This window comes from Mizuhopecten yessoensis, unplaced genomic scaffold, assembly GCF_002113885.1.
Source record: "Mizuhopecten yessoensis strain PY_sf001 unplaced genomic scaffold, ASM211388v2 scaffold1511, whole genome shotgun sequence".
NCBI lineage: Eukaryota > Metazoa > Mollusca > Bivalvia > Pectinida > Pectinidae > Mizuhopecten > Mizuhopecten yessoensis.
The window spans coordinates 344,372-416,460 of NW_018404083.1; positions in this window are offsets into that span (position 1 = coordinate 344,372).

Below are 72,089 nucleotides of genomic sequence, written 5' to 3' on the forward strand. Positions count from 1 at the left end.
ATTTAATCCACATCCAAACTAGTTCTGATGTACATTTAAATATGGTTTTAAACGGCAAAATATTCCAATATATTGCCGTTTTAAAACCATATTGAAATGTACATGTCTATAGTAAGACAACTATCGCAATATTGATAAAAGTACATGCTCAAATTTTGGGATATCTCTAAAATTATATTAGACTAGATCGTTAGCCAGTGACAATGAAGCTCAGAAGAGCGAGCTAAATTGGAGAACTATTTATACCTTAACTAGTTTGTTATCCCTTTCACTTGAATCAAGCTGCGCCCGACAAATTAATACGTCTCGATAAACTCAACCGACCGGAAGTACTGCCGCCCCCCCCCNTATGGTGCAAGCGTCGTAGCAAAAATACATAAAATTGTCTAGATTTTTTGGTGAAAATGTCCCTCTGTGTCACAGAGCAGACGGTTTCTTTTAGAGGGAAGGTTTTACCGCAAGTTTAATGATCGAATATGTTTCATATCCTCTAAAAATAGGCATACGGAGCGCCAGCAAACACAGGCAACCATGAAGAATCGAATTAATACAAAGAGTAGCTTCACTTATAGGATTTTCTCTGAATGAAAATACAAACAATTGGATACTGCGGTTTTAAAAATCAAACTGTGTTTGATATATTTAATAATATGGGATGGTAAATATCTATACAACCGTTTTGCATTCATAACGGCATGGACATTGAACACATGCCGATATTCTTTTCTATCGATATTGAGTGATACCAGGAAATGTCTCACGTCACCAAAATGTTTGCTTCTAACGAATGACTCGTGTAATTTGAGGCGGAGAAAAAGCTTCAAAATGACGCTGATCAAATGCACTCTTAGCTCTATGTCATAATTTGTGATTGATTACAAAACAGTTGTCATTGTTAAAGGTAAAGGGAGGCAATTCAAGACTTAATACTCCAATCAATAGCTATCTATTTTTTGAAACATTCAGTCGACCACCCTTTGGACCAGCTTTGTTTTGAATAGCCGGTCAGTATATTTTTTATCGGTTATCTCATGACACAATTCAAAACAATCTGTAAGTGTGAACAACATATAGTTTATAACCAAGTAATTTACGGGACCAAATTCTACCACACGTAACCTCGCGCAAGAGTGCAGCTTTGTACTTTGGCATGAATACATTTTTTTCGAAACTCTTTCGATAGTCTTGGTGTCTGCCAAGAAGGGTTGCTGTCACCTCTATGGCTGCTGTTTCTAGATTCATATCGATTTAATTTCCAATATAGCACAAATGTGTTGATGTAATTACAAAAATTTCTTATAGTTTATACCTTTTTATCTTGAACTTTATAATAAACCTCAAAATATCCACGAAGTTAATAATAACGCTTCTTCATTTACACCTCTTAGCTATATCTATATCTATCTAGTCTGTCAATAACTGTAGCGCACTTAAAGTTGAATATATATGTCTCTCTGTTCATCACGTGGAGCCAATCCCTGCACTGATTAGAACCGGAAATGGATTGTTGCCTCTTGATGTATGCTTCATTATAAGCTAGCAACTCATGTTGGATAATGCAAAATCGGAAGCTTTCTTACTTCCCCAGATGATTATAAATAAAGTTAACTATCTCCATTGCATCCCTTAACGAATTTTTTTATTTCCTTATATGTTTCTCCCTATACTTCTCTAGTTACATTTATATAGTCGTGGGAGTAAATATTAGATTGGATTACCTGCCGAAGATTTTTCTAATCTCTAATATAATCTAGTCAGGATGGGCTTCGAACATTTAGACTGGACGACCTGCCTTATTTTCGTTTCTCTCCGCTAGGCTGTGCTCTATTGTATTTCCGAAGCGAAGACTACAGGAGAGTAGAAAGACTTACGGGTGGTGATACAGTTTATTCGAAAATAGTACCAAAGAGCGTAGCCTAATGAAGAGGAATGGTACTGTTGAAAGTAATCTAGTCTCGAATGTATTGACACTCGGGCATTTCGAAACAACTCGGACTTTACCCCATGCTATATGTACTGTCTTCAAGATATATTGGCAAAGTAGCATGATTTAGGCCGATATCAATGATAATTTTGACTTGACCTTTCATAATAATAATCATCGCGATATGTCGACATAAGTTTCGCAATAATGTTGCTTTAATGCTTCCTATAACACTACATGTCGTAACGATTATCTCGATCAGACGTCTTACCATTAAGCGAGGTTATATAACTGGATGGTAGATATATGCCAACGTAGTGGGATATTTCAGCCTAGGACATAAACCGGAAGTCCACGCAAGGTACGCGTACCGATTGGCTGTCCAATGTAGGTGGCTGACCGCTGTCTGACCTTTTCAAACCCAGACTGACTAACAACAGTCCATAAGATGAACCGGAAGTGATGTAAATCGAAATGACATTTGACACATAAACCGGATGCGATTTAATGGAAAACAATGGGAATATAACAACGAAATCTACAAACAGGAAGTGACGTAACTTGTAATATTTATTTAAATATATTTATATGTTCAGGAATAGCTACGGTTGAAAGTTTTTGTAACAAGTGAAATGGTGCTTCGCTACCTGATATGTTTTCGTCTGATGGTATGGAAATTTAGATTTTTCCAAAAGTATTGTATCATTCAGTTTATCGAATTCAACAAAATGTTAAAGAAATGGTGATTTTGAATTCCACACACGACTAAAACTAATCGATTAAACTAATTTTAACTATCAAAATAACTCTTTCTCCAATAAAAGTATATTTCTCATTTTCTACTGTCGCCATGCTGTTGCGTTGAATTGGAAGGTTTGAGTTCCAGGGTGTCTACAATGCCTTAGTATAGGTTCCAAATTATACAGTTAGGCTAGGTAAACCAATCAAGATTAAGAGCATACTCGATATCCAGGGGTTACGTTCACTTTCGCTCTCTACACCGCTGGAATATGTCATAGCAAAATTGAAGGCTCAGTGTGCGCCACCTTGTTGATGAGACAAGAAGACTAGTTTGATCCGTTGATGTACATCAGAAGAATCTCGCGGTCGCGTAACGGTATACATTATCCGACTCTGATACGGGTGTCACTCTTTTGTCATTTGTCACATTCAAAGGATAGGTATCAGCCTAGCGATTGGTCAGGTTTTCTTACCCGAGACCAATCAAATAGTTGTCTTTGTGCCTTCAATTTTGCTATGACAAATTCCAGGAGTGCAGAGAGCGAAAGTGAGCGAAACCCTTGGAGTATCGAGAATGGATTAAGAGTTATATTCAATATCCTGCTGACTACAGGACATACAAAAATCCTTAAAAATGGTAGTTGTTATTACCTGTTCAATGTTCAGCAGTTAGGGTAATGAAAGTAGCTGGTTTTCCCGTTGTCAGTATGATGTTACCGGATGGAATACTGTGTTGGGTTCTTTATAATTCTTTTACTGCAATTATATTTTACGCATGCACAAGGGCATTGCAAACATTGATTGACTTTTTATTGTATCTTGTAAGCCATTCCTTGCTGGGCACGTTTTATATAAATATTGTATTATTGTAGTGTAACATTCGTATTTGTATATTATGTGTTTGACACGTAAATAAAATATATTGATTGATTGATTGGGTATTTCAGTAAGGTAGCTCACTAAAGCCGGCATCAGCTTCTCGATATCGCAAGGAGGCAAATACATTAACATACTATGCCTCCAACACACTTACAAACATGATATTAGTTATTAATGGGACAAAATAAAACAAAACCAAATCATTCAGGCTAATAAAATGTGGTCGTTTATTAAAGATTGCCAAACATAAAATGTACATTACTTACATTGTTACAACTGCTGATTGGCGGCAAAGGTGTAGGGGATTCTCCATAATCTATTTTTAGAAATTAATATACACCGGAAACTCGGTCTTGCATGAGCTTTTTGAGAGTTGGCAGCGTACATATGATACTACAAAGGGAATTGAGAGGAGATATTGAGTATGTAATGAAATTTTTTAGTTTTCAGGTTCGGGGACATGATACATAAAAAATCGTCTTCAAGATTGCATGATCAGAAGATATAAAAATATATAAAACCTCGCAGAATAGAGGGGTTACTTATTCAGTACTTAGGGGAATGGCAACGACTGGTTCACCCGTTGTCAGTATAATGTGACCGGGCGGAATGTTGTGCTGGGTGCCTTCGGCATGGTATTTCAATTAGATAGCACTATAAAGTCGGCAGCAGATCCGTGCTATCACAAGGAGGCAAGCACACCAACATACCCTGTCTCCTGCATACACACACGCAACCATGCATACACTTCACACATGGAGGCACGTCCTTAAATGACCTTAGCTGCTCACTAATAGGACGTTAAACAAAATTAAACCAATCGGTGCCAATTTCACGGTGAACCGAAATGAATCCGTTGTTCCTTTAGCAAATATTTGGACATGAATATTTTTATCTCCCTTCTATCAGATACGTTTACTTAACCACTTGTCAGAATAGTGTGACCGCATTGTTAGAACCACGGTCATGAATTTGTTTCATTGGGTGGCCGTATTAAATAAACTCTTTGATTGGCCCTTCCAGCTGTGGACATCGTCGTTGTGTAACCCCTAGCTGTTACGAGAACGCCAACTCGTTTACTGTACAAACCAGAAGAAAAAAACATTTACATGAAAAATGTCGTTAGGTATTATCAGCATAGATTATTGTGCAATGGTGGGGGATATTGTCATAAAATGTATTATTTTCCCAAAGAAAATTGCCAAATTATTCAAAACATGTTTAGGACATTTATGCCTTTAGAACGAAGATTACACACAGATTGGAAATGTTGCCAAAATAGTGTTATTTGCTATTTGCTATTTGTAACAATTGTAAACAAAATTGACATGAAATGTATGTCAAATACATGTAATGTGTAGAAAGTGTTTATCAGTGATCAAGGATTTGAGTTTGTTTTGTTTTTATTTTTGCTTAAGTTCTATTAAAAGCTAAGGCAATTTCAGGACGTACCTCCGTGTTTGTAATGCATGCGTGCCTTAGTGTATGTGTACTGGAGGCAGGATATGTATTTGCCTCCTTGCGATATAACAAATCTGATGCCGACTTTAATAAGAGTGCTACCTCACTAAAATACCATGCCGAAGGCACCCAGCACAGTATTCCACTCAGTGACATTATACTGACAAGGGGTGAGCAAGTTGTTGCGATTACTCTAAACGCTGCACGTTAAGCATGGAATAACAACTACCTTTTGTAAGAACTTTGGTATGTCGCGGCCTGGGGACGGAACTCATTGCCTACCCCACTTGGCCGTATGACCAACACTAAGGCCAGACGTGAATTATTGTCTCAGTTCTTGAAAAAAACATTGTCTGAACGTGCATGTCGTTTACAGAGAGAATATTTCCATTTTCAGTGTGTGTGTGTCCTTTATCGGGGAGGACATCACTCAATGATGGCAAATCAAACGTTATGGAAAGTGAATGTTATTGACAAACTTGTAGCAGGATTAAAAAACCCACCAACAACAACCCCGTAGTGACACTAATCCTGGGTCCACTCATATGATCTGTGTTCTTTATAATTGATTTAAATTGGATTACAAAATTGCATTGTTATAGAAAGATAGCGAGTTAAGTGTGCTGTCAAGGATTTTTCACAGTTATGTAAAACAAATCCATTAAAATAGATTTGATTTCATTGTTACGGCCACCATTTTGTTCGATGGTTTGCAAAATAAATGATGTGTTTTAATGGTGTATTTGTATAACTTTGAAAATAAGTAACTCTTTGCAAAACATTGTACAGGCAAGTAATTGATAACAATTTCACAAGCGACATTTCTTTCTCTCCGACAAGATAAACGAGTTTTTCTCGTGATGATGTGATGACACATATACATATATATATGACCTTCAGTGCATCTTATAATGACGTCATCTATCGCCTACTCATCATATTCGCTATTCCTAACTTCATTTCGTGAGAGCGGAAATTGAACATAATTGAAATAGTATTATATTTTAGGGTAAGAGAACAACATAGACGCTGCACGCATTTCTGTAATTGAATTTGTATGGCGAGAATTATACTCCTTTGGGATAAGGAAGTTCTCATTTGAAAACATTTTAGAATTTACAAACTAATGGAAATAGGTTACAAACTGACCATTATAATCACACTTGTCAAGATGTATTACTACTCACTGTAGCGAGAATGGAAAGGCAGATTATATGATATCACACATTCTCCCTCCGATCTCTTTCTCACTCCTCGCTCTTCTTTCTCTCTCTCATTCCATCACCCCTTCTCTCTTTTTCTTTCTCTTCCTAAAAGGTCAGGGAATCTCGAATGACACAAGTCACAAGTACCGTAAGTAAAACGTATCCATTTAAAGTTGACGTGCGTCAGTAGGAGTCTTTTTTTTATTGGAGTTTTAAGTTCTTGTAACAGTCAGAGACATATGTGGACGGGTGTCTAGCTAGGGAGACACAACAGTCAGAGACATATGCGGACGGGTATCTAGGGAGACCTTACAGTCGAGACATATGCGGACGGGTGTCTAGGGAGACACAACAGTCAGAGACATATGCGGACGGGTGTCTAGGGGGACACAACAGTCAGTGACATATGCGGAAGGGTGTCTAGCTAGATACAACAGTCAGAGCCATATGCGGACGGGTGTCTAGCTAGGGAGACACAACAGTCAGAGACATATGCGGACGGGTGTCTAGCTAGGGAGACACAACAGTCAGAGACATATGCGGACGGGTGTCTAGCTAGGGAGACACGACAGTCAGAGACATATGCGGACGGGTGTCTAGCTAGATACAACAATCAGAGCCATATGCGGAGGGTGTCTAGGGAGACACAACAGTCAGAGACATATGCGGACGGGTGTCTAGCTAGATACAACAGTCAGAGCCATATGCGGACGGGTGTCTAGGAAGACACAACAGTCAGAGACATATGAGGACGGGTGTCTAGGGAGACACAACAGTCAGAGACATATGAGGACGGGTGTCTAGGGAGACACAACAGTCAGAGACAAATGCGGACGGGTGTCTCTCTCTTTTCCATTCTCTTCCTTAAAGGTCAGGGAATCCCGAATGACACAAGTCACAAGTACCGTAAGTAAAACGTATCCATTTAAAGTTGACGTGCGTCAGTAGGAGTCTTTTTTTTATTAGAGTTTTAAGTTCTTGTAACAGCCAGAGACATATGCGGATGGGTATCTAGGGAGACACAACAGCCAGAGACATATGCGGACGGGTATCTAGGGAGACCTAACAGTCGAGACATATGTGGACGGGTGTCTAGGGAGACACAACAGTCAGAGACATATGTGGACGGGTGTCTAGCTAGGGAGACACAACAGTCAGAGACATATACGGACGGGTGTCTAGGGAGACACAACAGCCAGAGACATATGCGGATGGGTATCTAGGGAGACATTACAGTCGAGACATATGTGGACGGGTGTCTAGCTAGGGAGACACAACAGTCAGAGACATATGTTGACGGGTGTCTAGCTAGGGAGATACAACAGTCAGAGACATAAGCGGACGGATGTCTAGGGAGACAAAACAGTCAGATAATATGCGGACGGGTGTCTAGGGTGACACTACGGGAAAAAAGGAGAGCAAGCAGATGGGGGAAAAAAAGAAGGTAACCACGAAAGAAAGGAAAGTTGCGATGGGGACTGCAGATCAAATCTGGTCTTCTCCATGTCCTCCTAATAGAATACACAGAACAGAATCTCCAGTTTCTGCAGACCCCCACATTAGTCGCCTTTCACGATACCCACGCATTGGGATACAACTGGTATGTTATTCGTTTCTTCATTGTCCCCTTAACAGAAAACAAAGAAAAAACACCCCCAACTATGCAGGGAGGGGACCCCACATTAGTCACGTCTTACGATACAGCAGGCATATTATAATCCTGAACCTCCATGGGATCCTCCAGTCAGAATACGTCTACATTTAGCGGGCGTCCTGAACAGAGAGGGAATGCTTCTAAAAGGCCAATCAGGAGTTGGGGTAGCTTAGATTACACACCAGCGGACTTTTTTTTACTTTGATGTTTGTAATAAAAAGTCTTCGTTGCAAAGAATAAAATATAAAATTTGAAGAAAAACAAATTGTCATGAGCACAGGTTTTATAGCAAACATGATTATGTAACTTCAACACTTGAGCTAGTAAACAATTGAAAGAACGAAATTTTTAGTGTATTTTGAATGTTCGTAAATTTTAATCGTCGGTAGTATATTGATATATTACGATTTATAAATCACACGATTCTTTGCTTTTTCACGATAAATCACGTTTCTAGCGGGTTTTGCTCTCGTTAAGCATAATTAATCTCGATGAAAACAAGGGCAATACATATTTTATTGTACCGATATAGAACAACAACACAATAGTGAAGATAATCAGGCTCACGCGCCACTGTTGTCGTCTGCTTCAGTCCCTCGGAATTCAGGGGTGGTGGCTCTTGTTTTTAACTGGTTCACCCGTTATCAGTATAGAGTGAGTAACCGGGCGGAATGTTGTGCTGGGGTGCTTTTGGTATGGTATTTCAGTGAGATAGCACTATAAAGTCGGCATCAGATCCGCGCTATCACAAGGAGGCCACACCAACATATCCTGCCTCCGGCACACATACACACATGCACGCTTACACAACACACATGGAGACGCGTCCTTAAATGACATTGACCAAACCAAACTTGCTCTGTTTTTCTAGAGATGCTCCGAGTGCGGGATATATGACCGGAGATGTTCGAGCGCGAGAGATGAGGCATAACAGATGATGTAATTTATGTTTGTTCCAAGATGAAAATAGAAATGATATTTTTTCATGGAATAGTTGCAGTTAATCCCTCCCAATAGTTAAGCCCTCCCTAGTACCGCTACATGTCTCTGTAATTATCTTTACCCGTATTTAAACCTAAAGGGACGTACTAATTTGTTACAGCTTAGCTATGTTTCGACCTAAAGTGATGTGTTCAGGGTATTATTAGATAAGAACGCATTGTTAGACGTTTCAGGGGTTAATATTAGTTCTCGTTTATATCATCAAGGATATCTAAGCCAATAAAATGTCTAATATTACCATAAGCACATCAGTTTGGGTCAATATATGGATTTCCTGTAACAAATTTTTCAGGTCCCTGTGCTTAAAGCTAGTGTAAAAAGTGCATTTAAATATTTCTCGGAAAATAACATCAAATTGATGATGACCACTCAACTTTAAACTGCTGTAGCACAAGGGACTGTAAGCACGTATGATCTTTGCCTCCTCGCAGTATATAGCTTCAACGGGAGAGTGTAGCTTGATCTTGCCTCCGTTATACCATACAGCTACCGCAGGGAACTCTAGGATGGTCCTTGTATCCCCTTTACCAAACATCTACCACAGGAGAGGCTGTAGCATGACCATTGACACCTCTTTATTGCAGTGCTACCTCATGGGACTGCCTCTCCTATACCATACAGCTATGATAAGGATTGTAGTACGATCCTTGCCTCTCCTATACCATACAGCTATCATAAGGATTGTAGCACGATCCTTGCCTCTCCTATACCATACAGCTATGATAAGGATTGTAGTACGATCCTTGCCGCTCCTATACCATACTAGTACTGCAGCACGATCCTTGCCTGTCCTAGATTATACAGCTAAGATAAGGATTGCAACACGACCCTTGCATCCCCTATACCATACAGCTATGAGAAGGATTGTAGTACGATCCTTGCCTCTCCAATACCATACTAGGACTGCAGCACGATCCTTGCCTCTCCAATACCATACTAGGACTGCAGCACGATCCTGGCCTGTCCTATCCCATACAGCTATGATAAGAATTGAAGCACGATCCTTGCCTCTCCTATACCATACAGCTATGATAAGGATTGTAGTACGATCCTTGCCTCTCCTATACCATACTAGGACTGCAGCACGATCCTTGCCTGTCCTATACCATACAGCTATGATAAGGATTATAGCACGATCCTTGCCTGTCCTAGATTATACAGCTAAGATAAGGATTGCAGCACGATCCTTGCATCTCCTATACCATACAGCTATGCTAAGAATTGTAGCACGATCCTTGCCTCTCCTATACCATACAGCTATCATAAGGACTGTAGCACGATCCTTGCCACTCCTATACCATACAGCTACCATAAGGATTATAGCACGATCCTTGCCTCTCATATACCATACAAGGATTGCAGCACCATCCTTACCACTCCTATACCATACAGCTATATCATAAGGATTGTAGCACGATACTGGCCTGTCCTATACCATACAGCCAGCATAAGGATTGTAGTGAGATCTCTGTCTTCTTTATAATATATAGCTACCAAAGGGGACTGTACCATTCCGTGTCCCCTGTATAAAACACAACTACCACATGGGATTTTAGTATAATCCTTGGATTCCTTATAATATATAGTTACAATAGGGGACTGTAGCATGATGATTGTCTCCCCTTTGATAAATAATAGCAGGTACCGCGAGCAAGGTGTATCCCATCAGAGGTGATTTTACACAGTAGATACCTACAATATCAGGATACAAATGGCGAAGTAGCAGTCTCAGAAGATATCCCACAAGTAGATGTAGTTTTGGTACACGTAACAACATACATTCGCTTCTCAGCAAAAACTACGTACCAGACCAATTAGGAGTTAGGGGAGCTTTGATTACACATCAGCGCATAGTTGGGCTATTCCGTGTTTGAAATAAATCGGTAACGCTAGGAAAAGATACAGTTTCTATACCAAATAAAATCGATCTACGCAGGTATATAGTTTTATAAACATTATGTATAATATTACAACATTTATCTTTACTATCAATCGATTTCAAGGGCGACATTTTAGCGCGTTCTTAACAATTACATTTTGATTTTGTCTTAAATGGTAAAATAAAACACTAAAATTTGATATGTTTTGGCCGACTCTTATGTGAGTAAGATGGTAGGTAACTCGTGATCTGTTTTATTCTGTATCAGATATACCAACTTCAGTTAAATCCCTTCCGAGTTCCGCTACTAATCCCTGTAGTTATCGCTACCATCACTGATTACTCCTCACATCAACGGTCTTCCTGAAACGATTGTTTTTTTTATTGAGAAAGATAGTTTTATAGACTGTATACAACACGTAGCATACTGGACTGTAGCACGATATTTGTCTCCCCTTATAGTGTATAGCTACATGTACCACAGGGGACTGTAGCATAATTATTGTCCCCAATATAACACATAACTACCACAGGGGATTGTGGCATGATCCCTGTCACCCGTATAACACATAACAACCACAGGGGATTGTGGCATGATCCCTGTCACCCATAAAACACATAACAACCACAGGGGATTGTGATCCCTGCCTTCTTTTATATCATATAGCTACAACAGGGGACTGTAGCATGGCCATTGGCTTCTCTTTGTTGTATAGCTACCACAGGGACTGTAACTTGAGCCCTCCTTCCCCTATACATCCTGTATTACATAAGTCACAGGGGACTGTAACATAATATTGGCCTCATTTGCAGTAGCGAATTGAGATAACCTGAGAGTCCCTTAGCTTTTTTTCGAGTCTATCTAACTGTCTGCCTCTAGCATGAAAACGTCGGCTGTTATTATGCTGCAAATTGAAAAGTTATAAAAGAAACCTATTAATCTGTCGAAAACTTTTTGTTTTTGCTTTGTTCGGTTGACGATAGCGTCACGATGTTGCTATCGTTTACGATTAAGATCGGAAATCATTGTTATGAGACGTTTGGATTGTGATGATAGCATCTATAGGTTACAGACTGGTTTATTTGCAAATTGTTTACGATCCCTACCATTGAATCACTAGTCAGAACCGTTTTGCTCAGTAGCCGTCATGCCGTCGATTCAAATCACAATTTTTTATCTCAATGTTTTTGCCGGAATTTAAATTCCAATCGACGACAGATAATTTCACTACGCATTAAAAACAAACAACAAATAACTGTTAAATATCTTTAAAATATGAAAAAGAATCTTCCATCAATTTCCTCAGTAAAAGCTTCACGAAGCCTGTCCGACTGAAGGCAAAACTCTAGAGAATTCCGCTGGAGTTTTCTTACACACAGCGACCTCCCCTTAATTATATCCGATTTGGATAGAAACTGCATCGCGACTGGACCAGGGTGTTACCGTTGATTGTTAAGAGTGACACTATAATGAATGGTGGTCCAGGATTTGAATCTTGCTTTGACCCTGTTTCATGTTACACTGTTGCTGAATTTTCTAACGTACCGGAACCTGACCGAGTCGATCGCCAGCGACCAGGTAGCTCAATTTCAAGATCGACCGTCGACATTTCAGAGGTCCTGAGCTCGAATCCCTGTCTGGCTGTGCAATGTTTACTCTCCTGTTAAGTTGCATCATCTTTCTTATTTTATTTTTTTATAAATATTTCGAAAGGGATGTTGTTTTTTTAATCTCAGAAACAATTATTCAAACCGATAGTTATACCGAAAAACTAGTTTTTAATGCATAGTTACAATTTTGACAGTGGTTAAAAAAAAATCTCATCATTTTATAGTGGAACCTTAATTTTCCGTAAGTTTCAGTTCCAGAAACATGTTCAATTAATGCTTCAGAAATTATTATTAATGGGTTATCTATTTTCTGAATAATTTTCAGAAAAGAAAAAAGATTGAGGACCGAGTTCGCAGATTTCACAATAGATTGTTTTTCCGAGGTCTGTTTTGTTGCAAGTCTAAACTATTCACTGGTTCCCATGTCGTCTGCTCTCTCTTCTGTAACATATGCCGATCAAGGTCAAGACACTGTTTTATGCTGTAAAACATCTTTTTGGGATTTGTTTTTTGGCTTGACATATTTTCTTATATGACTTGGATCTATATAACTCTCGTATATTTAGATTATGTCCCTACAGAGCCAATTTCTCCCAGAATGCATTGCGATCCCTTTCATAAATATCTGCAAACGCCACGCATTATTTCATAATTCATGAGAAAACGTATTTGTCCCAGATTATGTGATAAATTTTGACCTTTTTCTCTGCTTCTTACATAAAATACAACCATTTTAAGTTTCATAATTTTAACAAAAACATTACTGTTTTCACCAAAACATTACAACGGATTATTTTGCGGAAAATTTGTGCAAACAGTCACGTAAAGGCTGTGTTCATCCGCTATGTCCTTCTGTTTTCTGCGTGGTTTCCCATATTGTGTGGCGTGTACAAAAATCTGAAATCGTAACGGCAGTTAAGTGTAGTTATATGATGAAGTTGTTTTAATTGAATTATGAAATGGACATGCAAATACATGTATCTGTAGTTTCAGTTGTAAATAATTAATTAATGTGAACGTTTATTAAAGCTAGCACCTTCGTTAAGTACTTTGAGGTTACAAGTACATAGTTTATTTCGATGCAATTTTTTAAATCATTGATGATCTAACTAATATTATTTTCATGAAACTTACTAATATTATTTTCTTGAAACTTACTTATAATATTTTCTTGAAACTAACTCAATTTATTTGGACAATTATTTGAAGACGTTTTATTTCCAGAAAAGACGCCGCCGCCTCAGTTTGACTAGTATTATATTCAATAATCAAAGAGGTTTATTTCATAGATCTGATTTAAAAAGGGAAGGGAAAACGAGCTTAGAGTTAATGTTAATTCCTCTTTCCATCTTACTACGGTATTAATAAATATGACCTCGAGGTCAAATGATATAGTCCGTGGCCCGTTTGCAGAGTAAAACTGATCGTTACTCAAGGAACCCCGAGAGAGATAATTATAGACCGCTGTCAATATCAGAGTTACTTCCCTTTGTATCACTCAATATAAATAACGTTTTACAAATGATAAAAAACTTCTTAGGCATACGACTTTCGATTTTTGTTTTGTTTTCATGTTTAAACATTGTTTTTATTCATAATGTCAAGAAAGCATCAACAAAAACGCATTTGAAAAGGATGACATACAAGTAAAGGTACATGTACATGTTTTTTGGTTTGACTGCACACACTCTTACTTATGGCCCCTTTCGCAAATCCGGTAACTACAACCGGTTTCTGTGTTTTTTAATGTAACAATTGCGGGTATAAATCCTGGCGGACTGTCAACTGTTTATGGAGGCCTTGAAAGGTTTGGTCAAGGCTCGTCTGAAAGGAGCTTTAGTTACTAGGTCTGACTTCATTTTATAAACGAACAACTCTGGCCCAATCGATTCAACTGTTTGGATAGCGATAACCGAAAGCGGCCTATGTCGTACTTTCAACGGTGCCATGGTGATTTACACGTGATATGTATCAATCTTGCATAGTCTGCAATGTTCTGCGGATAACCTAATCTTACTTAACAAGTGTGTAGACAACGTGTTTTAGTATCTCACTGGCACAGTCGTCTGAATTATTTAGCAGATCCGTGAACTTACGACTAAAACACATTTTTTTCCCGAATGAAAAATAACCAGTTGAAGAGTATATACAACAGGCTGTTCGTGCGAAGGTATTAATGTAAATATGTGGGTGTCAAGTTTTCCTTAAGCAGCTGAATAATTATACACGTATAAGATATTTTTTAACCTGTTCCGACTATTACAGAAGAGAAATTCGTGTTAATTCTTATATAACAGTTCGAATAATGGAACTATTGAGGATTTAACAGCTAAAAGTGCAGTGTTAAAAGCTTTTGATTGAGATGAGAGAGAGAAAAAAATAATTTAAAATTAATGTTCCTTTGTTTCTTATCCGAATGCCTTAGAGTTATTCCCCTGTGATGTTGATCGCTCCAGTAATTGTATCTATACGGAAGTTCCAACATTTCAGCACATGCTTTCGTAACAAGTATGGACCCCCGGGGTATAAAAAGTTGTCCCCAACTTTTAAACGGTTCAATATTTCCTGTTAAAAGTTGCCGTAAGTATGCATCGCCCACTGAAAGTGTCAAGTGCACTCTAAATAGGTCACCGTAATCTTTAAGATGTCAAATAAGTGCAAAATGTATAGGGAAGTCTTGTCTGTGCTGTTAATTTCAAATCGTTAGGGAAACTTTGATGAAAGTGTTCAGTCACCAATACCTTGTATTAAGGTCGTCGTGACCTTCATCTTTAGGTCAAAGGTCACAAAAGTGCAAAACGTTCAGAGGAGTCTTGATGAAATTTTAAACCATCGAATCTTGATAAAGGTATATTTGAATTTGCCAACAGGAAGTGTGCGGTCATACGCGCATGGTATTTAGGTCGCCGTGACCTTTACCTCCAGGTCAAAGGTCAAATACATTTGTAAGTGCAAAAATATATTTATGAAAGTTGAAGTATTCCAACATCACAAACAGAATATGCCCACTGTACTCTATTTTTTGTTTTTAAAACCGTCACCGCTAGGTCACAGGTAAAATATAACCAAAGCAATTAGGCATATTGGTTTATAAAGTTACAATTTTTTTTCTTGTTTTTATATATTTGTCTCCAAATGTCACAATGCCTTCAAGTGTTTTTTTTAGTTGAGTTAGGGCAAAATCTAAACTTTGGAAAGATTTAATTGAATTAACAAAAATGTGATTTTTTTTCAGCAGAAAGGAGATTAACAAAATAATTAAAACATTTTCAAATAATTAGTAAAACGAATGTTGTAAAACTTTGAGCTAACTTTGTTTATAGACACAGCGAAATTCAAGGGGAGATAACTGTGTGAACGAAGAACTACTGTGGAACTCTTTAGTATCTTGCTTACAGAGGGACAGGGATACTTAAATGCCTATTGGTTTCCATACTTTCTACTCTTATACATGTAGAAAAACATATTTTTAATGTTATTTGTTGAAGCAAATTTCATTTTAGTTTTTGGAAATTGAAATCGTTGTCGGCAACGCTTTAATAAATCAATACCCTTCACTTAAAACATGTCATATTCCCACAACTTAATACGACATTCGTGTTTGATAGGAACCAATCTTGCAGTTATCAATTTAATTGAAGTCAGTTAAGAAATAATAATTGTATGCACTTTTATTTACTGGATACAAATTAAATATAAGAAAAACGGTCGTTGAAGATTTAGTAATAAAATAAGAAACACGATTCAATCAAATTTAGATATGTTACAGTTTAAATACGTGAAACATGCGGTGTATACTTGAACACATTGACGCGTTTCTTTGCTACATGATAGGCAGTTATATTGCGTAATTGTTCCGGTGAAACACATTATATTTTCAGCGCAGGTGTGATTTGAATAAAACTGTAAAACTGCCTTTCGTTTTTTTACACAATAAACACGGAAACAAATCCTTCGTGTCTGGGATCCAAACTTCGTTAAAGGTAATATGAACCTCACAAAGTGGTTGTAGGTATGAAGGTATTTTTCCCCATCATGAATTTTTCATGCTAAACATAAAATATCTACAGGGTCTTGAATTTTCCAATTTATTTCCCAATTTTCATAACTTTATATACTTTCCTTGGGGTTTGGTTTGGTTTGATGTTGTTTATTTTTGCTTTACGTCCTATTAAACGCTAAATGTTCATTTAAGGACAAGACAGGTTTTTGATGGTGGAGGAAAACCGGATTGGTCTGGTGGCGCAGTGGATAGCGCACCCGCCTTCACCATGTGGGTCGTGGTTCGAATCCCCGATTAGACGTGAACAGGTATGGGGTCACTTGTCCGACCAAGTGGGTTTTCTCCGGGTACTGCGGTATCCTCCCACGTCCAAACCCTCCGCTCGCTAACATCCGGGCCAACAAGAGCGATTAATATAAGTTGAAATAACCGGAGTTCCCAGAAAAAAAATCCGTTAGGAAACAGGGATGATATCCGCCAAACATATTTTGATGAAAAAGATTCGATGATATACTTAAACGTTGTTATATTAACGACAGTTTCAGTTGAAATATATAAGTAAATGCCGGTTGATTGAATAGAATGTAGTGCACTATCTAGTGCAATCATTGACGGTAAACCCGGCCGGGTACACAATGGCCACTTCGAGAAAATTGTTGGTTAGAGTAGACGGGCTTTTAGAGGGAAAGCGCGTGCGTAACACACATCAAACTCGCTCATGCATTATTGCTGAACATTAACATTTGTAATTAACAATGTGGAGATTCATTTGAGCTTTCCCTGCGCGGACGAAATCTTCATCGGATCAATGGCGGACCAATACGGAATTGTTAAGTTCACTTCAAAAGGTCAAGGTCATTTGACATCACTCGAACGTAAAAGAAGATACCCCCTGCATCTTGTTCAACCGCTATTTTCATAATTGATATATATACATACACGTCTCTGTGAACTTACATAGCTAAGCCAGGAAGCGAGAATAATGCAACTAGGTATTTGTTACTGTCAGCAAAGGAAGTACAGAACTATGAAATTCGTCTAAATCCGTGCTAGGCTGTCTGTGCGATCACGATGTACTAATTAATGATTTTGAATTGGATTTATACGGGCGGTTTAGCAATAATCAGCATCAGCACTCTTCATTTGTAATACACTCCTTGTAGCACTCCTTGTTCCGAAGAAGTGTATTACATAACATTCCGTAAGAACTTATTGATGTGGGGATCATTTCAGGATCTGGGGTTATCATTTTTGTGAACATCGAAAGAATGATGATGATGTCGAGAACGAATTATAACATTTCATATTTTTTTTCTAAATTTATTTGTCAAATATTTTATTATTACTATTTTTCGTTATTCTAGTTTATTTAAATTTGTTGAAATATGTTAACTGTTTGCCATGTCAAGGATTTGATTTCTTGTTTACCAGCTGGACCACCTTTCACTTTCTATTTTACATACATGTATCACTTATTAAATACACAATAGATGTTTATATCTTTCAGTCATCATGTGCTATTTGTACATGTTGTATATTGTATTGTTGGGAGAGGGCCTAGTAAGTTGTAAGAATGTGTGCCCAAGAATGAAGTTAAAGTTACATGAAAACGGGTTACTATGGAGTCACCGTCGATAATTCCGTCTTTGCGTATTGCAGAGTTATCTTCTCTTGGGAGCAGGTATTGATTGTTACGTCATTGGTTTGTGTAAGAAAATAACGTCGTTTTCTCAAAAATTGATGACGTTACTCTCACAAACAAGTGACGTAACAATCAATACCTGCTCCCAAGAGAAGATAACTCTGCAATACGCAAAGACGGAATAGAGAGCATGTCATCAGAGTTGACTGATAAGGAACCTTAGAGATATCTGGGGATTTTCTTTTGTGTTCTCTCATTAAGAAGATCGAAAGAATAAAAAGAAGCAAAAATCATTATGTCGTGTACGAATTCATATTTCATGATGAAGTGCATTTAAAAAAAAATTATGTCTCAAATATTTGAAGATACATACTTTTCGTTATCCTGGCTTATTTTAATTTGTTCTGATATGTTTATTGCTTGCATGCCTTGTAAATGGGTCCAATGTTACAGGAAGACGGGTGCCAAGGGGAACACTACCGAAAAGAAAAAGGCAGACAAAAGCAAAAGAAAATATTTATAGATCCCATGTGTTACAATGGAAGTAGGAGATGGAATTATGTTTTCTATAAATATCTCTGAAACATAGAACACGGAAGAAAACCCCCTGTTCAGCTGTGAGTCCCATATCAGGCACTTCTGACAATAACATGCATTGGGATACACTTTGTTTCCCCGAGCCTGCCAGGACTGTCAAAAAGATTAATAATACAGAAAAACAAACTCGTAAAGTCTGTTTTAAAGGTCACGCGCTTTTTATCGTTGTGGTATCGCTTAAAGGTATTGTACGTCAACTATTGTTTATTTGTGTTTTTGAGTTAAGTCTATAAGCTACATGTACCTTATTGTTCTATGCATCTCCATTCTTAAAGAGTTCCACAGTGAGTATAACCAGAAATCAAACGTTTATTTGACGTTGTTAATTTACTGGTTTTATCGATGGGTTATATAGCAAACACACGGAATGACAATATATATCGGTGATTCCATCTGTCATACGAGTTAGCTGGTTTATTTTTTGTTTCAAAATTAAAACGAAAAAAATGAACTGTGAGATTTTATAAATCTCCATCCTATCTGTTTGTCAGTGCGTTTTTCGACCTTGCTATTCATCCTTCCGCTCATGATCAGATATAGTTCAATAAACATAATCCATGAATCACACAAGCAAATACATTTACCTGTGTAGGCAATGTGCGCTAAAACCAGAATTAAAATATCAAAAATAAAATCAATTCCCTTTGTTTATAATCCAAACAATTATTATCAATTATTAAAAGTTCTTTAATTATTGCTCTCTTGTGTGGGTGCATGTTTGCGTCGCCAATGAAACCTTTTTGACGAAACAGCACTGCAACAAAACAATGCCGGGCGCCATAATTTAAAGAATGAAATTACGTCAAAATCACATAACCCCATTTACGATCTTCGCTATCAGGACTTCTTCAATATAGGTGTTTCACATGCAGTGGACATGCCACGAAAATACAATTTACAACATAGTACAACAAATTATAGAATTGTCATTGTCATAAACGAATTATTGAAAAGTAAATGATCATATAAACATATCTCCTTTCATCAGCTGAGTAACTTTTGACTGCGTGTAAATTGGCGTATACGGAGTGGAAAAAAAAGGCTCGGCGGATTGATAAACATGGCGCTGGTCACGGTTCAGTGAAATAACAGTCCGATGACAGCTCTTTGTTGGTTCATTCGACACCTTGAAACATGGAACATGTGTCTAATTACACAACAAAGCGATGCTGACAAAAGTCTTATTACATGGATGCATATTCTTGATGGGGCGCGTTATCGTTGCCAACTGCGTTCATACTACCGTATACGCCGTTAAAATGAAGGTCAATCCTTTAATGAATAAGTATTATTTGTGCCCAATCCCGTTTTCTTTCTCCAAATACACTGCTCAATCGGAGAGGTATCTCCTAAATGACCTTAGCAGTTGTTTTCTAGACTTTCTTTATAGTATTTGAGGTCGTAGTCCTCTCCCTCTCTCGGGTATATAAAAATATCCTTAACAAAAGCTGGAATTGGTACTTAAATTTAAAGCGACTGCCGTTTAAAGTTGTAACGATGTTAAGCGCGTAACTGACGAAGATCTCGTTAAATAGTCAATGTCCCTGGAGAAGATATATGCCAAAATATATTTTGTTACTACTGGTAATTAAGTTTTTAAGAATCCCCGTACCTCTGCTAAAAACTGTCATGACTATAGCTTATATAAACTGAAATGAAAGCCATACTTTGCGGGACTAATAAAATCTTTTACCAGGGTTATCTCAGTCGACGGTTAAGATTCTGTAACAAAATCCCATCCGAGGCGATGTTACAGAATCCTAGCCAGATACTGAGATATCCCGATCTTGCTCAGTTACAAGTACATTTTTTTTTTCTCGCACCTTTTAGTTAAAAAATATATTCAAATTTGCTAAAAACTCCAAGTATCCCGCCTTGGGCCTCAAGTGATATGACCTCTTCACTACTTAAGCTACATTTGAATGCTTCCGCGTAAAAACGTAGTCCGTCCTTACATAGATTACAACGTATTTTGCAGTTTTGATTATATCTTATCTACAACATCAAATATCTTACAAAATCAAAACTATACATATAACGACAAAACAGAACATTTATAATGCAAATTGTCTATTTCAAGCAGTTAACGCGGATAAATACATTGCAGAGTAAAAATCCTGCGAAATGTCACGTAAAGGTACAAGACAGATCGGACGAGATAGAAAAATCTAGCATGGGGTATGACGTGGGATATCTCTGAGGTGCGAGAAATTTATGACAATATTTTTACATTTGCGCAGCAACTTACTATATCAACATTACCAGAAGAAATGCATTTAATTTGAGTATAAAAGCAAAAATCTTGTGAAGTAACAGGTGGTTTAACTGGCTTCATGCAATATGGATGTAACCGATTTGCGTTTATAATGGCATGAAAATTAAAAATACACCGTTCAATCCCTATATGATTGAGAATAGATAAACCAAGAATAATAACCAAGAGTGTTCTGAGTGTAAGAATTCAGCGAGACTAGACCCGGATTCGAATCCCGGACTTCAAATTGTTATATTATTGATCTAACCGATTAAGCTACCCGGTCAACGGAAGTGTAATAGCCCAAATAGTCTGCAGTTATATCTAAACTGAAGTTAAGGGGAGGTTACTTAAGAAAGAAAAAAACCGCCAATGAAGCGGGAGAGGAATCCTTACGACCGTTCAAAAATCGTCCCCTCGTATGAGCATCATGGAGATTCACTTCATCATAAAAGCAAATGGAGTCTTGTTTTATAAAATCAAAGTCAATTTGTTGGCCTTTCAAAATGCAGAATTTGAAATTGTTAAAAACCTTGAGGATTTCCCTCCCTTATTGATTTAACTTATTCAACTTATACACACCCTTTGTATTGTTTTGTCTTGAATCCAGTTTGAAAAAGTCGTTTTTGAGGTACTGTACACATTTCCGTTAAGAAGTCACGTGATTTGGCGGTCACGTACAACATAACACTGGTACATGTATTCGAGTACATGTACTCCATGCAGTAGAGGAACCGCACACCTGTGTTTCAGCTGCTGTCGGGTTATCTGTGTTTACCGGAAGTACATATGCCCCCATGTCACGTGACATGCGTATCTAAAACCCGATCGAATTCGGCGAGAAAAAGTGTCATATCTAAAACGACGTATTCTGTACTACCTCACTCATCTGATGTCATATGACCATGTGACCTTTTCTGTTGTCTTGTGACCTTAGCTTCGTAATTTGACCTTAGCTGTTGACATGTGACCTTATCTGTTTTCACGTGACATTGGGTGATATTGAAATTTAATGTTACAATAAAACAGGGTAAAATTCATTGCGGTATTGGTCTTGACTTGAATCAAGCGTTCCATGTTTTATTTGGGCCAAGTCAATAAGGTCAAGTGCTGCTCAGAAACATCTTCGTTTCGTCACTTCCGGAGCTAGTAGCGGAGTTGATGTCTTTATGGAGTATGCCTCGATGCTTCGGCAATTCGAAACAATTTCAAATGCACTTTCAGTTATTATCCAGAAGAAATAATTGTATTTGTTCCATGTTGTGAACACGTGCGCGTTGAACATGTCAAGCAATTAAAATTGATATAAAGCAACTTTTCGTTTAATGATTAAAAAAGCACAACTGAAGCAGAAGCCATAAAACTGGAATTATACACCTTTAAGAAAATTTATGACTGAGTCCAGCTTTTCAATAATTGATCATGTGAAAATCATTTATCAAATTCAAGTCCGAAAACTTGCTCTAATTACAAGATTTCATTTTATTCTAATGGATCGCAACGAAAAGTTGTTTTGTTGATTTATTTAAGGAATATTTTTCTATTTTGGCCAGATTATGCGGCGTTTACTCAAGTTGAGCAGAAGGAAATTTAAGAGATAGCTTCCAACTGCAACGAGCGCGAGGGAACGTTTTCACAATCTATTTAATTCCCTAGTGCCGAACCAGATTAACCACACTTGTACCTGTTAAACTGACCAAAATAGTGAACTACTCCTTATAATTACAGTAATTAATAATAATTTTGATACATATATTAAAACTGAATCAGTCAGAGACAGAATGAGATAGTTTGTGTCCGTCCATACTTAAACTACATGTAGGTTTGGTTGGTTTTATTGGTTTTGTCGTCCTGTTACAGCTGTAATAGCGAAGACCAATTAAGGGCGTGTCTTCATGTGTGTAATGTAAGCGTGCACGTGTTTATGTGTGCTGAAGACAGGGTATGTTGGTGTATTTGTTTCTTTGCAATAGCGCGGATGTGATGCCGATTAAGAGCGCCACCTCAAAAAAAACCATGCAGAAGACACCCAGCACATTATTCCACCCAGTCACATTATGCCAACTATTGCATTTAACCTAACAAGCAAGTAATGGCAACTATCATGCTTAAGGTACTTTGGTACGTCCCGGTTTGAGGACAGAAATCATTGCCATATTCAATTATGCGAACGTTCAACACTATGGCAATGAGGTATGAGGTATTCTCAAGCTAAAAGATTATCAGAAAGGACAGATAAAATATAAAGATCTCGAATGTTGCAATGGTTGCAGCAGATTTCGGCATGTTATTTCAGTGAGATAGCACTATAAAGTCGGCATCAGATCCGCGCTATCACAAGGAGGCAAATACACCAACATACCCTGTCTCCGGCATACATTTACGCTTGCACGCATGCACAGCATACGTAGAGGCACGTCCTTAAATTATCTCAGCTGTTGATAGGACGTTAAACAAAATAAAACCAAATCAAAATCACAAAAGCAAGTTCCAAATTCTGCAGGTGGTTCCCGCATTAGTCGCCTGGTATGATCATGCAGTGGGTAACAGCAGGGGGATTATTTCCCCAATCCCCGGCCTGCGGGATGGTTTCACTTAGGAACTTTGGTTATGTGGTAGTGTACATTTGGTCATGTTGTAAGGGCTATTGCGTCAGTATAGTCGCATTATTGACGTTTAAAGAAGTTAACACAAATATTTATCATCCCGTCAAAATAATGTTTACCGAGACATGGCAAAGGTGAATATTTTCAATGTAAAGATATCCTTGTGCTTATGTATTAACCAAAACAAATGTCTCATTATCTTTGTTTCTAATTGTAAGTATATATTGTAATTTATATATAATATAAAAAATAAATAAAAATAAACACCTCTCTAATCGAAAAACATATAACAAGATACCATACACATTCAGAATTAGTGCTAATCGTTTCCACACGTCATATCGGTTGGAAGTGCTGGTTGGGAAAATAGTTGATTAAAATACACTTTAACAAAAATTAAAAGTACTAATGTTTTAACATTTTTTGCATTAATCATTCTATTTTGCTCCTTAAAAATCAATTAGAATCTTAATTACTTTGCAAATATAATCATCCTAATCGCCTGGCGTTTCCTTTCCGAAAATAGAAGATAGAATATATCTGAAAAAGTATATTTAGGAAAACTATAATCGAAAAATAATGAAAAGTATTTATATTTAATTTTCTAACGCAAGAATATTTAAATATCAAATGTTTGCACGTTAAGTAAAGAGCGTCAGAGATTTAAAAAAAAAAGTTTCCATTTGGTATCAAATAAGGATTAAATCTCTCCCTTAATGGGGCTAATGGCCGTATAACACATTCCTGCATTATTGAACGCTTTGCACTCTTTTGGCTGATGTTTATTAAATGACTGTTATGTAATAATGACAACGAGGATCGAGCACAGTTAAGGTTTGTGAGATGAGATCGGCGTTGACGCAAATTATTTTGGTTGAAATCTGCACTGTTTAGAAGGTATGGCGTAAGAATACAACGTGAAATTTGCGTAAATCGGCGGTGTTAGCGGAAACAAAAAAAACGTAGGTTTTACGACCGGCGATATTGGAGTTTAAAAAGTGCTTCATTTAGATGAAGTATGGCATTTGCAAAGAATATCAATTACGTTGTTTTCAACCTTGTGATCATGAATTTTCGGTTTAAAAACCATTTTGAAATATAAAGGTTTTTAGAAAATTCTTAAAATAATTGCAAAATAATTAGATAAATAGTTACGTTATTGGATTCATTTTCTGTTATCTGAATTCAGCTATTAAAAATGCAAATATTGACGTATAATTATCAACATCATTGTATACTGTTACAATCATTGTGTACACAGCTGAACATGTGCCATTGTCTTTTGGAATCAACACTTGAAGTTTTTTAACTACCGCCTCGATAAAAAATGCTGTATCTGACTCATCTATTTTACATCACGTAGATGTTATTTGAATGCTGAGTCTATTGTGACGTCATTAGATGATTTTGAATGACATCACATAATATGAAGGCACGATAGTGGCTTTGCCATTATGTAACCCTACCAAATTCAGTTGGCATAAATATAGGCTATGAAAGCCATGGACAGATTGTTGATGTCATCGTTATTATGACGTCATAATTGTTACGTTGGATACCACTGACCCTCCCTGGGCGATGGCTGCTCTATTCATTGGACAAGCATACACGATACATACATTATTTGAACTAAATACTGAATGATAGTAAGTGTAATTGACTTTTCTATGAGATGAACAGATTCTAAAAATGGTAAATATAATTATTAAACTGCTTTCAGTTGGCATTCGTAGGCAATATGAATTCCAACTGGACAAAGGCAAATATAACATGAAGCGCTAGCGCACCTCATTGAATTTGCCTTTTTTCCAGTTGGAATATATATTGCCTATGAATGCCAACTGAAAGCAGTTCAATACTTAAATGAACAATCATGGTGGGATTGGGACTTCGGGAATAACATAGACAGCGTTTTCTTATTGTCATCTTCAATGGGGACAGAAGTTCAAAGATGAAACCTACATCAATTGCCTTTTGCCCTCATGCAATGTATTATAGCAGGCGAGTTCCCTGTCTTAAGCAAAATATTTAATGAGCGTTATACGGTGGTTGAATTGTGATTTCGTCCAACTGTCCTGCCGCTCTGAAAAGGACGATATTCAGAGCTTCCAAAAAATATTGTCCTTTTGGGGACGAAACGACGAGAGGGCGAATCGGCACTAATCACCTAAAAGCTACTGTGTGATCTTTTACAGATCGAATAATAGAACAAACAGCACACACGAAAGAGATATATTGACACCAAGGTAATCGCGTCTTAGATATATTGGTAATCAGAGATATGTATTCTTTAAAGCTTAGATGTCACAAGGTAATGAAACAAAAACATACATTCATGTCGACCAGTGATTAATGCTCATTTGTTCAAAATTAGCAAATGTCATATTTAACAGAATGAACTTATTCACTAGGGACTTTTAATTATTTTTTTAATTCAACTTATACAAAAGTGAATACATGACCTTCCGGGCCGGAAGTACGGACATTTATATGTATCCTTTGGCGCCTTTTATAATTAACAATGAAAGATATTCCAAACGGGGATTGGAATTGAGAATGCTTAGCTTTGTTACCAGTTGTAATTGTCAATACGTTGGCACCGTCATTTAATGTGTATGCGTCCTTGAATGTAGGTATTTAGGGAATTAAAAATGGCGTGATATTGTAGTCTTTCTGTGATCACGAGGAACAACATGTGACGCGACTAAGTGGTATATATGTTTACAGCGGTATCGTAAAGGTATACAGATTCCTTGCGAGCACGACTATCAGATTACTAGTGCCAATCGTTTGACGTCGTTGGGAACAGACATTCGGACTGTGATTAAGTAAATACAGAAGGAACGCTATGACCTTGGTTTAAGTTGAAATGTTGATCCCGATGTCGTGATGATTGGGCGTTAAACAACGTCACACTGGAGTCTTGCAGCAAATTTGTGACAAAAGTCTGTTGGATGTTTTTTTCTTCTTCTGGTCATCAACTTTAAACAACACTGCGTCAGGAACGAGCGACATGTACATATATATGGCAAAGATCCTGATAGGACAGAATCTGGTTTAGATAAAATTCAAAGTACATCAAATTGTGTTAAATTATTAAGCTTTAATACATTTTCAAATTCCCAAGATTGCACCAAAGCGCTTCTAGATTTCAATCATAGGTCATTTGACCCTTCTAGAGGGGCTTTGCGCTTTAGGCGAATTCATAATATCTGTATTGACCATGCATGCTCAAATTATAGAAAAAAAATCAAAATCAAATATTCATTTATTTTTATTCCTACAGCTTCGGGAGGTATAGCTCCCCTCCCTCCCCATTAAGCCCCGCCGTTGCTTCGCCCCTGAACCACCTTCCTAAACGCCAGTTCGCTCCGCTATATGCAAATCCGTTTCTTGAAATTTCGAGTTATTAAGTCGAAATTTCGAGTTATTAAGTCGAAATTTCGAGTTATTATCTTGAAATTTCGAGTTATTATCTGGAGATATCTAGTTAGTAAGTCGAAATTTCGAGTTATTATCTTGAAATTTCGAGTCATTATCACTTAATTTCGACTTACTAACTCAAAATTTCAAGATAATGACTCGAAATTAGTGTCTTGAAATTTCGATATAGTAAGTCGAAATTTCGGGTTATTATCTATATAAAGGATCTTTAGGGGGGAAACAAATCCCAAGCGGCCATGCATTAGTCACTCTCGTTATTATATATTGAGAAACAGCAAGATGATATCTTTTCTTCTGGTTCTGAATCTACAAAGGATCGGAGTGGTTAGGTCGGAGAATGCAGTGGATAGCGCACTCACCTTTCACCAAGGCGAGTGCGGGTTCGATTTCCCGATCAGACGTGATCTATCGGCGCTTCCATCTGGGCCAACAAGAGTGATCATTATTGTTGTAAAATATGTAAAATTTATGTTATGCAGAGTGAGCAAATTTTGCATGAACAAGGAACACTTGGAGCAATAGTAGTCTAGTGGTTCTTTGTCAAATATAGAATTTCTGTGTGATATTTTCCCTGGATGCGTTACTAATTTAATTCTTCCTCGTAAATTTCATTCCTGACATTATCATGTCCCCAGCCATAGCTGTAGATAACTCGACAAAGGTCGCACGATTGAAGAGGAGCAGGACACAGGTTTTAATCAGAGTTGTCTCTCATTTCCGGTCAAGTGGCGGATTAATTCCCCCGTAGTTCGAGTTGTCGCGTCTTTTTACGCCTGAAGTGCGTTCGTTTACCACCGCTTAACATCCGAGCGCGTTCGATTAGAAGTCCGGCTCTGCTGTTTAAGTTCAGGCGCGTTCGATTTGTACATCCAATGATACCTAGACTATCCTGAACACAATAGCTTGTAATTTCGTTGTGGAAAGTACAATTATCTTCTTCCTTTGCTGACAAGTAACCATTATTATTGCTTTACGCTTCCCACGTCATTTATTTATCTAATAACGATAATTTGTTAAAATAGACCAATTTCCATGTTATGTGTATAGAAGTGCTAACATTAGCAAGTCAGCTGACTATCAAGCTATGGAAAGAATAAAAAAAAACCTTTTACAGATGATAAGCTAGTGTTTTTCATCTTGTCAGTAATATTTTCATCTCATAAAACAATAAAGATGAATGGCTGAAATCGGTCAATTAGTGAAAGCGTACGTGTGAAATTTGTTATTAAAAACTTTTGGGTGTGTTTATATAACAGCTTTGGAAAAATAACAAAACAACCCCAAGAGTGGGATCAAATCGAACTTAATTACTAAATAGCTGTGCTTGGTATAGAATTAAAATGAAGTACCATATTAAGAAACGGAAATGTGTAAAAGATAAGCGTATAACAACAAGTTTACTCCACACAAAGGATGGCGGAGATGCTTTATTGACATTTTGAATAGTTGAGTGGCCCCTCGCCATTCTCGAGTGACTGTACTTAGTGATCGCTATTTGAGTACATGTACTACCTAAAATCCCTCACGAACAAAGGCATCTGTAAAATGGATTGCTATGGCACTGAGATTGAAGTTTGTTATTTTGACGAATCTTATAGGTATAAACAAGTTATCTGCCCTTGAAGGATACATAATCAATACAAATATTGCAGAAAAAATAGACATAAAGACAGTATATATAAGAAATAAGTTTCACTGTTACTTCCCAATGTCTCAGCTTTCAACTGGTAATAACCTGTTTATGGTTATTGGCGTATTTGTCAGAATGTGTAGTAATTTGTAAAGTGAAAACACATAACAGATGCCATTTTTTTTTTTTTTATTTTTTTTTAAAGATATTGCGAAACAGCGATTTTTAATTTCTGTATTGCGATACAATTCCATATGCTGGTATATTGCGATATGCTCCTTTCCGATATATCGTGACTGCCTTTGTTCTCACGTTGTCTAGCCCTCCATACCCAAAGACGAGATGTACCGAGTCTGAGACAAAAAATATAAAAATAACTGAAACATTGAGAAATATATGTTATCATTGTATACACAATTCTTCAAAAGTTACAAATATAATTATTATAATTCAGATTACACTATATAGATTGTCTGTTATGGGAATACTAGCTGAAAATGAAAACCACATAGTGCCGTATTCCGTTTCTCCTGCAGAATTGTAACGGTCATTCAACCCGCACTAATATTATGTGTCAATATCAATTTTGAGTTACGTAACAATTTGCGCCAATTGATGTCCAGAAGACCGCGATGGTCATCAGACAGTGAGTAGTCGGAGAGTAACATTGATTGGACTGGTCATTTCGCCAACCACGAGACGGAATCGAGGCTTCCCGTAAACTTATGTCAATTAAATACACTGATTACCTACGTAACGATAGAGATACTCAACGTCAAACGATTTCTACGAGTTCGAGTCACGGCACGGCACTGTGTTGTATCTTTGAGCTAGATACTTTAATCCGCTTGTTCCAGTCTACTCAGCTGTAAATGAGTACATGGTTGGGCAGTGCTAGAATTGTTGAACGCTAGCTGTGAGCGCTGAAATGGCAGTACCGGCTGTATGCTCTCAAGGGAGGTGAGAAAGATATTGGCTGGTTGCAAAGGCCCAATAATCACGGATAATAATTCGTGAACCACTTTGAGACGACCTACGAACTAGGCTGTGATTAAGCGGTATATAAGAACCTCGAATTATTATTATTATTATTAAATTATTATTATTAAATAATAATACTGGTTTCACGTGCTTTATGTGATAGAAAACTTCTTATTAAAGTGACATGAACTTTTTTAGACTGAAAGATTACAGTCTCTTGTATTTGCATACATTTAAAGAACATCATTAGTTTTACATTTTTTTAAAAATTACGCTGGGTTACAAAATAATCCAGAATGAATAAAGAATGCGCAGAAGACATAAGACATTGACAACCCGAAAAAGTAGGATCCAATCGTTCGTAAAATAGTACCTAAAGGCACAAAAAAACCGAGAAAAACAAAAGAAACTGAATTGTCAACAGGAATTCGAAATCGATAACCCGACAGCTAAATATGAACAAAAGGAATATTTGCATTGAGACATTTGAAAAAAATTATAATAAGAAGAAGAACAGGTATTCCAGGAGAGTAAGCGTCTTCTGCTGACATCGATAGCACCCGTCATGTAAATCTAGGTCATATCCGGTTAATGCCACGTTCTTATTGCGGGAACAAGGGTAGTGACAATAATACAACAAGGCACACTATAAGCATACTAAAAAAAACTTGGACTTTCTATCACTTGCAAGATAAGAATAAAGAGATGATAGACAGAGGGAACCATGAAATTGTGAATTAGAGCAAGCGTTCCGGAAGGGTAATCGCCTTCCGCTTCGCTGATCACAACCGCTCAAATATTGACACAAAACAACAATTAAGGCACACTAATGAGCATGATAATACACATTGACCTTTATATTACACAAATATGTACCACGCGTAAGATCATGACGGCAACCGTACAACCTGTCCATAGTCTTGATCTACCAGCAGGGGCCGCGGTGGCCAAGTGGTTGACATTCTGCTACCACAAACCCTTCACCTCTGGGTCGCGGGATCGAGTGGTTAAGGCGTCAGACATTTTGCTACCACTAGCCCTCCACCACTGGGTCGCGGGATCGAGTACATGGTTAAGGCGTCTGACATTCTGCTACCACTAGCCCTCCACAACTGGGTCGCGAGATCGAGTGGTTAAGGCGTCTGACATTCTGCTACCTCTAGCCCTCCACCTCTGGATCGCGGGATCGAGTGGTTAAGTCGTCAAACATTCTGCTACCACTAGCCCTCCACCACTGGGTCGCGGGATCGAGTGGTTAAGGCGTCTGACGTTCTGCTACCGCTAGCCCTCCACCAATGGGTCGCGGTTTATGACATTCTGCTTCCACTAGCCCTCCACCACTGGGTCGCCAATTCGAGACTTACGTAGGACAGATACCAAGTACTGGTCGGGTTTCTCCGGGAACTCCGGGTTTCCTCCACCTTCAAAACCTAGCAGGTCCTTAAATGGCCAAAGCTGTTATAGGACGTAAAAGAAAAAAGGAATATATATACATTACCAACACGTCCTTAAATGACCTTAGCTGTTATTAGGACGTTAAACAAAAGGAAACCAAACCAATCATTTACTAGGATTTCTTGAAACCTCGTGTTGTCATTTCGAAATGAACCGTATAACATTCCGCGGGAATATTTTCGTGATTTCGCGGGTCATGTGCGTGGTCGCGAAAATATGATCCACATAATTATATTGCAAGCGTAAAAAATCCAGCAAATTCAGAACCTGTACTGTCGTCCTAAAACAGCGCGCATATAGTTGTGACGATTTATATACACCAAGAGTAGTTATGTTTGAACATATATTATGACATGTACATAATACTTTTTTGATGAGTTGTTTAACAAAATATGCTTACTTGTTCAATCCTCTGTAATAAAGCCTATTCATGTGACTATTTGACACTATAATGGCGAGTATCCCGCCCCTGTGCAAAAACAACTTGAAAAGATTCCTTACCATGTCGAGATCGCAAAATTATAATTGGTGTAAATTTCTTTTTCTGATTTAAGTTCAAATCGCGACAATTTTAGTCCGTGTACAGTACCCGTTATACGTTACACCGGACAAATGTTCATGTCTCAAAAAGTTCAGATGTACGCTGTGCTGTACAAACACAGACATTTTGTTTTGTCTGCCTTCGTTCCCAAATAATCCTCTCTGTGTGGCATCTCACGTCGGTGAAACCCTTAATGATTTGCTTATCGGATCAAATCATCGCATGACTAGTCTCGTTCAACCAGACTCTTGTTGCCTGCGCAAGCTACGCCGAATAGAGAGTCTGGTCAAACCCAGTGCTTTCGTTTTGTGACATCATAACGAGGCTTACCGAGATTCTGGTATTTTTTTTCATTGGTCAAAGGTTGACACACCCTTTTTAACTTTTGAAGTCAGAATTTGAGTGGCCCAAAATTACATTAAATATTTTAATTCAATAAAACAATACCTGTATATGCATTCCTGAAGTATCCATGTTTTCACTATTAACGAGAAAAATGTAAGAAAATGCTTCAAAAAGAATGATTTCATGTATTTTCATTGGATATTTTACGTTTAGCTTCATGAAGCTAACCAGGCTATCGATACAAGTCAAGCCAGATTACCTGAGTGAGAACTTGAAGGTGTTTTGAATGGTGTACAGGTAAAATCTCACTTGCTTTGCATGCTTTTTTTCCAACTTCAGTCAGCCTTGTTGGCTTTGTGCTTAGTTATGATTTATCCAATGGAAATACATGGCATTATTCTGGATATTTGACGCATTTTCTTACATTGTTCTCGATAAAAGTGAATACACGGGTACTTCAGGAATGCATGTATAGTTTTTTTTCCCATTAATTTCGTTATTCATTGAAAAGTTTAATGGCGTTGAAATAACGTCCCGAAACGAAAGTAAAAACACTGCCCTCTGGTGATGGTAATTTTAAAGTACTGTGTTTGACCAGACTCTTGAATTACAAGTGATCAAGCGTTTGGTTGAACGAGACTATCGCATGACCAAATCCACAGTCCCGTCCCGAGGGAAGCCCAGACCGTTCTAAAAGGAACAGATTTGGAGCGGTAGCCGTAACGAAATATCCGGAATGGGAACGACCTCAGAATTATCGCAGGATTCGTTCGGCTTGATCAGTGTGACAAAACCAATTCTCATGGCGACAAACACAATGTTTCATATACCAAATTCACTTCGAGATAAAAGAGGATAATATCCCAGGGTAATTTTCTCTTCATATGAGTTATGTATATTTCTATAAATTCATGTACCAGTACTCCCTTTGCGATTTGTTCAATAAACATAAGCACCTGTCTCGCACTGATTGATTTAAGTTGGCGTAAACACATTATCATGTTATCGCACGATCTTGTCATTGCGTTACATACTCGGTTCTCACTCTGTCACCTGATCAATCATGCGACAACAGTTCGTGTTTATTTGATTTTCGAAAAGTATCTATTAGAATGAGAATTGGAACACATTTGGCGAAGGCATAAATTTGCGATTATATTTCAAACAAATCAACTCCAACCTGCGTATATAGATTGGTTAGTCGCGGAGTAATTGATTAATGACACGGGGATAATAGCACGCGCCCGGAGAAATACATGTTTGTTAGCACTAGCAGTGTATACTATCATTGAATTTAACATAGATGTCGTTCCATCCGCTTACTTTAAATATGAATTCATTAGTTTCCGAATTAAACGTATTTTCTGATAATTACTGCATTGCATGTATGCACTATATAACTTTGATGCAACATTGACGTCGAACAACTCGCAAACAGTAATAGTCTCTTGAGCGTTTGATTCAAAGCTTTTTACTATGCGGACTTCTTTTAGTCACGTTGTTGAAACTAGAACCAGCGCCATAAAGGGGTTGATGTTATTTTTTATCATTATTATGGTAAGAGCAAACAACAGCTACGTCCAATTACCAGGAGCCTCATTTGTCTGCGTGTTAAATATGTGTTCAATACGTCTATTTACATTATGAATCTATAGATTTAGTAATCATCAAAATATAGGCATTTCCTAATAGCGACATTTAAATGCCTGCGTTGTCAGTACAAACAAATATTCTTTGATTGGCTCAATTCACTTAAATGTTTGCCCCTAACGATGATCTCTCGTTATTCGAGGTTGGAGGTGAAGCGTCAAAATTACACTGACTCAATGCCGTCGGGAGACCTGTGAATGAACTTTCTTCTGATTGTGTTTATATAGGGACTTGAAGCGGAAATGTAAATATAATCAAATGCATGTTAATTTAGAATTCATCGTTTTTTCCCCATTTGAAAGGTTCATTTAGCGGGCAAGCCAAGTAAATGAATATATATTGGATATACAGTATGAACAAGATTTTGAGAGATACTTTTTAAATCGTAAAATGCGTAAATCGCAAAGGAATGCTGAATGAACATAATTAAAACATAATTAAAACATAAAGTAAAGTCGTAAATAACATTAATAGTAAAAAAAAGAGAATTACGCGTTGATACTTCATCTTATTGACAACGTGCAAACCAATTTTAGTTGATTGTTTTTAGTTTATTTATACATTTTCTTAGAGACAATTCTTATTTGTCATGATATTTTCTTTTCGCATTTTTTTTTAAAAACAAACCCGACGAGTTAAACATTTACGAATTTTGGAGCTTTTTACTGTCACTCTGTTCCGAAAATCTAATTTTGTTTAAGAAATTATGGTCATTTGACCATTTTGTTACCTTGATCGTTTTAAGTTCAAGAAATTTAGGTTAAAATTTATGTAAAACCTTTTCTCAATTAAAAACTTATAGAAAAGCTTTTTCAAACGTCATTTTCCCCTTACGTGACTGAAATAGTTAACCTAAAAGAATGATAAAAAATTCACATTGGAATCTGAAATCTGTCGAAAGCAGTTCGATGGAAGCCTAGTGCAGATAACCCGAACCTCCAGTTATACTAAAACCATCGTGGACTTTACACATCTATATGACAATATTATCGCTGTGGAAATTCGATTATTCAGAAGCCAAGTAAGACCCAAAAAAAACCACCTGGATCCGCCACTGGTAGACGTAAGTGCCAATAGTTTGAACGACTTTGGTTTGCCTCGGTCAGGGGACGTAACCCAATAACTTCCTAGCTTTGGCGAACCCTCAACGACAATGCCAAATGAGGTATATCATTTATTGCCAAGTAAGCAGTAATGACGGGGGTGTGGGGGCGGGGTGTCAGAAAACGGGAAAGGTAAATAGATTACTATGGAAGACCCAAGGGATATGGATTTAATATACTGAAACATTCCTTGGGAAAATGATCGTTTTATGAACGCGACCATTAACAGCGCTTTACTCTCACTTACCGTTGAAAGTCAAGCTTGCATAGAAACGGTACCTCAGAGAAACACGAAGGTTTTCGTACATCATGCGTATTTTTTAATTTTGTTTGAGCGTGCTTGCTTTAGTCTAAAAAATAATAATATAATAAGTCACATGTGTAGTTCTGTACTAGCGGAAAATAAACACCAAAGTCTTTGCCTTTTTTTGTTTATTTTTTGTTGTTGTCAAATCAGTCAATATAATATGAAAACGTGTCCACGGGCGTGGGCCACTCCAGATTTTTTGTGGATTTATGTCCTCGGTCAAGGTCAAGTTTAAGTGTCATCTCACTGAAATACCATAACTTGGACACGGTAACATGACACTCCATCCGGTCTCTTTATACTTACAACGGGCTGACCAGTGTCTACGGCCAACCATTCAAAGTTGAACGTTAAGCAAAGGGTAGTAAGTGCCAATAGTTTGAACGACTTTGATTTGCCTCAGTCAGGGGACGTAACTCAATAACTTCCTAGCTTTGGCGAACCCTCAACGACAATGCCAAATGGGGTATATCATTTATTACGAATTAAGACGTAAGGGACGGGGAAAAAGGTCCGAAAAGGGGAAAAATAAAAAGATTACACGTGTTGCAATGTATGCCGCAGATCTGATTTGGTCGCTTTGGTATCCACAAGGAGTTTGCGCAAAGAAAACTTCCTTATTCAGCTGGGGGTTCTAACATAAGTCGCCTCTTAACACATTCAGGGCCTGTTCATTTATGCGGTACAGCCGTTTTATCTGTGTTTCAATGTAACATTTTCGGGTATAAATCATGGTGGACCTGCAAGTGTTTATGCAGGCCTTGCAAGTCTTTATCAAGACACGCCTGAAATCAGCATCAGATTACTAGGTCCGACCTTACAAGTATTTCATTAAACGAACAACTTTGGTCCAACCGGTTCAACCGTTCGAACGGCGATAAATGAAAGCGACCTCAGTGGGTAAGAGCAGACTATTTGAATCTCTGACCAGAAATTTCGGTAAACACAATTGTTTTACGAGCAATAATGTGACGTCATATAGAGGCCAAGTTTGAAACGTGGAAGATATTTCTATGTTTCAAATATGCCGTCTTCACATGAAGTAAGAATATACTGTGACTGAAATGGCGTTTTAATTCGTTTTCATTTCATTAGAGTTCTGAAGGATTCAGTATATATCTATGGTGACAATGACTCGGCGTTGTTGTTTATATTGAGTGGAACCTCATTAAATACACAAGCAGAATAACATATAATGTGGTTTTTTTATAAAACATTTGCGAAAAAACTATTTGAAGCAAAAAATGAGATTTCTGAATAATCGAATTCTTATTAAAATGACAACTGATTCACGAGAAGGAATCAATACAAATTCCGTCTGTATACATTTCGTTTGAAACTTTAGTTTTCTGTTCTCGGAAACCCGCTGGTCACAACAATATAAATTCAAATTCAAATTCAAAATTCATTTGCACATTTGTAACTACAAAGTAGTTTGAAGGCAAAATAGAAAAACACAGTGATTGCTTATATTTCTAATATACATTAACATGAACAAAATTAACATAGCTTCAAAAAGAAAATTTGATTTAAACATTTTTAGCTGCAAAGTCCATACCTTATACTGTCAACAAGCCCACTCTCCTCAGTTTTAGAGACTGTTTAATGAATAAGCAAGAGTCCAGTATAAATTGGGAGTTGTTTGTAGATAATATTGAGGTCAAATAATTGGTATCTAAGGTAACATCATTGTGATTAGGAATGCATTTTTGGAAGTATTCTTTTCTGGCATATTCATTAAGGGAACAGTGAAAAAAGAAGTGTACTTCATTTTCTAACACACCGATTTTTTCACAGAGTACATATTAAATACTTGACCTGCGGGCCTGTCTGATAAAATGGTTAACTGTGTATCTATACCATAGACGGCGCATGTTGCTTGTTCGAGCTATGAATTGTATTGAGTATTGAATCAAATCCTTTGTAATATTTTAGATAGCAATTAACGTGATGTATCCAACCACAGGCACTTGAGTTTAGCCAATAAAGAGGACCGGACCGGAATCTAGCTGTTCGACCTCCTTGCACTTGTATCAATAATAAACAGGTCCCGGATCTGCCATTTTTAAAATCAGTTTTTATTATTACTTATTCGTATTTTTTTGTTAGTTAAACTAAAACGTCTTTTATCCGACTGTGCAATTGTGAGAAGGAACTTTAGTGGGGCCCAGGTACATTTTTTTTTCTCTTACTTTGATTACAACGGCTGTGATTTGCTGTTCCTATAACAACATCAGGAACAACCATGTTTTTTTTCTTTCTTACTTTTATCCGTTTCCAGACCCCTGTGATTTTGTGTCGTGATGCCGAGTCAGTGGTAGATTTAGAAACGCTTTCTTTGCTTCAGGTCCTTCATCTTTCAAAGTCTAAAAATATTCGCAGGCTGGTAGTGTGTCAACGTGTTTTGACATTTCTTTGAAGCGGTACGATGAAACGAAAAAAATAATCCATAAACAATGTCCAGTCAAAGAGAGGTAAACTAAAGCAGAAAATCACAAATGGAATTTGTCAAATTGGATTTTTTTCTTTATTTGATAATACGATTCAATTGCAGACAAGCAGATCAATCGGTGCTATTTCATTGTATTTACAAACCACAATCATCCCGCAATTAATTAGCCAGTACTAATATAGTGTTATTTACAGGCTCAACTAGTCGATAATCCTTAAAAAAATATCACTTAATGTGTTAGGTAAAACGCAGGAAATCCACTTTGATATTTCCTCGCAACCAATAATTATTTTGTACAATTAATTTGTTCCAGATCTGAAAGGAGAGGATTCTAATTGAAACGTGTATATTTAGATACCATTGGAAGCAATAGTCCCACCTAGCGTGAGAATTCGCCCTGTGGTAAGTATTTATATTGGATATAATTAAAGGTGTCAGGGACTCCAGGAGACGAGCTAGGCATGTATCCGGATTGGTAATGTGTAAACTGGTGACGTCTCTATAATTACATATACCGCGTCAAAGTTTGTCGAACGCTTGTTTACATAGACGCTGTATGGTACGTGCGCGCGTGTATCTCAATACTTGTCTGTATACTTAAGAAGATTGTCTGTGGTATAGGAAATCGATACTACGTTTATGGTTTTGAGAGCGTTTGTATTAAAGAGGGGTTGATTTGCCATTGATTTCTTACATTCGCATACATTTCCCAAATGCTTGATCGTAATCATATAAACGATTTACATACATATAACATCACAGGGAACCCAATCAGTACTTCACATTTCGTCACTAGATCGTTTTGACGCTTAGCTTGTTGCGCCCTCAGCACGCTAAAAGTTGCGTACGGCCGGAACGGAGGGTTGTAGATTTACTGCAGAGTTATCAATAAAACATCCAACTACGCCATCTGGTTGACACGCCAAAATTAAAATGTCATTCAACGACATTCGCTATTTCCATGACGAACCGGTTAACATATTAAATCTTAGATATGATCATCATCCCAAGCAATAATTCATCTTGCAGATATATTTAGAACTCAATATATTTCCCATCAGCATTTTAAGCCGCACTATATTGTAATTTACGCTGTAGAATGAGGTGGAATCGTTTTGTTGTCTTAATATGAATATAGATATATCTAAGACGTGATGTAGATTTTCAACTGTCTTAGTAATTTTTATATCGCCGAAGCGTTCCATATGTTACCACAGAGAACGAACAAGACCTTTTGTGATATGGAAGTTTTAAGATTTCTGAAAAGACACTGTACGTAAAATCTCTTAGAATCCCATATATTCGGGTGTTTTGTGATAAAATATGTATAGTCAACTTTTCTTACTTCCCAGTATTGATTCTGTCCCTAGGCCGGGAAATATCAATGACCTTAAAAATGGTAGCTGTTATTCCCTGCTCAACGTTCAGTATTTAGGGGGATGACTACAACTGTCTCACCTGTTGTCAGTATAATGTGACAGGGCGAAATGCTGTGATCGGTGCCTTCGGCATGGTATTTCAGTGAGATAGCACTATAAATTCGGCATCAGATCCGCGCTATCACAAGGAGGTAAATACACCAACATACCCTGCCTTCGGTACACCTACTCTACAACATGCAGGCATACACAACACACATGGAGACACGTTCATAAATAACCTGAGCTGTTGAAACAATATTTAGACTGTCATTAATATGCCATTTCTTTTCACATATGGCTTCTTTATCAGAAAATAAAAATAAAAATGATAGCAGAGACGTATATGTAATATATACGTCTCTGTGTATAGGTATGAAATTGTAAATAAATTAAGTCCCGGAAATTGGCCTATCTTAATTGAGTCACTCGGGTCCTTGCATCTCTCTCAACTAATGCAGCATAGAATGTTAGCAACTCTACAACCTTGCCTGAAATATTGAAAATTAAACTCAATAAAATGTGTGTCTTCATAACAAACGCAGTTGAATGGATCAGTTTGGTTTGGTTGATAGAGGTTTGCATCCTATTAACAGCTAGGTTTATTCAAGGACGTGCCTCTGTGTATGTAATGTATGCGCGCATATGTGTATGTGTGTTCGAGATGGTATATTGGCGTATTGCCTCCTTGCAAAATCGCCGATATGATGCCGACTTTAGAGAGTGCTACCTCACTGAAATACCATGCCGATGACACGTGCCAGCACATCATTCCGTCGTGTCACATTAAACTTACAACGGGTTAACCAGTTGTTGCAATTATCGTTAATGATGAATGTTAAGCAGGAGATAAAAAAAAACTGTATTTTTAAGGACGTTGGTTTGTCCCGGTCTGGAAAACCCATTGCCTTCTTGATTTGAGGTAAAGAGAAAATATGAAGGTCTTAAATGTTGCAATGGGTGCAGCATATTCCTTGGGTCGCAACGTAAAGGGCATAAAAGCAAATCACCAATTTTGCAGGAGGTTCACACATTAGTTGCCTCTTACAAAACGCAGCGGATACGGGTAGCAGCAGTTGTATCATTTTCTCAATCCCGACTTGCAGGCATGGTATTCCGTCTTTGCGTATTGCAGAGTTATCTGCTCTTGGGAGCAGGTATTGCTTGGTACATCATTGGTTTGTGAGAGTAACGTCATCAATTTTTGAGAAAACGACGTAATTTTCTCACACAAACCAATGACGTAACAGTCAATACCTGCTCCCAAGAGAAGATAACTCTGCAATATGCAAAGACGGAATACCCCTTTTCTGAACTATAAAGTACATATGGCATTTCCCCGCAGAGATTCGGATGCGCTCCTTTTAACCATGGAACTTTGAATCTTAGCTGTTCCAGTTAATTGAATGAATCTTCTACTGAGTTCTTTTACAGCCAGATTGGATACACAAGAGTTATCGCCCGTAAAGGTTTGTAAAACTTCATTAGGCTCAATTACCTTGAAGTAAGTCGGTAATGCTGCTTTAACTGTATCGACTAAATACTATTACAAGTCCCTGTGGGACTTAACAATACACGCAGTATACATTAGGCACACGTGTTTGCACTAACTAAAACAAGGAGTAGAATAATTAACAATCTTTTCGCTTATTACCTTGTAAAACAAATTAATTGGTTGTAGTTGTTTTTTTTCGATATTTTTCATGTATTGTTGCAAAAATTGAAATAAGTATAGGAGAGAATTGTCATGATCAATAACAACTTAACAGTTTATAAAAAAAATCAATACTTCCAGAAATGATGAATTAAGATTCCTTTGATCATGAAAAATTGAGCGGAGACAATTACTGTATATTTACGAAACATTTAAAGGGGCTATTTAATAAAATTACAACCTGAAAATCCAGTCTATACTGAAAATATGTATCTCCTAACGAATGTTCATTTAGTTGACTATGACATGACCTGAAGCCAACGTCCAGTGTGGTCAATTTCATCTTTTGGGAAAGCCGGTGATAAAAATAGCTACGACCGTAATAGCGCAGCATCCGGGTCTTTCAGTGAGAAGTAAACATGTACAGCACTACGCTGTTGACCGACAACACAGTGTCAGTTATGAGCCTTGAGTAGTACACACATAACACATTCTTGAATTTATACAACACATCGCAAGAAAGAATAATAAATAGCATTATATTTACCTTAAATCAGATATTTCTGTTCACATTTGGATTTGAATAAAAAACGAACAGGTTAAAATAAAGCATGCACGCACTGAGAGAATGTAGGGAGACTTTCAAACTGCAAACAGGACAATATCATAACGTTTAAACGTAAAATAGACTCATTTATAACGATGTTTGAGATGCTGTTTGAAGATGATTTTGATTCAACAAAACAAATGCTTGTTATTGTATTCCAGAGAGGCTAGGTGAATAAAGCGAGGATTTACCTTCTCTCCTTTGCTGGAAAGGCATTTTTGTTAACTAGAAATTCACCGACAGCTGCCGCAAAGACGTACGGCTGTACAGTTAAGGATTTCTCCATTACTGTTTAAAATCGCCAAGATAACATTGCCTTTTGTCAATTTCTCAACATGAATTGTTCATAAGGAGTATCAAACTATATCATCATGAAGAATTTTGTGACAAGGTTATAAAACAAACTTTCTTCACAAAATTGTCCCTTAAACTGACAGTTACCAAGCTTAAGGGTAAGTCACTTTTAGTGCACTGTTTCCCCTGATATGTGAATATGTTTTTCATCCGGTTCTATGACACCTCTCCATAACGTCAATGGTGTGCTAAATATTTTTTGTCTTAAAAATTCGTAGAATTTAGTCAAAACGTGAATATAGCGAAAAATAAAATCCCCGCGAAATATAACCACTATTCAGTATATCCGATAAGTTTTGAATTGTTTATTTCTATAGGTTATTCAAATAGTGGTCATGCGACGAGCAAGTGCTCAAAACAGGGAAAAGCCGGATGTGTCATGTACTTTATGAAGTGGCGGAAGTATCCCTTACGACAAATTGTGTTTAGTTACTGTTTTCTGCATCTGGTTTAGTACGACTGTATTGTGTGCTTTTTCAATCGGTTTCTGCTTAAGGGACATTGGAGTAACCAAAACTTATCTGCAAAACATTAAATTGATGTCTTTTCTTTATTTCTCACTTTCCTTTTAGTCTTTTGTTTTCGCTTGTGTCTCCCTAGGCACTCGTCATCGTCACGTGACCTAAGCCGTCGCAACGACGTATGGTTTGGTTTTGGTTTATATGGTTTAACGTTCTATCGACAGCAACGGTCCTTTAAGGAAGTGTCTCCATGTGTATAACGCATGCGCGTCCGTGTGTATGTGTGCTGGAGGCAGGGAATGTTGGCGTAATCGCCTCCTTGCGATAGCGTAAATCTGATGCCGACTTTTAAGTGCCATCTCACTGAAATACCAAACCGGAGGCACCCAGCTCAGCATTCCACCCGGTCACATTATACTGACAACTGGTAAACAAGTTGTTGCCCCCCCCCCCCCCCCCCCCCCCCTAACTGCTGAACGTTAAGTGTATAATAACAATTACCATTTTAAGGGACCCTTATGTGTCCCGACATGGGAACAGACACCATTGCCCACCTCACCTGGGCGAACTCTCAACATGATATCGTACCGTGAGGCATTGCCAAGAAAGGCGATATGAAGCAAAATATAGGAAAAAGTAAAGAGAAATACAAATATCCCAAATATTGCAATCGATGAAGCAGATTTATCAAAGTTGCATTTGTGTTCCCAAGTAGAGGGCTCAAACGCTAATCCTCCTTTCTGCACGTTAACCCCAAAACAATCAAGCATTCCAAGTATTGTGTTTGACTTTTGACCTTGTTAACAGGGAGTCGTATTCATGTGCAGATACAGTGTAAGTCTGGATTTCGGTTTCTGCTTTGTCAGAAGTCAATCAAAGTTGGTCCGATGGCGCAGTGGATATCGCACTTGCCTTTTACCAAGGCGACCGGGGTTCGATTCCCCGATTGGACGTGAAAAGGTATGGAGTCACCTGCCCGACCACGTGGGTTTTCTACGGGTACTAAGGTTTCCTCACACATTATGACCCCCGAGTTCAAATAAATTGTTTCAGAACTGTGAAGTAAATTAAGTGTACAATTTTCAATCAAGGTTTCATTCCAAGAGAATGATACATGTACGCAAGTTTAGGGAACCCCTGTAAGTTAATAGGAATTAAATTATATCTGGTCAGACAGAAAAAAAAGTTGCATTGTGTAAGAGGTCACTAAAATACAGAATAGTCGTTTCAACGGATTACATGTACAGGCAATAGTATGTATTTCAAAACTCGAAATCTGGTGTTTCTAATAAACACTGTTAGACAACAATGAACACCGGGCAATATATACTCATCATATTACGCTCTTCATGAACAACCAAATATTTGCAAAGTACTTGCTATTCAACCACAGATCATGATTGAGATCTGTTTTTTTTATTCTATAACTACACACTGATACTTCTCTTCATTAGTACATGTAAAAACCCTCATTGACAGTAATGTATAACCCATGGGTTATTCACAATTATAACCCTATACAATTAGAGAAAAGCGAATTACGGAATAGTCTCCCGAGAAATATTGATTCGGTTTGCAGTAATGTAAAGGACTACACGCGTGTCAGTCAAGGAATGGTATTTAACTAGCACGTACATGTACTAAGTTTGAAATATGTAAGAAATGTCATGTTGTTTTGTTCAGAATACAAATCTATGACCGATAATTGTTTAACGGAAACATCGCCGGAAATATCGCTAATAACATAAATCACGTCGCGGTACCGTGTTTCAGCACGTGCAGAAAATGCCATGAGTGTTGAATTTAAAAATAATTGGAGATACATTGATTGTACAACTTCCTGGTTGAGCGTGTACATATAATATTCCACTGCGTATATACATGTATTAGCCTATTTCTAGTGTCATCCATGCTGTCAAGATTTACTGTAAATGATAAAATCAATTCGCTCCGGCTGTGAAAATCTGATGACAAGAAATATTTAAAATAAAATAAAATTTAAACATCAATCAAATTTGACAAGGGAAAACATATATGTGTCGATGCCTGAATGCCGTAGTGCAACTGTGGAAACCATATATTTTTTTTATTTTTTTATGAAAATCTGATGACAGGAGACTTTTGTAAAAACAAATCTGAACATCTGTTATATTGATAAAATAATTTAATTTATTATGACAAGGCATCACATAGTTTTTTACGCTGTGTATTTAGATGTCTGAAAGCCGTGGTGCAACTGTGGAAAGCATATTAATTTATTTTTCATGAAAATGTGATGACTGGAGATTTTTGTGAAAAAATGAAAATATTTATATATCTATTATTATTTTTTTTTTATATATTTTGACAAGGGAACATATAGGTATTTAACTCTATGTATTTGGATGTCTGAGGGCCGTGATAGTATAGCATGTATAATAACGTGTTTATTGGGATGCAATTGCATTCGTTTGGGCACACGTTAAAGACTCTCGCACCTCTTTCGTACAATCAGATCGGTTGCTTCAACATGTACTTTTTACGATAAAACAGTATAGAGTAAAGTACAGACCAAGAGGCAATGAACTGAAAGATGGATGAGAATGAAAAACGGAAGCAATTGAAACAACAACCAAATCTATTGAATTTGTGAAATGTTTCTCTAATATTGACACATTTAAAGTGTATTTTAGCGTAAACATGTATGTTTGATCCTCGCGACAGGTGTGTGCGTGTGAGATGTTTGGTTCCGGCCAGGTGAGGTTCTATATACGTAGATAATAGTTCGGTTCCAGAAAAAAGCACATTGTTTGACCCCACGACAAATATCGAAATGTTTGGTTCTGTTTTATGGGGTTCAATGTAGGCTCCCAGCTCTGATCACTGCTGTCTGATTCCAAAACTAGCGTCAATAGATTTAGATCAGGTCCTGTGAACATAGCACTCTCTACGGTTTAGGGTGGGCACGCTGTTCACTAAAATTGTCCTTTTACTTGATCCAGGACTTGCATTATTCTAGTTTGACATCCTGTATGATTTAACAATCAGTGTCTATAGTTTAACCCTTTCACCACTAAAGATCATGATGGACTCATCCAGAGCAATGAATGGTAGAGTTGATTAAAGTTACTTAGGGGTGAACGGGTTAAGTTCCGGTCCTTTGTGGTTTTGATTTCATAATTAGAGTAGAGGTTTTACTTCCGGTCCTGTGAGGTTCTTTGTAGGCAATCTGTATAGCTCTCGTAAGGCATAATGTCTGATCTTACGAAAAAGATTCAGGGGCGGGTCCAGGTGAGGGCGTAATGGGCGTACGCCCCCCCCCCCCTTTTCAACCCCCCCCCCTGCTAATATTGTATTGAATATGGCAATTTATCATATTCATTAATTAAACACATTAACACCCTGACACTTAAACTATAAAATATACATGCTCCAAGTTAAGAACCGTTACATTAGTGCATTTCACAATTATTTTATGTTTTTTAGCAAAAAAAAGGTCCACAAAACTTTTTGCCTCGCTCCGCTCGGCGAAAGATTTCATTCTACACCCCCTCTTTCAAATATCCTAGAAACGCCCCTGTTATTGACAGGTTGAATTTAGTTCCACTTTTGTTGTTCTAGTAAAGCACCCTGTCTGATTCCAAGATTAGTGTCGATAGTTTATTTCTGGTCTGGTATGACTTTAGGTAGGTAAACTGTTTAATCGCAAGATAACTGTTAAGAGATTTGATACCGTGGGGAGGAAAAATACATTCAAAAGAACAGACCAAACTCCTAAGATAGAACTCAAAATCGTAGAGGCCGTTTGTGTTAATGTACGCCTTTTGTTTGCTTTGTACGAGCATGCAGTGGGATACTGCAGGCATGCAATGGCAGATCAGATAAATATTGTCTCTGTAGAGGGAATTCCCGTCTCTAGAACTACATAGATCGTTTACATAACGTTAACGGTATGAAGACGGGCTATCGTTAAGCACTGATAGCTGGCTTGTAATTAAATTTCTAAACACCAGCATAAATGAAAGTACAGAGGAATTTTTAATAATGCAAATGTACATATTGGCGTGAAGCATGTCGCACTGTGGCCGATCGATAGTATGTGTGTTAATAGCAATACATTAAATTTGTAATACACAGATTGGATGCTTGTATGGGTTCATACAATAAAGCAATTACATGCGAAGAACACCAACGCGAACTTTTCACCTTTTTAACATTATCATTGAACAATACGCAGTTGTGGGTCATGCGAGGCTATAGTTTTGCAAATATTGAATCGCGTGTTCTACTACAATCTTTTACATGTAACAGTAAACGTTTGTTACCGCGACCTTTGGCAATTTCAGCAAATTTGTCATTCAAACTTGCAAGAGACAAACTCTAATTTAGCTAGCTACCTAATCTTAATTCTGATGTGGTCATATTTCATTGTATTTACTGATAAAGAACCTAGCAGTAGCAGTACATGTTTTAAGGGGAAATGCTACCTTTTACATTATACATGTTCTTTGAGTTATCTCCCTTAACCTATATTCAGCAATATGGAGTTATTAAGATGTACCCGAGTGCTTTAATAGCATGCATTAATGCGTGCTTTTCAAAACTCTCATCTGTAAAATTATCATTCATTAAGACATGTTACATGTTTCCTAATTATCGAACTATTTTGAAAAGGAGGTTAATACTTCAGCTTGTAGCTTGTATCGGCTAGCTGTGTAAACCAAAGGACTTTTCTCGAAATTTGCAATGGCTAGACAGTGTTTATTGTGATGACATTTAAAAATCCTCAAATGACTCATCTTTCTTGACATATACATTTTTGCAAAGCATTTGTTGCCAATTAAAACTATCGCACGCATTTATTCAGACATTTTCACAGAAATTATATCAGGAAAACAAATAATGGTGAATAATATAAAAAATCATGAATAAAAAACATTTCAAATTCAAATCACCGCGAATAAAAATAATCAGTCATAGCTAAATAACCGCCAATACAAATCACCAAGAACACAAAGCATCGCTCATATTTACCACAACTAAAAATAACCCACAGGATAAAAAAGTTGCAAAAGACTTTCCATTATAAATCATATGTTTCAAACAAAAAAATAATCCATCGACAGCGATGCACATTATGTTGCCGAACACACCAGAAGAGCAATAAAGACTAAACCGGGATTTAAACACTTGAAAGACGCAACGCTACATAATCCATTTGGTCGACGTCAACCGACCTAGACCAGTTCCGCTGTGCGTTCTCTAATCCTACTGAAAACTAAGGTTCGGTCCGCAAAACAGACATGCCGCGCGACACACTAAATATACAAATATAGATTACATACCACTATCCGCTGGTATTTAGTTGGGCGTGTATTGCAAAACCCCAATGGGACTCGTTACCATAAGGTATAGGCGATTCGGCTAGTCCGGTGGACACGTTATTTGGCAACCTACTTATTGATGACTCTGTACCATGTACCAATTAAGAAAGAACTGGTTCGAACGCTCTTAACCATGAAAGGAAAGCAACAGCCTTATGAAATGTCTCACTAATGATTTACAGTTTATTTGAAATATGATTTTGTCATGAAAGATCAGAAAAGGGACCAAATCTTCATAACAATAATACAATAAGAAAAGCTAAAGATCTAGCAAAATTATTTTAACTGCTGAAATCACATGAACGTGATACATTTCACTATAGCTGTAGATTTGGATCGCCCATCAATGGGAGGGGTTCTTCTTCCTTGTCTACTGTTGAGGGTACACGAAAATACCTGATGTATGCCACTGCATATGTATCGTAAAAAGTGACTAATGTGTGACCCCCTGCAGAATTGGGGGATTTTCTTCCATGTCTACCCGCTAAGAGGAAATGAAAGAGAGCAAAATTGATATGCTACCCCCATTGCAACACTCAGAATCTTTTTCGTTTCCTATCTTTTCTGTCTACTTTATTTTTTACATGTATCTACTTTCTCTTTTCGGCTGTGTCTCCCTAGGCACATGTCCTCATATGACCCCGGTGGTTGTGAGAACGTTTAATCCCATACCGACCAAACAAACATTAAGACGTCTAAGTAAAATTTATTTCATTGCACCGTCTTGACCGGTCATCTTCTTAAATCACTCTGAAACACTACAGTAATACCAATGCGGGTCTAAACTGAATCAAAGCGTCACAATCCAAATCGATATATCGGGACTGGGACGACGTAATGGATAACATAGAGTCACAGACTACACCGTAACACTATTACATACAAATGGACATAATAATACACCAGCATCCTATAACAGGACGCCAAAATATAGCAGTCAAGCAGGCCCATGGAAATACACGCATGGGTTGCGACGCTTCATTGCTCAGCGTGTTGTGATTGGACGGTTTGAAATGCCATCACAAATATCTGTTAAAGAGTAGCCTTGCCTGGGATCAATAGATTTCTCTCTGTGTCCCTAATGACGACTGTTAATACGGAGCAGGCTTTGGCCTCGTTGATTGCCGTTAATGCAGACGGTTTTAAAGGAAGGTTCTGACGATCAACTCCTGTGAGCGCAATGCAATGCTCATAGTGTTCGTAAAATATGGTTCCTTTTTAATGAAATTTTGAGTTTTAGTTTTGGAAAATTGGCAGTGGAATTGAATAGCTTTATACATAAAACTTGCAAGTATTTGAACCTCGACCGTTGTTGAAACTTTCTAAACAGTGTTTGTATTGAAAAACAACAGACAACGGCTTTTGGAGTAACATGGACTGACCCGAAGCCCAACAGGTAAGTGAAATGTTGTTATTATTACAAATAATTACAGGTGAGACATTTTGCTTCTGTGCTTATAGAAATAGACTGTTTTTCATGTTTTACTATAAAGTGTATAAGAATCGAATCGGAATCGAACATGGTTAATAAAATGTAGCATGGAACTCATTTGCTTATATGTACGTGTAACGATATTGACTCGGACATGTGACTGAAACTCTGATGTTGTTATTGCAATAAGCGTTAGGGATCTAAATGGTCACATTTGACCAATCGATATACCATTCAAAGAGGTACCGACCCGATGAAAAAGAAAACGTCACAAGAAAAGAAAATATTGACCTAGGGTTTCACTATTTGCAATACTGATATATATGTTTCCTGTACAAGTGTCATGTTTCGATATAGGTTTTGCCCACGCGACTGTAAGCATTTCCTGTCTGCATGTGTTCGAAAATTAAATCACAGATCGGACATTTTATTTAAAATTAAATTAAATGACTGCACAGATGGGATTGTCGTTTATATTCGATTAAAGAATCCTTTGTATATATGAATAATGTCAATTTAAAGGTTTATAAAATCGATTATTTAAACAAAGACAAAAACATGTGCATTTGTACTTGCGCTGAACCATTGATATCAGTTATTTTTATGCAATATTTGTTGTTTAAGATTCATGTATTTCGTGGCAGAACTATATTCAACCTGTCAAATGAAATAGAATATAAAGTGAGAAGAATCTAAATGCAAATAATTCCGAAAGTCTGCAATAGAAAATCGAATTGGTTTTATCACGAAATATCCATTATTGTAGATATGTAACTACGCTTGTAATGAACTTGTCAACAAAGGAAATATGTTATGTATGAGTTTGGAAATAAAAAAAAAAGAATATAAAAAATTATTTACATATATACATTGTCATCATGAAATATGCAAGAAACACACTCACGTACGTTCGCGTGCGAACACGTGAAGAATTTACGCGTGTTTCGAAGAAATTACGAATAACCATTCACGATCCGAGGCCTCGGGACACATTAACACCGCTTTCTGACCGCTTTCTGAGCTTATAGACGGTGACCAGGAGCAATGTCAATGAATATTTTACGCCGTTTGACCAATCTGTGAATGTATTACAGGGAGGGAAGCCAACAGCGAAAGTCCAATTAAGAGCAATCGACTAAAAGAAAAAAGGGCAGTGAATTGGAATAACAAAACACATATATCAGTGATATCATTGTGAGGGACTTATTCAAATGTTTAGAACAGTTAGCGAGAAGATATTTAAAATCTACGCCATACCATCAGTACGTAATGTTTCTTTTACGCCGTCCCTATACATTAAGTCCTATGGTGGCAGGTGTAAAAAGCGGTATGGTGAAAAGATTTTAGAACTGGATTTGCTTAATGAAAGATCATCTGCTAAGGAAATCAATGCTCTTAACCCGTACAGAGTTAAACGTAAGAAAGGTTTTACTCCTAGGAATAGCGCTGTGAAGTAGTCCCTGTGTGCCGCAATATATGAAGCGTTGGGCATCTTCTGAATAATACACTGTATTAGAAGGCGCTAGTTCGACTCCTGGTTTTTGGGAACAAATTGTTGCGAACTTATCATAATTGGTTTTACAGGAAGTATATGAATTATATATGGTTATGGTTCATCTTTGGGCGACCGACCAGCTGCGAGAAAAAAATATGCATGTTTATATTGATTAGGGGCTGATTTGTGGCGTAGTTGGTTTTCATCACAGACAGAAAGACAGACAGACAGACAGACAGAGTACTATGTCCGGTACATCCGCGATATTTCATAGATACATTTACAGGTTTATCTGCCCTTTTTTTAGACGGGATGTATTTCCCTGACATAGCCAGGGTATAACAATAAGCACGCCACTAGATATTATTTTGATCCTTTTTTCTGATGAAGACAACATTGACACAATTGCTTCAAAACTACATGTTATTTTATTATGCTTACTTTACTATTCTATTTTAATCTTCATATGAGAGTTAATGCGAAATATGTGCTTCTTTTTGTAACTGTAATCGGAGGAAAATTATTATTTCTTCCTTAACTGAGGGGATGGCAAGGGAATCTCAGCCCTGTGGGTTAGATTCTTGAATGTCGTTCCCTTTAGAAAGCTACAGTTTTAGACATTAAGAATATCATGGAGATTCTTTGTCATACGATAAAGGCAATGAAAAATTACAGCTATATCCCACTAGCCGTTAGTGTTCTTCGGGATTCGTTACCGAAATAGTCTTTCGGACAGGACTCAAAGCCTAAGGTCATGTGTTCCAATGATAGAATCGCCACAAAGCTATATGGAGCTGTGTCAGAATGTGATTATTAAGCCGTATGGCAGATATCAAATTCCCATATAATGAACAGCGTGGTACCTTTGACTCCAAGACGAATGTTTTATGCCAATCTACGTTTACAACGGGAAGTCGGAATAGTTTTAAGTCACCAAGTACTTCGGAAGCGATTAAAAAACCATGACATTGTCACAATTTGAATAAAAAAAAACTTGCTCCAACTCCAATCGATGAAACTACGGCAGAATAGATGGATAAAGGGGGGGGGGGGACTTTACATGTAAAGACTTTCTTGCAAAAGGAACAAGGATAATTAGACCAGGTGTTCAGGAATGGTAAGCGTCTTCTGATTCATCGACGACACCCCGTCATATCAATTTATGCTAAATCCAAGTAATGCTATGTCTTAAAAGTGTGAAAAGAGACAATGAAAACGTAACAACAAGACTCACCAATGAGTATATAAAAAACATCACCCTTCCTTTCACACAAGAAAATATAATTCAAATTAAAGTTTCAAAAATTATTTAAGACGATGTACTTCCACTGATTTTTACAAGATACATTAAGACATGTGTCGTATCAGTTTTAAGAAACGCTTGCTTTCCGGAACGCATTGTTCAGTCTCCGTTTTTTGTGATAGTTGATCATGACGTCAGTCCTAGTCTCCTCGGATTTTATCGTTGACTTTTTGTGTCAAAATTTTGACATCCGAATGTTCTTCCTCATCTATTATATGAACGCATATTACACATGATTTAACTTCATCAATTTCTCCTCCATTATGTAAAGCTTCGAATACACGCATGCGCCGCATGTTATTTTAGTTCCAAGATATAAAAAAACAAAAACAAAAACAACATGAACTCTATAAAACGTGTTTGAGTACATATTTTATGCCAGTCACCTGTAGAAACAACGTTGTTCAGCTCAATATTACAGAATTAACTTGCCGTTAATCGCTCTGTGTGATGCGTTTTACGGAAAGGTGCGGATTTAAGGTTTCGCCTACTGTGTTATTTTAGCAATTTCGATACAAAATTGAAATTTACATCTTAAACACCTTGTTCCATCTTAAATTATCACGAGCGTATAATTATCACTTTATAATACACACACCTGTAAACGCCATTGTAAAGGAAATAAACATGCTTATTATGACTTTTTGATATAGTAATGAGAAATGTTAAAATCGACAACACATAAGTAAAGTGAAAAACAGAATGGTATAATCTTGATGAATACTTATATCTACTTATCTTGCAGGCGGTGTGAATATTTTCATTTTAAGGGAATGAAGAATATGAAATATTTATCCCGCGTGTGGGGTATAATTGTTGTTCATCAGGAAATCAACAATATTCTGTTTATTACGTTTTTCTTTACATAACTACATGTAACATAAAAGGGAGTCCATAACCCGCCAAAAATGCCGAAACTCTTTTGAATGATGCATATTGTCACAGAAGGAAACGACAGGTGTATTATGACGTCATAATTGACAATATCCATCGTTTATCATTTCTTATACTATGTTAACCATTGTGTCTTATTTTCACTCTATAATCATCCAACATTCAAATGACATTCATTTAGGCTATGAATGCCATGAGCCGATTGTTGACGTCATCATTATCATGACGTCATAATTGTTACGTTGGATATCACTGACCCTTCCTAGACAGATGGTTGTTATATTCATTAAAGAAGCATAACTGATAAATACATTATTTGAACTAAGTGCTGAATAATAAGGTGTTATTGATTTTCTATGAGATATACAGATTTCAAAAATGGTATATATCAGTATTGAACTGCTTTTAATTGGCATTCATAGGCAATATGAATGAAAACTGGACAACAAAATCCAACATGAGGCTCATGTCAATTTGAAAAAATGCAAATCCTAAATGAATCTAGTTGGATTTAGTTGGCATTCCTAATGCCTATCAATGACAACTGAGAGCAGGTTTGTGCTTAAATGCCATTTCCTCTTATTCGTCGGTGTATTGTGTTTAAAAGAAAAGGTGTTCTTTTTCAGTGAAAAGAGTATCGACTTTATTTTAGATGTTAAACCTTCAATTTCACTGTTGAAATTTAATAATAAATAAAGTTTTTTTTTAACCAAAAGAAGACTTTATGCGTTGACATTTCCATTGCATTAGTTCTCTGGGCACTGTAATGTTATAGCTGCACTATGCATCTGAAGAGCGACACACAGTAAAAGCGTTTGTGCAAGTTGAAAGTCTTCTTTTGTCAATTAACGCAAATATTGTCCCGGGCATCCATAAGTTAATCAAATAACGTTGAGATATAACAGGTTTCTCGATTATTTTTTTCTCTCCTGGTAGTATCGCCCAGATAATCATTAAGTGCTCTGTCAACTTGTCAGCGTTGTTTGAATACGTCAAACACACGTGTGTGTTTGTGGTTTTAAGTCAATTTAATAAAAGACATGTCTTTGAAATGGCGACAATGATTGTGACGGAACTAATTCAGGTTGATGTTATGGTTTTTTTGATTGGTGGTTTGTTTGTTTTCTTTCAATTTTATCTCGTCGAAATACCGATATAATGACGACAGGTGTCTCGTGACAGCGTTTAAATTATAAAATAAATAAAGCCGAAAGAGGAGATAATAATTGTTTTGACATGTTGATACTGAGAGTAGTTTAGGTTTGCTCTTTTCAATGTCCTTTTAGTTGAGGTGAAAAAAAACCCACAGTTATTTCTGAGGAATTGATTTAAAAATAAACACGTTACCGATTTGTTCAAGTCTTTGCACGACCTGGGCCCATATTCACAAAACTATTCTAATGTTCAAAATCAGATTTTGTGCTCAAGACCAATCACTTATTCCAGTGATAAACTCTTCATGAAAAATTACATTTTGTCAATGATCTGGAAGATTTGGGGAGAAAGAAGCTTGGAGCACAGAATCCTTACTTGAGCACGAGGGCGGTTTCATGAATTACGTGTAAAAAGAACGGACGTGTCATGATCGGTGATCAAGCGTTCGAATCCAGGTATGGCAACATTTTATTGTTTATACCAGAACACTGTTGTTGATATTTTTTTCAGTAATAATTTATTCAAGCTACTTTCGTGCCTTCGAATAGTCTCAGATATTTGGGAGTGGTACAATGATCTTTAAAAACTAACTCGTACTTTAGCATTGGTGCGCCTTGGTAACTGATATTTATTATACGATTATTTTGATGTCATCTGAGCTCGTTCGGCGATTGAAACGCCTGGCAACATAGTGCAATCGACCCGGATTCATTTCAGCAACTTCGATTTTCGATTACTGCTATTGAGAATTGATGCATGCAGTGTTAAGTATCGATATCAATTGTAGTTAGTTTTAGATTGTCATTCCAGACAGTCATTCAAGACAGCGATCATTACAATGGTATTACATGTCCATTTACACGGTTTTCCTGTCTCTGTTTTCGATAATGTCTGGTTTTGTCTCATTTTATTCACACTACCTTGACTTTAACATTTTGAATATCGGCGAGGTGATATTTTGTCGATTCAACTCGATATCTCTTGGTTGAGTTATTTGCTTTGGCTAAAATTATCGTCTCTCTGCCATTCTGTACCAGAGATTATTCCTCTTGACTTCGACTATCTTCTCTCTTGATTGAGGTTATCTCCCTTAGCCGATGCAATTCTATGACGGAGCTCATATCTCTTGGTCACGATTATCTTTAGTTTCGCTGAGATTATCTTCCTTGATAGAGCAAGTCTGTGGCAACGATTATCCCCCCTCTTTCTGAGGTTATCTCCCTTGGCTGACGCTGTTCTGATTGAGGTAATTCCCCCTGACTACGGTTATTCTCGCTCCTAGCGGAGATTAACTCCTTTGACCGATGCCATTCTGTGACGGAGATCATTCCTCTTGACTACGACTATCCACTGTTATGGCTGAGATTATCGCCCTTGTCTGATGCCCTTCTAATTGAGGTTCTTCGCTCCTGGCCGATGTTTTCTCCTTGACTAATGTCATTCTCAAACTGATACATCTATTGACTACGATTATCTTCTCTCTTGGTTGAGATTTTCTCCCTTGAGTGATGCTTTTCCCATTGAGGATGTACCCGTTGTTGGCCGAATTTATCTCCCCTGGCTGATGTCATTTTGTAACTGATTTTCCTCTTGACTACGATTATCTTACCTGAGATTATCTCCTTTGGTTGATGCCATTCTCTGACGGGACTTTACTCTCATTGACGGTTATCCTCTCTCCTGACTGTAGTTACCGCCCTTGACTGACGTAATTATCTGACTGAGGATATTAACTTTAGCTACTATGAACATTGAAGCTATCTCTCCTGATAAAAGGTCCTTCTGATGTTTTTGAATCAAAACCAAAACTTTTTTACCCCTTGATCAAAAACGTGTCTGCACCTACATTGAACAATTTGCAGGACACTCTTTTATCGATAATTCAAAAAGGAGTATTTAGTCTCGTAAACAATACATGGATAATCAAAGGTTTTAGCAACAAGTCAAGTTTTATTTTCATCAATTTCGTGAGTATGTATGGGGGTGTGGATCCCGCGCGTCCGCATCTGTTTTCGGATCTTTGTGCAAGCGCGGAATCATTATAAAGTTTGCACTTTGGTTTTGTTATTCATACGCCGTTTATTCCTTAAGTAAACTATTCAAGTAAAACGAAACCTTTATATTTTTGGCTACGCTTAAAATAAAGACATTTAAGATGTAATTCAACTGGGTGGTTTACTAGGTATCAGCTTAGACATATTTTCCGCTTTTACCATTAGGTTTTATCTGCAAACGAACAATAAAGTCACACTCAACGTATATAAGCATGCAATGTAGTGATTTGCAGAAAGTTCAGTTTTCAGGAATTTACATCCGAATTGCCCATCACACTCTTGCTTGTAAAGTGCATTAGAGTATTTAATTGTTAGAAAAAACATCCATTTAATCCCAAAAGAACGATTACATTAACTGGCTTTGGCTACTAGGTTCCCCTGAACCAATTTAGTGTTGTAACAGATCTGTATGTTTCTACGAAACGCACATAAAACAAAATTGATAGTGGTGTTTTAGTAGGAAATGTGATATCTAGTGCTTCATTTCAGCTCAAGCGATAAAAAATATCCTTTTAGAATTCAAAGTTTGCGTTCAATTAAAGATGAATGTAGCTTCGTATTCTTTCGCTTTTTTGATCTTTTAAGTAACCTGATGATTCAGTTTGATCAAAACACATTAGGTTTCATTAACGTCCGAACAGCAATTAGTCCAACCGGAGGTGACTCGTGTTTTCCTTAGAACAAAAAATATACCAAGTAATCTGAAGAACGCATCAGGCTGTAAAAGATATGTTCTCTCCTATTTCGTGAATGAATAAATCAAACATGAGAAAACAAATGGCAAAACACCTGTCGCGTTTTCATACGGTCAATTCCATTATTTGGATGGTAACATTTTTCTAGCTTTGAGAGTGCGTTTACTCATCGACCAAAGGTTTTATATACTACATGTAAACCCATCCTGTATCCATGCATAGAATTTCAATGACCCTGGCATAGCTTATGATATATAGAAACGTGTGATTAAGCTCTAGATATCATACTCCACCTATCTTATTTAACCATTTGTTTTATTAACTTAAACATATTATAGAAAGATTTTTAAATTCATAACAGATTTTGGAACGTATTTACAAGGATTATCATTATCAATGTTGAGTAAAATTCAAAATAAGTTGAAAAAATGGAAAATATGTTTCTTTACCACACGTATCGAGAATAGATATCATAAACGGGCATGGTCAACCCTTTATCACACTTTTATGAAATTTCACGAAATAATCAGAAACAGTATTGTTGGAAAAATGGATATACGGGCGAACATTTCGCCTGTTTTGATTGACATATCAGGTGTTTTCTACACCAAGACTTCAACTGATAAATAGTCATATGCTACCAATCGACATTTTGACGACTTTACACAGACTTGATAGAGATCGCGGAATACAGATTTCATACGTATCTATATATTGAGATGTTGGTGTTCACGCTTGTCTTTGGTTTTGCGTCTTCGCTGAAGCTTATGGAATATGACGATGCGGTCCATTCATGATACAATAACACTTCCTTACTGGAGGTCGGGGATTTAGAACAAAAAACCTGCTGTTACCCAGTGCAACCTGTAAGAGGCACCTAATGTGGGAACTCCTGTAGAGGTTTGAACTTGCTTCTGTGTTTTCTACTTGGGAACCTAAAATCGACAAAACCTGCGGAAACCAACGCAAAATTTGGGGTAATTGCAGTTTACTTCTTAACAACCTATTGGTTTTCTAGCGCTTAGCAATATTTCGCCTTATGCCTTAGTATAAAACGTTCGCCCAGTAATGATAGGCAATGGGCTTTGAATGAAATCCCCGGCAAGGAAGAGTGCGTAATAAAGTTGAATAAGGAGATTTCAGATGAAGCAAATTACGGTTTGCCTTCTTCAGCTTCCCAATGTTTTAGCATATGAAACAGGAAATATTTTATAACAAATAGAAAAAAAGGCAGGGTTGTTATGTTCCAAGTAATAAATCTAAAAACAACCAAGGCTTTTCTGTGGAATGATTTTAAACTTATACATCTTTTGTAACACTAAGTATGCGTGGTCTTTTAAGAATGGTCAGAATAAGAAACATAGAGCAAACGAAACGGTTAACCGAAAGTGAAACGTGTTTATTGTTGATGTTTCGCTGCATTCACTCTTCATAGTACTAGTAATTCAATACAACATATTCCAAAACTTACGTTATTTAAACATAAGAAAACTCTTGTTTGACAACAGGAAGCTAACAATAAGGTAATTGTACAGAAATAGTATTTCCGTATTTTTTTTTACCGATTCCGCATTTTGTATAAACTGGTACAGTAATCACAAACGGTTCTGTCGAAAAATGATTCTGCATTGGTTTCCTCACGAGTTACTTCACAGGGTCAGGTAGTGGAATCGATTTTTAACTTTTGTCATTAACCAACAAGGTATTGTTGTTATTTTGTTGTCTTTACCACGGCATATTGGAGAAAGCGTCTATAGAGAGGACAGGCTATCATATTGAACACTTCTAAATCAATAACGACCCGGTTTGACAGCCATTCGATCCTTTGATCCTGTCTATTTTGTCCCCGCGCTTCGACATGAACGTTTGACAAATTTGTATGCATATACTTTGTGTTTGTGGACGTGTCCAATTCGTACTTCACATTAATTGCAAGCTTGCTAGACGGTTGATACGAACAAAACAACACACAAAACCTATCAGACCGTCAGGATCGATTCATAGAAGTAATTGCACAACAATGGTTCTATCGGTCTATCCGTTTAAATGAAGGCGACCATTATCCTTTTTCTTTTAGACAGATAGATTAGGTGATGTGGACAGTAAGTCATTTGTATGAAGATTAACAACCCGTGCCACGATCGACGTTAAGGTTAGCTGAATCACGCATTATAGGGACCTGTCTCCAGTCTCGCGAGATTACATATATGTGCATTCCATTCCGATAAGATGGACATATAAGTACTTATGAGATGCTGACCATAATCTTAAAAGCTTAACCAACTTAACGAAGTGCTTGAAATAATAACTATTTTTCCATCTAGCGTGAAATTAATTAAATATAAAAATGCTATTTGATTTGCTATCTTAATGAGGTTATTTTTTTTAAGAAATTAAAAAAGAAAATCAAGATTTGTTTAACAAGTAATATTAAAGAAATATCATAAAATTGATGTCGTTAAGGTAACAGGGCATATGCTAAGCAACCCTCGGAAGTTTAGCACTGGTCGAGGTCTGCTAGACGCTTTTAATAAACCGAATGATGTATGTACTAGCACAGATTCTGTAAGTGGGGGACAGGGGGCGCTGGTGGTAGCAGAGAAAGAGTGTACGAATCCTCTATGGACAAAACAAGATGTCTGACATAAATGTTTAATCAGCATGCGCCTCGAGTGAGACGTGCAAAGATAGTAAAACTATATTTTGATCGACAGACATATATAAAAATAACAAGAACACATGGGCGCGCTGATATAAAGGGAGACAAGGCATGAATCTCTATTGACAAGAACAAGGTGTCTGACACGAATGTTTAATTGCATGGCTCAGCGGTGTGACTCGAGATTCGATAGTAAAACTGTATTTCGATTGACATAAATATACAATAAATTCACGTCGGGTTAGGAACCGAAACTGATTAGCAGTCTATGGTATATAGATAATCATTCACGAGAAGTCCTTTTCTTCCTTCGTGAATTTTCTCTTTTTGTACCAATGCGATTCCTTAAATACGGTTATTGAAAATTTTAGTAAATAGTTTACCCGTTGTTAGTAAAATTTGCCCGGGTGTAATACTATGTTGAGCGTCTTCGGTATACTGTATCGTATTTTATTGCGGTATTACTCTGAAAGCGGCATCAGATCGGCGCTATGCAGGGAGACACACACGCATACATTACAAACGCTTGGAGGCACATCTTTAAATTACCGAAACTGTTATTTATAATAGGATGTTTAAATTAAAAAAAAAACAAGTCAAACCTACATAACACATTAAAGTGGAGACAACTCGACACTAATTTTCAAATAGTTACTATATCTCGTCCATTGAAAACGCTGATTTAATTCATATTCAGTTGACTTGTTTATTTATATCTTTGTTAGTGCTTTATGAAGAAAAAAATGATAAAACTAAAATTGAAAATAGTAGCAGTTATAATATAAATCGACTACAATGTTCTGAGTGTAAAAAAGTACTGCGCGGCTAAACCGGGATTTGAACCTTGACCCGACTGGGCTACATGCATGGCTAACGGACGAGTCATGATTTAAACATATTTTATTGCAAATAAATATTTACAAAAGAATTGGACACAAGTTTTACCAAATTATCAAAGTCCTTTTCTTCAAATACATGAATATAAACAATAACTTGATAAGGTAATTTACGCAATATACATTAATTATGTTGTTATATGGAAATGGAAAATANAGTCATATCCAACTGTGCTACAGTAAAATACAAACAAATTAAAGTGAGTGCAGGTTAAGGTATATGATAAAAATAATTATAATGACAATAATAATGATTATAATAAAAACACGGTGCGGAGGGACAGGGACCTTAAAACTGTTACCACAACAAACAAAAACATGGAATCGAAAGTAGTTTCAGAAACCAAAACCGGTGAGAGGACGAATGCCGGAATTTGTGGTGTTGACTGAAAGAAACCTAAACTCAGCTATAATTCATACAAATCAAAAATATGTGAAGACACCTTGCGATGGGACAGATGATCAATTTTGGGCTGTTAAGTGCCCGAATTAGAGAAAATGGAGGAAAATGCTGATCGCAAAAGGTGCCCACGCTTAGCCGATTCACACGAACGTAACATGGTGATATCTGATAATTGGTTTAACTTCTGGGGAAAATTTATCTACGTAAAGTCGGCCACATTTATATTTATATAAATAGAGCGAACTTTCATCTTTGTGACAGAAATGTTTTACCAATCCCAGGACATCGTGTTATTTGCCTTGTAGAGAGCTACATGCTTCTCTCTTGTTTGCTTTCCTTATTATATATGTCTATAGTCGCAGCATAATGACCTCTCTTGTTGACCTCCGATCAGTAAATTGATACTTATATTCATTGGGGTGGTCGGGTGGCGCTGAGGATAACGTACTTTTCACCAAGGCGGTCGGGGTTCGATTCCCCGATCGGACGTGAAGAGGTATCTGGGTTCACCTGCCCGACCACATGGGTTTTCTCCGGGCACTCTGGTTTCCTCCCACATCCAGTCGCTGGCGCTCTAACATCCTGGCCAACAAATACGATTGACATAAGTTGTAATAGCTTGTTTCATAATTGTTGTAAAATGAATTAAGTTAATATTTCATATTCATAAAAGGACCAGAGGTAAATATCTTTCGCACATTTCAAAGAAAGTGACTACACCAATCATAATTGAAATAACCGTAATTCCCAGAATGTGTGTACTGTGCTAGATGGTCTTGGTAATGAACAGGTGGACATACAATAACCCGATATGAATATTACACGTGGAAGTTAACGCGACCTGACATATTTGTTTGGTTATAGCTAACTACACGTATCTCATTAAGTTGGGTCTCCCGGGTATGTTAAAGGCCTGGGTCTGGTAAAATTTCTTACAGAGTCCTTGCAAGTCAGGAATATGCCACATGCCGAACATGTAATGATGCCTGACGGGGAATATTCTGCAGCCAAAATTCGAATTTGAACACCGTCTAATATACATAAATAAATATTTTGGCAATTTATCAAAAACTATATAAAATTATATAATGGCACACATGTACAAGAACAAGAACATTTATTTTGACGAAGCAATACTCATTAGTTTTATTTCTGCGTCCAATTATAACATTTTATTAGTTTAAAGATAATGCTTGAGCCAGAATGATTTAAAACATTTTCTACGACGAAGCACTGTTTGCCGTAAGGTGTCTTTTCAGAACCAGCGACTTGGAAAGGTTATTTCTACATTGCTAGATTATCTTTTCTGCAAATCTGACACCTAGAAAAAAAAAGTGATATTTTCTTCAAGCAGGAGTTCGATTGTCTTCAAGATCATTTCCCTCATAACAATAATCTCTCTTTCACCTTCAACAACGAAACAGCAGTTTAGATATTCTATACGATATGTTGGGTCACCAGACAAGATCTTCTTGACGCTTTGAACACACTAAAACCTCAGGGGATCGATTAAACGCTTTGAACGAGTATTGCTGACACCTGGAAATAAATCTGGGCTAAGTTTCAGACAAGATCTCCTGGGCGCTTTGAACACCTGAAACAAAGCACCTGTTGAGAGCTTATAGGTGTGTACTTGCTCAGCCGTGGAGCGTGTACCTGTGCATAGCTGGGTGTAAATCCAATCAATTTACTTGGCATCCAATGTACCTATGAAATGCACTATTCATTTCCGTTCTTCCGGGAACGGTGTCGGGCCGAGTAGTATAGTTGACACGTCATTATTGTAAACACACGTCTCGCACTTTTGATTTCGACGGTTGAAAGCGTTTTAAGGACGCAGATTAATCAGTGTTTTCAATCTTTTATCATTAGGAGGTGTATTGAGTACCACTTTGGCTGAGGTTTCCGAGTGCAGGGTTTAAATCTGTTGCAATTTTCGGAAATGTCAAGTTGCACAGACCACTTAATATGTCCTCAAATGATCCATTACACTAAGATAGTGTTCTTCATGTTTATAGCACATTACAAAACTGTTCCGTTGCGTTCTTCAACCTGCCCAAACGCACTCGCTGGTCGACATAAAATCTCTTCGATGTACTCAAAATAACTCTAAAAGAACTTATATTGGAGCACTGTCATTTACACAGCATGTTTCCATGCATAATGTATGGCACTAGGAAAGGATTTACACTAGCCTTCGGGACTTTACATGACCATACACATTTCTTCTTTAAGCACGTTCTTTATCACGAGCAGACTTTGTTCTATAGACTTACGTGTTGTCATTTCTAGAGTAAACGAATCTATCTCTCCTTTGTGATGGAGATAGTTAAATCTTAAACCGAGGGTAAGATTATTGAAATTTGGCACGAGGGTTTTCCGACTTCTTAAATTAGAAAAAAACTTATCCCGAGAGTTGATATTGCTCTGCATCACTCATGCGTAAATGATGCTTTTTAGAATACTAAAATTGAAAACAAAATCTTATCCCGAGGGTTGAGATTTCCCTGCATCACTCATGAGTAATCTATTATATTTCTTTAACATTTTTCTGCCTTAAATTGATAATGAAAACCACGGGAGAAATAGTCATTAGTCGCCTTGTACAGTTTTTACAATCATGTCGTTTGATATAAGAGGCTAAGGCTTTATTTCGAAGACCTGAAAATCCTGGAGTAAATCAAATGAATTCGGCGCAGTACAACATGTAAAAGTGCACAAATTAAAGCAGAATTCTAAATCTTCTTCCAAGGTAGCAATCTACGGAACTGATAATAAGTCATTTAATTACATTACGGTATAGGTATACAAATGCCAGGCAAAAATAGCAATAATAATTGCTCGAGAGGGAATCGATAGTTTTGATTATAACGTCTGCAGCGATACGTAATACCAATAATTAACCTAATTCTCCTGCTAAATATAATTATTGTTTTACTTCTTTCCTTAAAATTCCTAAATTTCGAAATCGATTTATCAGGAGCATTGACGACATCATTAAGGCTCGCCCAACTTATCGTTCAGTGTCGCTAATTATTTCTTCTCCGTTAAACTGAATCAGTGGTTTCGCGTATAGTGTGTGTTATCCAGGCTTTAACACAAAGTAAACAATTAGTAGCAAACGCGAAATTAAGATCCCGTAAAAGTGATAAAATTGCATGTATAATACATTTCTGGGATTTCCGTGAGCGGAGCGATTAAAGCTTAAGATACCAAAACGAGTTTTAACAGCTCACCATAATTTCAATTTCGAAATAACTTGCTTTTTTTTTCACCGTTGTTAAAAAAGAATGATATATTTTGTAAAAGAAACGTTTCCAGGGAAAACCCGAACGTTTCTTTCCTGCAGAATCGAAATCTTAAACTGGCAAATTTATAGTATTTTGATTAGCGTAGAATTCATTCTTAGATCTGTTTTTGCTTAATAAATGTTCTCAGCACATGACAAAGATATATTTGTATTGCTTCCCTTCTGTTTTTCTGATTAGAAATGAAATTAGATTTTAAATTTTGCATGACTACTTGAATTTGTCAACACTTCAAATAGAGAATATACGTATAAACATACTGATTAAGAGAAGTTTTGTTAACTTTTTATTTTGGAAAAAAACCTCAAGACTCTTTTTGTAAGAATAGATCCACGAAAAGATGCAAAAAAATGATGTTTCATTTCCATCAGCTACATGTATCAAAGTCCATGTTTGGTTTCAAAAAGCATAGTGTTAAAGTAACGAAAATATGGTAATTTAAATGCATCCGGGTTATTAGTTGATAGAGCACGTCACATCTCTCCACAACTACATGTAGAACCGAGTTAAGTCCGGTCTCCGTGACTTACAGTAACTTTGACCTTTCTACTTTCCCAAAAAGGACCCCAGTTCTTCGTTAGATTACTTCCCAAAATGTGTATGCCCATTTTTCACAGCTAGGTAGACTGGAAGAATAAGAGTTAATTTGAGTAATAATCGAGGGCTCGAACCTACGATCACTTAGTAAATAGTCCGACACACTATTATCTTTCACATTGTAAATGGGTTTGCTTTTGCGTATATCTGTTTTCGCGCCATTTATTCAAGCGACTTTATTCACGAATAACTGCAACAGACATATTCATAACTTTAGATGCAAACATATTTATAATTATAACAGACACATATAAACTATAACAGATGAATGTATAATAATTACAAAAAAAAATATAACTACAGTAGAAATATTGTTTTCTGTGCTGGACAAACTGTACCAACTCACCTCGTCATTTGGCGCAAATATTCAGTATATATCAGGATTAATTACAGTTAAATATCGGCATAATCCCTCTTCTCTTATTGCCAGCGTAGCTATAGGTCCTATTTATTATTTTTTCAAACAGTACCTTAACTGTGCTACAAGTATATCCAATTGAAAATTAATCAAGGGAAGGTTACTGTATATACATGTACGAAAAACGTCGGAGTAGTAGAACAAGAAATGAGTATTTGAGACAATGAAGTAATCGCAACAGTGTATACAGTATCAGACTGTCTTTCGGAGCGATCATTCGTTGCCATGGATACTTGTTATCACAAATCTTAATGTCTTTGGCATTTTGAGGTACTATTTTAAAAATAGAATAAATAGAAACAAATATGATCATGTTATACCATGTAAGTATCTAGTAAAAAGCAAACCGATCCAATTAAAAACATAAAAACGGCAGAAATGAATGCCGTACTTTAGCTTAATAGCTGAGCGAAAGGTCAGAACGTGTCTTCTTGGCACACAGTATAGCTCCTCCATTGAGCTCTGATCGCCGCGCCCTGCCCTAAACACTCGATTTGTCATCATTACGTAATGATGGAGGAGCTAGCGGCCTACCCTGTCTAAACACCAGATCGGCGGTAATTCCTGCTATTTATATTTTTATACACTTTGCACATCGATGAAACTTCGTTAGGACAGTGTGTAATTGTACAGTTAGGCGTATAAATGAAATAATACACAGTGGGAGATAAAATCTTCCTTTATCCGAAGTGACAAAACCATAATTTCTAATTTCAAAAAGATGGATCGGGAGGAGAACTTAGAAAAAGCTCTGTGAAATTACCCACTAGACCTTTTTTTTGGCCATGTGACAGGGCAAGCTATCTTTAACAAAATATTGACTCAAGAAGTCATAACCATGGGAATATTACGACGGTATATTCTTGCCGATTCGTTATTGCGTCTTTTTGCGAAAAAACGAACGGAAGAACGAGAATTGAGGTTGGTTAATTCTCGTCTCTTCGGGGCAAAAAAAAGCGCAAGAATCAGCCACCGTATTATTTGTAGAACTCTTAATTCTATACTTCCATACGACTAGGTTTCAAACATATGATATATAGACATGTTCATTCATTTCTAAACTGGAAATGCACTGACGCCTTTTTGAGCAGTTATTGAGCAATGTTGATGAACATCTACGTTAAAGACATGTCTAGTGTAAACACACGTCAAGATAACAGACACATCTTAATAATAAATTTAGCTAAGTTAAAGACACAGCTAAGTTACAGACACAGCTAAATTAAAGACACAGCTAAGTTAAATACACAGCTAAGTTAAAGACACAGCTAAGTTAAAGACACAGCTAAGTTAAAGACACAGCTTAGTTACAGACACAGCTAAGTTAAATACACAGCTAAGTTAAAGACACAGCTAAGTTAAAGACACAGCTTAGTTACAGGCACAGCTAAGTTAAAGACACAGCTAAGTTAATTAAAATAAATTCACAGCTAAGTTAAAGACACAGCTAAGTTACATACACGTCTAAGTTATAGACACATTTAAGTTTAAGACACAGCTAAATTATAGAGACGTCTAATTTATATAAACATTTTAGTTATAGAAGAATGTAATTTACAAACACGTCTAAGTTAGAGACATGTCTAAGTAATACACACTGTAATTTTAAAACAAATTTTAAAACATAAACAATCATTCGAGAACTTGGTAAGATAATGAACATCCGTAAGCCGTATAATGTTCTCACGTCATATTTATTTCTGTTGAGTGCATCGAACTCGTGGCAAAAGGCAATAATAGTCACATATACGTGTAAAATATATCGGTCAGTCACCCTCGTATAAGATTTGAGACGTAATATCTCAATCAGAACTGAATCATAAAATCGTTTAAATCAATGGAAACTCCAGTCAGTCCTAACATGATGATTAATTATTTTTACAATATCTTCAATCAAAGGTTTGTTAAAATTATTTTATTGATTTATTCGTCAGTCAGGCGCTATTCGGACGCATATTTGTCATATATATGTTGGTTTACACTTGAAACTGACATTTCAATCACAAACGTGATTATGAAATCGCTTACAACACGCATTCATAATTCAAACTCTACATTTCATTTCAATTTTACAATAATTTAAATCTAGGTTTATAATGCATTTTCGGATATCCAAATTCAGTTTTATTCGGTGAATAGCAACATTAAATAAAGTTATCTGAATGGAATAGGCCAAATTATTTTATTTTATTTTATTTTATTTTCACTGGACCGATTGGATTATAAAAAGGACATCTTTTTGTCACGTTTTAATTAATATAATGTCAGTAACTGTAATTGATTTTTTTTTTTTATTCTTCAAAATATATTTCGATACTAGATATCATTCAATTTCATCGGATCATTTAAAATAAATGGCGAAGAAATTATCATTTGAAGCTAACAGTGCCTAGGAATCTGTGTATCCTGTCTGACGATCCGGAGAACTGGTTTTATTTTTATTGCTGTAATGGGTCGATAGCCAATATAGTTCCAATGGAGCATCGTTTGTTTAATCGACCAGTGTGAAGAACACTCTCACGTGCTCTATGACCGCTTAATATTACACCATGGGAATTGAACGTCATTTTTGCAATGTTCATGATAGTATGAACGCAAGTCAGTTACAAATATATAACCATGAAATCCGAATTAATATATATATGTATACGGCCTGCATTTATACGGCATGAACGTTGGACCGCCATGCCGCTCATTACCTATATTTACATTCTATATTTTCAGTAATAAAAATCAAAGTAGGAAGATTTCTCTTGATACTTTCGGTATTGAACTGTCTGTATCGTCAGCGTACAGACAATTTTGAAATTTTTCAACACAGAAGGAATTTATTTCATATGAACTTTGGTTTGAGGTAAACTGACTACAGTCTCATTACAACCAACACTAAACGGACATTGAGAAATAATCAACCGCAAAATTACCTCAGGTAATCACCTCTAACCTCTATGTACTGTGACTACCTCAGGTCAACTCTAACCTCTATGTACGGTGACTACCTCAGGTCACCTCTAACCTCTATGTACTGTGACTACCTCAGGTCACCTACTACCACAGGTCACCCTAACCTCTATGTACTGTGACTACCTCAGGTCACCTCCCCGCTCTATGTACTGTGACTGTCTCAGGTCACCTCTCACCTCTATGTACTGAGACTACCTCAGGTCACCTCCCCGCTCTGTGTACTGTGACTACCTCAGGTCACCTCTCCCCCTTTATGTACTGTGGCTACCCCAGGTCACCTCTCCCCCTCTATGTACTGTGACTACCTTAGGCAATCACCTCTAACCTCTATGTACTGTGACTACCTCAGGTCATCTCTCCCTTATATGTACTGTGACTACCTCAAGTCACCTCCCCGCTCTATGTACTGTGACTGCCTCAGGTCCCCTCTCCCCTCTATGTACTGTGACTACCTCAGGTCACCTCTCCCCTCTATGTATTGTGACTTCCTCAGGTCACATCTCCCTTTATCTAATGTGACTACACAAGGCCCTCTCTTTCCTCTATGTTTTGTGACTACCTCAGGTCACCTCTCTCCTCCTGGTATTGTGGCTACCTCGGGTCCCCCCTCTCTGTACTGTGGCTACATCAGGTCACCTCTCTCCTCCTGGTATTGTGGCTACCTCAGGTCCCCCCCCCCTCCCCTCTCTGTACTGTGTCTACCTCAGGTCCCCTCTCCCTTCTATGTACTGTGTCTACCTCAGGTCACCTCTCCCCTCTATGTATTGTGACTACCTCAGGTCACCTCTCCCTTTATTTACTGTGTCTACCTCAGGTCACCTCTCACCTCTATGTACTGTGACTACCTCAGGTCACCTCTCCCCCTTTATGTACTGTGGGTACCCCAGGTCACCTCTCCCCCTCTATGTACTGTGTCTACATTAGGTCACCTCTCCCTTTATGTACTGTGTCTACCTCAGGTCAACTCTAACCTCTATGTCCTGTGGCTACCTCAGTCACATTCTCTTACCCAGGTCACCTCTCCCCCTCTATGTAATGTGACTACCTTAGGTAATCCCCTCTAACCTCTATGTACTGTGACAACCTCAGGTCACCTCCCCGCTCTATGTACTGTGCCTACCTAAGGTCACCACTCACCTCTATGTACTGTGGCTACATCATGTGACCTCTCTCCTCTATGTATTGTGACTACCATAGGTCACCTCCCCCTCTAGGTACTGTGTCTACATCAGGTCCCCTCTCCCTTTATGTACTGTGTCTACCTCACTGTGTCTACCTCAGGTCCCCTCGCCCCTCTATATACTGTGTCTACCTCAGGTAACCTCTCTCCTCCTTGTATTGTGGCTACCTCAACCACCCTTCCTTTTTTTTACTGTGTCTAACTCAGGTCACTTCTCTCCTCTATATATTGTGTCCACATCAGGTCACCTCTCCCTTTATTTACTGTGACTACCTCAGGTCACCTTTCTCCTCCTGGTATTGTGGCTCCCTCAGGTCACCTCTCTCCCCCTGGTATTGTGGCTACCTCAGGTCACCTCTCCCATCTATGTATTGTGACTACCTCAGGTCACCCTACCCTCTATGTACTGTGACTACCTAAGGTAATCACCTCTATCCTCTATGTACTGTGACTACCCCATATCACCCTCCCGCTCTGTGTACTGTGACTACCTCAGGCCACCTCTCTCCTCCTGGTATTGTGGCTCCCTCAGGTCACCTCTCTCCCCCTGGTATTGTGGCTACCTCAGGTCCCCTCTCTCCTCTCTATGTACTGTGGCTACCTCAGGTCCCCTCTCTCCTCTATGTACTGTCGCTACCTCAGGGCACCTCTGACCTCTATGTACTGTGTCTACCTCAGGTCCCCTCGCCCCTCTATATACTGTGTCTACCTCAGGTCAACTCTAACCTCTATGTCCTGTGGCTACCTCAGTCACATTCTCTTACCCAGGTCACCTCTCCCCCTCTATGTAATGTGACTACCTTAGGTAATCGCCTCTAACCTCTATGTACTGTGACTACCCCATGTCACCTTCCAGCTCTGTGTACTGTGACTACCTCAGGTCTCCTCCCCGCTCAATGTACTGTGACTTCCTCAGGTCACCTCTCTCCTCCTGGTATTGTGGCTACCTAAGGTCACCTCTCACCTCTATGTTCTGTGGCTACATCATGTGACCTCTCTCCTCTTCTATGTTTTGTGACTAACTCAGGTCACCTCTCTCCTCCTGGCATTGTGGCTACCTCGGGTCCCCCCTCTCTGTACTGTGGCTCCCTCAGGTCACCTCTCTCCCCCTGGTATTGTGGCTACCTCAGGTCACCTCTCCCCCGTTATGTATTGTGGCTTCCCCAGGTCACCTCTCCCCCTCTATGTACTGTGTCTACCTCAGGTCCCCTCTCCCTTCTATGTACTGTGTCTACCTCAGGTCCCCTCGCCCCTCTATATACTGTGTCTACCTCAGGTAACATCTCCCCTCCTTGTATTGTGGCTCCCTCAACCACTTCTCCCTTTATGTACTATGGCTACATCAGGTCACTTCTCCCCTCTATATACTGTGTCTACCTCAGGTCAACTCTAACCTCTATGTCCTGTGGCTACCTCAGTCACATTCTCTTACCCAGGTCACCTCTCCCCCTCTATGTAATGTGACTACCTTAGGTAATCGCCTCTAACCTCTATGTACTGTGGCTACATCATGTGACCTCTCTCCTCTATGTATTGTGCCTACCATAGGTCACCTCCCCCTCTATGTACTGTTTCTACATCAGGTCACCTCTCCCTTTAGGTACTGTGTCTACCTCAGGTCACCTACTACCACAGGTCACCCTAACCTCTATGTACTGTGACAACCTCAGGTCACCTCCCCGCTCTATGTACTGAGCGTACCTCAGGTCCCCTCTCCCCTATATGTACTGTGTCTACATCAGGGCACCTCTCCCTTTATGTACTGTGTCTACCTCAGGTCAACTCTAACCTCTATGTACGGTGACTACCTCAGGTCACCTCCCCGCTCTATGTATTGTGACTACCTCAGGCCACCTCTCTCCTCCTGGTATTGTGGCTCCCTCAGGTCACCTCTCTCCTCTCTATGTACTGTGGCTACCTAAGGTCACCTCTCACCTCTATGTTCTGTGGCTACATCATGTGACCTCTCTCCTCTATGTATTGTGACTACCTCAGGTCACCTCTCCCCTCTATGTATTGTGACTTCCTCAGGTCACATCTCCCTTTATTTAATGTGACTACACAAGGCCCTCTCTTTCCTCTATGTTTTGTGACTACCTCAGGTCACCTCTCTCCTCCTGGTATTGTGGCTACCTCAGGTCACCTCTCTCCTCTCTATGTACTGTGGCTACCTCAGGTCCCCTCTTTCCTCTATGTACTGTCGCTACCTCAGGTCACCTCTGACCTCTATGTACTGTGTCTACCTCAGGTCAACTCTAACCTCTATGTACTGTGGCTACCTCAGTCACATTCTCTTACCCCATGAACTGTAGCTATCAAGCGATTTAAATCAGCCTAAGATCGCCTGATGTTCTAAAATAGCTGGTTGATCTTAGTAAACCCGATTTCTGTGGCAGCCATGACAGATTGTAAACGCGCGGTGACCTCAAGTAGTGTTCCCCCTGTAGTCCTATTAACTTGGTAGTCTGGTGTCCTGGGCTAGCCATGACAGTGACATTGCCGTGACCACCGTATAAAGATAAATGGCAATTACTGGATAGTTGTTAATTTTGCGGGCATTAATTTTGCAGTTGTCCCAATCACAAGTTGTTCGCGGGGGTTAAATTTCGCGCTCTCGACGATACTTTTGTTTGGTTATGGTATTAGGTTTTAAGGTGAAATAAGTAAATTGCGAAATGAAATTGTTGTTTTATCTTGTTTATCGGCATGCAACAAACGAGGTAAACATATTTTTTTCCAGCAAATATATTGACGGAAGATGTGATCCATGGTATTAATATTCGCTGTACATTTAATTTGTCGCTGTCTTTGGTGACTACGAATAAAGCGATGCTCATGGATTGGGTAAAATGCTTCGATTAAGCTGTGGTTATTATATACTCATAATATGGTAGTGATTTTAAAAATCTTTAAAAAAAAACATACCGAAGGGATATTTCTCAGTTCGTGTTATTTTGTAAAAATGAGGCTGGACAAAAAAGGTAGGTTTTATAAACTGTGTGCTTAATTGGCTTCCAAAGTTATTGATTTTTTTCGTGTCATAAATGTGTTTTAGCATTCGACAGTTTGTCCGCCATTAGGTGGACGCCATTTGCAATTACCAGCACCGCACACCAATTTCTAGTTAATGAATCTCCTGATGTATACAAACCCCGTAAAGTCGACCGAAGTCTGTATACGCAACGGATATCTTTTTCATCTGTGACTATACAATTATGGACTTCACTTGAGGTCTATACATGATTTACGAATCCGATCTGAGTAATATTAACCGAAGCCGATAGCTCAGATAAAGTCTACATATGTGTCATACAATATCCCGAAACTAAAGTCCATTTTACATGTAATCTCTTCTTGACCCTTGACGTCAAATCTGAATCAATCTAAAATATAGTATGGCAAAGTCGGCTGTG